At 31.9% G+C, this 58,482-nt stretch overlaps 2 protein-coding genes across 2 annotated transcripts; one reads left to right on the forward strand and one right to left on the reverse strand.

Annotated features, from left to right (window-relative positions):
• Positions 1-9,135: 9,135 nt before the first annotated feature.
• Positions 9,136-41,815, forward strand: LOC134726706 (uncharacterized). Its single transcript, XM_063591122.1, has 7 exons — positions 9,136-9,329; positions 23,787-23,869; positions 24,654-24,964; positions 26,814-26,914; positions 35,566-35,648; positions 36,900-37,210; positions 41,501-41,815. The coding sequence occupies exons 1-7, from the start codon at positions 9,136-9,138 to the stop codon at positions 41,813-41,815; spliced, it is 1,398 nt and encodes a 465-aa protein (XP_063447192.1).
• Positions 41,816-43,745: 1,930 nt separating this feature from the next.
• Positions 43,746-57,283, reverse strand: LOC134725971 (glycoprotein-N-acetylgalactosamine 3-beta-galactosyltransferase 1-like). Its single transcript, XM_063590307.1, has 4 exons — positions 57,170-57,283; positions 51,934-52,058; positions 48,251-49,053; positions 43,746-44,223 (listed from the first exon to the last, which is right to left on the reverse strand). The coding sequence occupies exons 2-4, from the start codon at positions 52,034-52,036 to the stop codon at positions 44,077-44,079; spliced, it is 1,053 nt and encodes a 350-aa protein (XP_063446377.1). The 5' UTR covers positions 52,037-52,058; positions 57,170-57,283; the 3' UTR covers positions 43,746-44,076.
• Between the last annotated feature and the right edge of the window lie 1,199 nt (positions 57,284-58,482).

Genomic DNA, 58,482 nt, shown 5'->3' on the forward strand with positions numbered 1-58,482 from the left:
TAACATTCGAACATCAATAATGGTTAACGTCAAACATCATAACATTCGAACATACAGTAATGGTTAACGTCAAACATCATAACATTCGAACATCAATAATAGTTAACGTCAAACATCATAACATTCGAACATACAGTAATGGTTAACGTCAAACATCATAACTTTCGAGCATACAGTAAAGGTTAACGTCAAACATCATAACATTCGAACATACAGTAATGGTTAACGTCAAACATCATAACATTCGAACATACAGTAATGGTTAACGTCAGACATCATAACATTCGAACATACAGTAATGGTTAACGTCAAACATCATAACATTCGAACATACAGGAATAGCTAACGTCAAGCATCATAACATTCGAACATACAGTAAAGGTTAACGTCAAACATCATAACATTCGAACATACAGTAATGGTTAACGTCAAACTTCATAACATTCGAACATACAGTAAAGATTAACGTCAAACATCATAACATTCGAACATACAGTAAAGGTTAACGTCAAACATCATAACATTCGAACATACAGTAATGGTTAACGTCAAACATCATAACATTCGAACATACAGTAAAGGTTAACGTCAAACATCATAACATTCGAACATACAGTAAAGGTTAACGTCAAACATCATAACATTCGAACATACAGTAAAGGTTAACGTCAAACATCATAACATTCGAGCATACAGTAATGGTTAACGTCAAACATCATAACATTCGAACATACAGTAAAGGTTAACGTCAAACATTATAACATTCGAACATACAGTAATGGTTAACGTCAAACATCATAACATTCGAACATACAGTAAAGGTTAACGTCAAACATCATAACATTCGAACATACCGTAAAGGTTAACGTCAAACATCATAACATTCGAACATACAGTAATGGTTAACGTCAAACATCATAACATTCGAACATACAGTAATGGTTAACGTCAAACATCATAACATTCGAACATACAGTAAAGGTTAACGTCAAACATCATAACATTCGAACATACAGGAATAGTTAACGTCAAACATCATAACATTCGAACATTCAGTAATAGTTAACGTCAAACATCATAACATTCGAACATACAGTAATGGTTAACGTCAATGATCATAACATTCGAACATACAGGAATAGTTAACGTCAAACATCATAACATTCGAACATACAGTAATGGTTAACGTCAAACATCATAACTTTCGAACATACAGTAATGGTTAACGTCAAACATCATAACATTCGAACATACAGTAATGGTTAACGTCAAACATCATAACATTCGAGCATACAGTAAAGGTTAACGTCAAACATCATAACATTCGAACATACAGTAATGGTTAACGTCAAACATCATAACATTCGAACATACAGTAATGGTTAACGTCAAACATCATAACATTCGAACATATAGTAATGGTTAACGTCAAACATCATAACATTCGAACATACAGTAATGGTTAACGTCAAACATCATAACATTCGAACATACAGGAATAGCTAACGTCAAGCATCATAACATTCGAACATACAGTAAAGGTTAACGTCAAACATCATAACATTCGAACATACAGTAATGGTTAACGTCAAACATCATAACATTCGAACATACAGTAAAGATTAACGTCAAACATCATAACATTCGAACATACAGTAAAGGTTAACGTCAAACATCATAACATTCGAAAATACAGTAATGGTTAACGTCAAACATCATAACATGCGAACATACAGTAAAGGTTAACGGCAAACATCATAACATTCGAACATACAGTAAAGGTTAACGTCAAACATCATAACATTCGAACATACAGTAAAGGTTAACGTCAAACATCATAACATTCGAGCATACAGTAATGGTTAACGTCAAACATCATAACATTCGAACATACAGTAAAGGTTAACGTCAAACATCATAACATTCGAACATACAGTAATGGTTAACGTCAAACATCATAACATTCGAACATACAGTAAAGGTTAACGTCAAACATCATAACATTCGAACATACCGTAAAGGTTAACGTCAAACATCATAACATTCGAACATACAGTAATGGTTAACGTCAAACATCATAACATTCGAACATACAGTAATGGTTAACGTCAAACATCATAACATTCGAACATACAGTAAAGGTTAACGTCAAACATCATAACATTCGAACATACAGGAATAGTTAACGTCAAACATCATAACATTCGAACATTCAGTAATAGTTAACGTCAAACATCATAACATTCGAACATACAGTAATGGTTAACGTCAATGATCATAACATTCGAACATACAGGAATAGTTAACGTCAAATATCATAACATTCGAACATACAGTAATGGTTAACGTCAAACATCATAACTTTTGAACATACAGTAATGGTTAACGTCAAACATCATAACATTCGAACATACAGTAATAGCTAACGTCAAAGGTCAAAACATTCGAACATACAGGAAAAGTTAACGTCAAACATCATAACTTTCGACTATGCAGGAATAGTTAACGTCAAAGGTCAAAACATTCGAACATACAGGAAAAGTTAAAGTCAAACATCATAACATTCGAACATACTGTATTGGTTAACGTTGAACATCATAACGTTCGAACATACAGTAATAAAAACGTCAAACGCCATAATATTAAAACATACATGTCAAAAATGATAACATTTGAACATACAGGAATAGTTAACGTTAAGCGTCATGACATTTGAACATACAGTAATGGTTAACGTTGAACATCATAACATTTGAAAATACAGTTATGGTAACGTTGAACATCATAACATTTGAACATACAGTAGTAATTCACGCCAAACGTCATAACATTCGAACATACAGGAATAGTTAACGTCAAACGTCATAATATTTGAACATACAGTAATGGTTAACGTCAAACATCATAACATTCGAACATACAGTAATGGTTAACGTCAAACATCATAACATTCGAACATACAGTAATGGTTAACGTCAAACATCATAACACTCGAACATACATGTCAAACATTATAACATTCGAACATACAGGAATAGTAACGTGATTCCTATAAAAGTAGCGTCGTTATGATAAGAAGTGTAATACTGTTTTGACGGTTGTAATCTTACCTTTTTTCAAGCTCGCCATTTCTTGAATAGTCGGAAACCAATCTACTGCATGTATCATGCTGCAAAAACAATAGAGATAACTGCTGTAGTGTGCAGACTGTCATTATACTATAGATAGGACCATAAACCATTAATTGAAAATCTCAAAATAAACACGATGTATTACAGACTTTTCCTAATAAAAATTAAAAGTTCGACTCCTCAAAAATTATTCTTCTGCAAAATATTACATTGATTTGAAAATATTTTAAAAATAATGTTGAGCAGTTTCTTTGGATATGAATATATGTGTATAACTTTATGATCGTGGGGTAATTTAACTATATGCAGAACATTATTACTATTCAATTATATTACCCTTTGTGTACACAACCTTTCTGCTTAAAAAACCTTGGGCTATACACAAATCCCACTGACTTTGACCCTCCTTCCCATAACTCTCCTTTGATTCCTCTCAAAGGCATGTTACTACCTCCAAATCTAGGATCCCCGCCATTCTGTTGAATAGATGTGGATAATGTTGTATTTTGATAAAATACAATTTTTCATGTTGGAGTGATTGAACTAAAACTATTTGATCGGAATCAATTAATCTATCAATCAAAAGTTAAATAATATATTGAAATTTGAACAAAGTAGATTTTATCTTTGTTTCATTACAGTAATTTAAATGTATTAAATTTTCAGTTAAATGTAAATTTGAAAACATACGTCACTCATAAATATAAAGACTGTGTTATCCATGTGGCCACTCTTCTCTAAAGAATCGGCGATAGTTCCTACACCTTCGTCAAGGGAAGACACCCAGCCTACAAGTTATATTATCATACAAAATATTTCTGGAGATACCACCAAAAAAAAAAACACAATCAAAGAGTCGTAGCATTTATATGATCTAAATATTCACAAACAAAAACCCAAACAATTGTAACATATGGGCGTTTTTCAAAAAACGTGATTTCCTGTCCCAGCCACTTTTCAAAAAAGGTGTATGACCTTAACAAGTATTTTCTTTTGTGCAGTCATTTCGTAGAATCAGATTTTAGTATGTTTTTACTACTTTTTGACGAATTAATAAGATATTGATTCCTGAATGGTTCAAAATAACTAAAATGGCATGTCCCTAGACCTGCTGGTCAACATTCATAAAATTGTAAAAAATCTTTAATCATTCAAAAGAATGTATAGAGCCAACCTATCGTAATAACCAGTTTTTAACAAAGGATTTCCTGACACAATTTCCACTACGAAACGAAGTCATTAGATTTTGCTAATAAACAGTTTTATAAAATTAATGTTTGCAAGAGATATTACTATTTTGGTCTTGCAAAAGAAGTGTTGCTTTTATAACTGTAGTTAATTTGTCCACTACGAAACGGGTCAAATTTCTTTCAGTATCTGGTTTTAAAATTATGAAATAAAGATAAGTGTACAGCTTAATACATGCTTTGATGAATACATTTATTCTTGTCACTATTATTAAGGGATTGTAGAGGAAAAAAACATCTAAATAAGTCCAATATGAAACGGTTACCTACGAAACAAGCAAAATGGTTCTCCAATTTAAAAATGAGATCTTTCTAGTATACAAAGTATAACTGGAATGTCAATAGAAGACATTAAAATTCAATAAGATGTGCGTTCAGAAGCAGTTTCGTAGTTGACAAGTGTCCCCTAAAAACAGTACATAAATTATGAAAATAATATCATTTTAAAGAGTATTTAAGATTGCACTTTTTATCTACAAACAGGTCTTGAAATAACTCTTGAAATATAATTTAAGTTCATTTTTCATTTTTTAGGTGTGAAATTCACACTTTTATTGAACAACGTCTATATACAATAATAACATTTCTTATAATAATTTGCTGCCATACGTTGAACCACTTGCTCCTCAACCTGAACAATTTTTTCGTGTAAATTGGAAAAACATAAAGATACCGAAGTATGGAGGAAAATTTAAAACGGACAGTCCCTTATCAAAAATCAATATGAAAATCGCACACACGTCAAACGAAAAGATAACAACTATATAATAGGCTTAGATACAATATCTAATTAACTGATGTTGTTCCGTGGTTTGAGCATCCTTTCAGTTTACATTTTTGCCATAAGCGCATCAGAATTTATGCCATGAGTAAATGCCCATATTACGTCGGTTCGTTGATTTTCCATTTCTTAAACCAATCAAAATCGAAATCATTTTTACATGTTAGTGTACCGGCTACACACTTCAGAGTAACGTTACCTTTACAAAGTTAAATTCTGTAAACCAGTCAAACATTTCTTTGCTGCAATTTATAGACATAGGAAGATGTGATGTGAGTGCCAATGAGACAACTCTCAATCCAAATAATAATTTATACAAGTAAACTATCATAGGTCAATGTACGGCCATCAACACGGAGCCTTGGCTCAAACCAAACAACAAACCATAAAGGGCCCCAAAATTACTAGTGTAAAACTATTCAGACGGGAAAACCAACGGTCTAATCTGTATATAAAAAAAACGAGAAACGAGAACCACGTATAAATTACATAAACAATCGACAACTACTGAACCTAGATAAGCTCGCTGTGTAGGGTCTTTTACGCTTGGATACATGTCAAGAAACCTTCGTTGAACCTAAATATTTTCAATGGAAACTCTCAATATTTCATTCCTCATAAATAAATAAAAACACATTTTCATTGATTCTATTTTAAGATTATTAGCTCACCTGGCCCAAGGTCCAAGTGAGCTTTTCTCATCAATTGGCGTCCGTCGTCGTCCGTCGTCGTCCGTCGTCGTTAACTTTTACACAAAAAAATTGACAAAAAATAATATTTTACTTGTAAAAGTAAATCCTGAGCCTGTAATAGCTGCTCTTTTTGTTCCATTTGAATAATTAGAAACAACGCTTTCGCCTTTCTTGTTCTCATAGAATCACGATAATATGATCTTCGTACTTTTATTCGATGGCAACACGACGGGATTACGAGGTCGTCACGAAGTCGTGTTGCTATCGTAAGACCTTCGGGAAGCTTCGTGATTCATTCGTGTAGAAAACTGCCTGATGGAAACACGAATGCAATACGATGTTCAAAGATGCATTTCCGGTGACATTACGATGGTGAGGATAGTGATACGAACTCAATACGAACCCTCAACGTCGGACACACCTTCGGGGATTTTTTATCATGTTAAAAAATTTAGAACCTTTCCCGAAGTTTTCCCCGAAAGCTAGAAAAAGTGGCCGATGGTTAAAGATGGTTAAAGATGGCACTACGAATAGCCCGATCTGGATACGATCAGTCCAGATTTTGAAAATTTCCATAATCGTGTTGTCATCGGCGTAAAATTCGGGACAGTGTGACGCGGGCATAAAGGAAAAACGAGTTTGCTTTAATTGTTTCGGTAATTACAAGGTTTCAGAATGCAAGTCAAAATACAGTTGCCGAAATTTCAGTTAGAAACATCACAGTAGCATCTGCCGTAATAATTTACTAAATAAAAACTCCACATCAAATGAAAATAAAGCCGTAACAAAACCTGTCAACGGAGAGCTACAAAGAACTATAGAAACAAAGAGCGCCGCTATGAATTCTGCTGTTACAACACATATAGGAATTCTATTCAAAACCGCCGTAGCGTCCGTATGGTACAATGATGAAAGTGTTATGACTAACATTCTACTCGATGAAGGCGCCCAGAATTCATTTATTTCTCAGGAACTAGTAGAAAAACTCCATATTAAACCAACTGGTATAGTAAGCATGCAAATTTCTGCATTTGACGGGAAAGAAGGTGAGATACGCAACCTGGAGAAAGCGACATTATCGATTGAGACCTAAAGAAAAGAAAGAATTCCAATGGAAGTAATTATTGTTCCAAAAATTGCCGCACCGATACATATAAAGAAACGGGTAAACATTAACAGCTTGTCCTATTTACGAGGATTATATCTTGCGCACTAAGTTACGCAGGATGAAAAGTTTAATGTTTCGCTTCTCGTTAGAGCAAATTACTACATTTGTACTGGTCTTTAGTACAAGATGAAATTATTCGAGGTGACGGACCAACAGCTGTTAAATCTAAAATAGGTTATTTGCTATCAAGACCACTGAACACAGATATCAACACTCAACAATGGGACTCTACGATGATGAATGTCTTAGTGGCGCACAAACCCGAGGAGTGCGATTTACAGAAATTTTGGGAAATTGAGTCGAGCGGATAAGAGGCGGATTCTGATGAAAACACATAAAAAATGTACAAAACCTAGTGCTTGAGTACCAAAACTCTAGCATTATTTTTAAGGAAAATAAATATGTCTCCAAACTACCATGGAAACCAGATCATCCCGAATTACCCAATAATGAATATATAGCAAGAAGGATGAACCAGAATGTTATAGAAAGGTTGGCTACAGATCCGGATATGTTAAATCTTTACGACAAGATTATCAAAGAACAGGAGATAAAAGACTTCATAAAAAAGGTACCCATTACAGAAATATATCTCAAGCATGGAAGAGTCCACTACATACCACACCATCCCGTTAAGGAAGATTCAAACACGACCCCTATAAGAATTGTATATGACTGAAGTTGCCATAGAAATCCAGATTTACCCAGTCTTCCTATCTTTAGCACCATCTATTTTAAATAAATTGACAAGCATTCTTTCAAGATTTAGATTAGGAAAATATGGTATCACAACGGACATAACAAAAGCATTTTTACAAGTAAGACTTGATAATAATGACCGAGACGCCACACGTTTCTTTTGGTTGTCCGATTGAACTGCCCCAACAAGTGAGTTGCTTGTTTCTGAATCCCTAATATTATTTCATTGTATAATATGTTTAATGTTGATTTATCTGAATAAATATTGTTTAAACCAAGTGAGTTGATTATGTACAGATTCAAAGTTGTTCTTTTTGGAGCAACGTGTTCACCGTTTATTTTAAACGCAACATTACTGAAACATTTATCTATCCATGAATCAGAGCAAAGTAGCAACAATTCTACTAGAGGATCTATATGTTGACAATGTACTATTTAGCATGAACTCAAAAGAAGCCGCAATTAAATACTTAAATGAATCCAGAGAACTGCTTAAACAGGGAGGCTTCAATGTTCGGTCATGGATATCCAACAGCGACAAACTCAGAGATTTTGCTATCGGAAAAAGTACTGGATTCAGACAAGAAGACAAAAATATTGGGAATGCGCTGGGATGCAGAATCAGATACACTCAGCTTTACCGAAACAAAACAATTAAAGATGGACACACATTTGACAAAACGTGAACCTTTGAGACAGTCTTCCTATATGTATGACCCGTTAGGACTACTCGGACCGATTACAATTAGAGCAAAAACACTTATTCAAGAACTTTGGGAAAAAGGATATGCATGGGACGAGACACTACCAAAAGAAATTGAAAACGAATGGACCGATGTGAAGAATGACATCTTACAGATAACTACGAAACTTAAAATACAGAGATACTTTCTTGCAAATTAGGACGAAGAAGAAACTAGCGAGTCTACTCTACACATTTTTGTTGACACTTGTTATCGCAAAGAACCGTGTTGCACCGTTAAAATTATAACTCTACCAAAATTAGAATTAATTGATCGGAGCACGACTTTCAAATGATGTAATAAAAAACTTTGGAATTAAAAGGGCAGTATTTTGGAGCGATAGCCAAATAGTTCTACATTGGCTCACTACATCGAAATCGTTTTTAACAAGTTTGTAAAATATCGTGTTAATGAAATTAAAGAACTAAGTGAAAATCATTAATGGAAATATGTACCCACAGAAATGAACCCAGCTGACTTACAAACACGTGGATTGAATGCATCGCAATTTAAAGATTCGACATCATGGATGAATGGACTCCAGTGGTTAACGGACAAGTGTAAATGGTCTACGTGGACAGGATATGCAGCTATCTAATATCACCGGACCAAAGACACACAGAAGTGACGACAAAATACCAAGTGATCCGCAGTGAATATCACAGATCATAGATATGTCAAGGTATTCTAATCTACATAAAGTTTTAACTGTTCCTGGATGTGTCTTAAGATTTGTTAAGAACTGTCAGGAAAAACGTCCATATCGACGAAGGAGTTCACAAGGCGACAGGAAGCTCAAGACAATTCTAACAAAAGAGGAAATGTCATTAGCTATGAATTTATGGATCAAAGATACACAGCAAGACAGGTTCGTGAAAGAGCGGGAGCATATTTCGTTAAATTCGCTTGTACAACAGTTACGTTTATATTTGGATGAAAATGGAATCATACGATGTAAAGGCAGAATACAAAATTTAACTATAGAAGAAAACGCGAAGTTTCCTATTTTACATACCAATGAACCACAAACTTACAGATTTTGTTATTATGGACGCAGATCTAGGAAATTGACATGCAGTATTCGGACAGACAATAACACATATTAGGCAATCATACTGGATACCGGCAATTTGACAATGTGTGAACAGTGTCTTACGAAAATGCATACAGTGCCAAACAATAATTGGTAAACCGTATAACAGCCCGGAACCACCACCACTACCAAATAATCGAGTAGAAGATACCATACCATTTTGCACAACTGGGATTGATTTTGCCGGACCTCTTCACATCAAGGATACATCAACACAACCGCGAAATGTATATATATGTTTATTCACATGTGCATGTATACGAGCTATACATTTGAAACTTGTACCTGATTTGTCATTGAACACTTTTATTTTAGCATTTAGACGTTTTATCAGTCGAAAAGGAACGCCACAAACTATTTATTCTGATAACGCACCTACATTTATAGCCGCATCAAATGCACTTCAAAGACAGCTGAATTTGCATATCAACTGGACATTCATTCCGAAAGGAGCGCCGTGGTATAGCGGATGGTGGGAACGTCTAATTGGCTTAACGAAAATGACATTAAAGAAGGTTTTTGGTAAAGCACTCGTCAGCAAACAATCTTTGACAACAGATTGGAAGTATTATAACCAATCGCCCACTCACATATATATCTTCAGATAGAAGAGATCCCGCACCCTTGACGCCATCTCATCTTTTACACGGAAGGATTATTACAACCTAAGAGATACAAAACGACAAACACAACGCGAATATCCAAGAACTTGATACGATCACAGCAAACAAAATATTTGAGAGAAAAGGACTTTTATTAGACCCTTTTGCAAAACGTTGGTCTAATGAATATCTCACCGGATTACGTGAATATCGTCGAACCTCCGGGAAACATAATGGACACATTAACGTAGGAGATGTAGTTCAATTAGGAAGTGAATCACCACTACTTTCATGGAGATTAGGAACAATAGAAGATGTCATCAAAAGAGGAGATGGACTTATTCAATCAGCAAAAGGACGGACTTCCAGAGGACTAGTTACCACACGACCAATTGTGAAGTTATATCCGTTAGAACTATAGTAGCTGTAAAAGGATTCTTGTGAAGGACAGGTAACGTAAAGTTAAATTACAAAAAAAACCACTTTTAATGTGATCTATTTATAGAACTTTAAAATTTGATTATTTATTATTTCAAATAATTTTATTTCTTATGCATTTTGAGGCCCCCAGAATGTCGTGAATAAAGGCCAAGAGACGTTAAATCGTTATCTTATGTTATTGTTTCCCGTTCTTTCCCGCACACTATTGTTAATGTAACTTTACGTTATTGTTACGTATATCTTTTATCTTACGATCATAAAGCATCTAAACTAGCAAGGGGTTATTTTCTTCCACAACAAAAGTGATTAACCCTCAAGATAGTGGTATAACACATATTTAGGGAAATTACACGTGCACTCGTGATCTTATTGTACTTTCGTTTTTAAATTATAACTAAACTAGTTCATACATTGTAAACATGGACTATTCGGAATGGATTGAGACACAGAAAGCACATCTGTGGGACAATTGCCTTGAAATAGGTGTTTACGTGTGTTTGCTTAGTCAAATGGGTGAACAGACGAAGCTGTATTCAGTTTATAGTGTTAGGTTTCCGTGGGACAGAAAAAAAGAACATTGTATGGTCACAAATTTGCACACATGTTGCACAATGAGAAACTTGACCTATCAGAGGAAGTTGATGTGTCTCATTTGTGTCACAGATGCATCAACCCTGAGCACTTGTTTTTCGAGCCGCCTCATATCAACCAAGACCGTCAAGTTTGTCGTGGTACACACCCAACAAGGTGTTGAAAACACAAACCCTACCACGACTGTTTGATTTAAAATGGAAAAACAATAATTGTCTAAAAGAGAAGTCTTATTTCTTCCTCATATAATTTATGAAATTCACTTTTGAAGCCACATTTATTACATTGAGACCATTCGTGCCATGCTAATCCCAATGTTACTTGAGCCTCTGTGGCAAATTTTTAATCACCCTTACAACATGTGATTTTTGATTTCAGTGTTAACCATGTATTGAAGAGCATTCTGTTGAAAGATCTTATATGTAAATTGGTCTGCAGATGACACTTTAACATTGAGGTATGTATCAACTAAAGTCATGTTTTTTTTTATTTGGTCGCAAAAGTTTACAATTGGCCATTGTGCCGTCTTAATTTTGCACTGACAAAACATCATGTAAACACTTATTTGCCCTCGATTTATACACATCATAATCCAGTATCACATACTTAAATTTTATAATTTTTACCAAATTTATTATTTAACTAGCATTCGAAGGGACATAACCATTTTCAAATCCATTTTGAGGTATTTTTTTATTACTCTTTCTCTCCATTTCTAATGTAAAATACAAAAAAGTGGACGTTTTTTTGTGTAAATCTATTATAAACATACTTTTACAAGTAAATAAAATGACTTTGTTATCAGTAACAATACATGATTGACTGGAGAAAAAAAGTAATTTTTCAAACATGCGGAATAGGCTAAAATTTCAAGTTACACATAAGGGCTTATAGAAAGTTCCGTGGAGACTGTTTACATTTATAGAGATAGTTCTGTCAGCTAAAACACTTTAACTATTGATTAAGCATTACATTTCTTCCATTTTTTGGGGGAAATAATCACATTTATTAAATATTTTAAACAAAAGGTATAAAGTTTTGATGAAAAAAGAAGGAAGAAGGAAATATGGACCAAAACAGACCTTCAAATGAACTCTAAAAGGTGCAATAAAATTGTTTCTCATCTAAAAGTTGTCTTTTGTATCCTATTTAATTGTTTGAATACATAAATCATGAGTATAAAGTCACATATTAGTCAACACTACATTTTATAATGATACACTGAAATTAGGATTTTTCGAAGAAATTAGACTGAAATCGCAGTAGGATATGGCCTTACATTGTAGTGATTTTCTCTGAAACTATAGCTCTGACTGAGACAAAACTTTGCAGTTATGCTTTAAATATCTTGCAAATGGAGGGAAAAATACATTAACTTTATTTGACATTTAGGTATTCTTTAGGTGTAATACCACCAAATCATGGTTCGTCACATCCGGTTGCATACGAAAGTAGGTCTAAAAATATTTTTTTTAAGTGCCAATTTAAGAAAGAATAACAGGGGAAAAATCAATGATCGTATTACACCTTAAACATATATTAACGACTATTTCCGTCTAAATTTGGCAAAAAGAGTATAGAAAGTGAAGGATTACATTTTAAACTAATTACGAATGCAAAATACGCTTTTATGGGCAAGAATCAATACAATTTAAACATTGTAAGGTTTTCAATTAAAAAGATTACTGATAATTACCGATACTCATATATTGATGAAACACACACTTCTTACCAAGAAAAGCCCCCAAATCTTACCTGCAGCATAATTCAGCTGATAGCAAAGCAAAACGGCTAAGATTTCTTTCAAATACGGCATCCTTCTTTATTGTTTACTTTTGTTTTTACAAATGCACGTTATTTATGAAAGAATTTTCAGGCCATCTGCCGTATTTTGCACCTATGTTCATGTAGTAAGGCCAATATATATATATAAAAGACCCTGCCACAGATTTTCATCGAGTTTTGCATATAAAAACAACATGTTAACCTTGGAATGAAGGCCAACACATACATTTTATGTGAATTTTGATAAGAATATTGTATTTACTCAAAATTGACATCTGCATGTTTCCGAAACAAATGCATAGGTATTCCGTTTTATTGAAAATTTATTTGTTTCTCATATAGATATAGGAAGATGTGGTGTGAGTGCCAATGAGACAATTCTCCATCCAAATTCAAATTTATAAAAATAAACCATTATAGGTCAAGGTACGCTTTCAATATTCAGTCTTGACTCAACAGAACAGCAAACTATAAAGGGCCCCAATAATTAGTATGTAAATCCATTCAAACGGGAAAACCAACGGTCTGATCTATGAAAAAACGAGAAAAGAGAAACACGTATGAGCTACAAAGACATACAAAAACTACTGTACATCAGATTCCTGACTTAAAACAGGTGCACACATTTGTAGCGGGATTAAACGTTTGAATGGTACCAAACCTTTTCCCTTTTCTGAAACAATAGTACAACATCACAACATAGAAAAACACACTATAATAGTTGTCAAAGGTACCAGGATTATAATTTAGTACGCCAGACGCGCGTTTCGTCTACATAAGACTCATCAGTGACGCTCATATCAAAATATTTATAAAGCCAAACGAGTAAAAAGTTGAAGAGCATTGAGGATCTAAAATTCCAAAAAATTGTGCCAAATACGGCTAAGGTAATCTATGCCTGGAATAAGAATAATTTATAAAATATCAATTAGAAGGCTCAACTCATTCAAAAATCTCGTACATGTATTTTAGTTTTCTAATTTTGAAAATAAATGATTGGACCATTCTCTTTTGGTTTGATGTATTATATAATCCGTGATCACGACGTAATTGAATAACCATAATTTAGCGGCTTTTTAACATGACCACGTCACGTCACGTAACATAATATAATAGAATTTTATTATTGCACGAGGTATTCGCTTGTAGACAACTTAATACCATTTTCGATATAAATTTTCTGCACAGGACCTACATTTCAACAATTGATGTGTCTGCATTGATGCTCGAATATATGAAAATCTGAATCATATTTAAAAAAAGAAGAGCTGATAAAATCATAAAGAGACAAAAAGAAATACATGATCCAGACCTGATAGTGCATCAACTCCTTTAGCACATATGATATAATCTCTTTTGCAATTAGAAGGAAAAATAGACAAGCAATTGACAGGAATTCATTTTTTTCACGGATAGACAAACGGTACAAAATTGCTCGAAACCACATGATGCCATGATGATTATGCACAAGACCAAATACCTTATTAAACAAACAATTCTAAGCACCGCCTCAAATCTTAACCTCAGCATGGTCACGATGAAAATCAAATCAAATTAAAACTGCTGAACTTTGTACTTTTTGTTCAGAAATCAAAGAAAAAATATTTTTTACATTTTTTGGGAATGTAATGTATCACAAAACTTCTGACTATTCGTTATAGATTGGATTAAAAATTATGGCATTCTCCTGCCTTTCAGTGCAAAAGAAGTCATTTTAGGTGTGTCTGAGGATTTTGTCAACAGTAAAACAGTTAACAATATTTTGTTGTTATCCAAATATTATATATACAAATGTAGATGTAAGAACATATCCCCGACAAAGTGTGTGCGGTAGAATATTTAAAATATTGGATTAATATAGAAAAATACTCTGTATGTTTCTTAACCCCTGTAAAGTAAAAATGGATCAGAAATGGCATTTGTTAGAAGCCGCTTTTATTTAATTTATTTTAATTAATTAACGAAATCTTTTTGTAATATTTATATCTATATCTTATTATATCCATATGACTTAATTGATTTATCAAGTATTACTTTATTTTTAAAATGTGTATCGATTGTAGTATGTAATTTCACATGTTTCATCATCAAAAATAAAATAATACCAAAAAAAACTGCTGAGATTTCTGTCCAATATAGCATCCTTATTTATTGTCGCTAACTATTTAACATTTCAAAATTATTTGAAAAATAATATACATTGCGTCCTCGTGAGTAAAGTAATAATTTAGCTGCATTTTAGAGTCAGAATACTTTTCACAGACAAAGGAGTAGGTCCGGTAAGGACCGATTTTGGCCTCAAATTTCAGGTTCATCTAACAAGAGATTTTGACCACTTTTTAAACACATACGTGTCTATATCATTTTTAATTAGTTTATGTGAAAGATTTTTAATTGATTTAGTCATTAAAAACGATCCGATTTATATTTGTTATTCTCGTGGTGTTTTGTCTGTTGCTTGGTCCGTTTCTGTGTGTGTTGCGTTTCGGTGTTGTGTCGTTGTTCTCCTCTTATATTTAATGCGTTTCCCTCGGTTTTAGTTTGTTACCCCGATTTTGTTTTTTGTCCATGGATTTATGAGTTTTGAACAGCGGTATACTACTGTTGCCTTTATTCAAGCTTAAATATGAAAAATCTACCAAATATGCCGAAAAGTTTCACTTTTCAGATGGCTTTTGTCAAAATGAAAGTGGCTGCATCCGTGTTCATCAACAACCTTTAAATATGTTATGTATTATCATCAAATACAACTTACATTTTAATAATAAGGATGAACACGAATCCGGCCACTTTAGATTTACACTTTTTTTCGTCTAAAATTTAACTAAAATGCTAGAATTGTGGAGATTTCAGTAATTTAGCATGACTTAATGGTGCTACTACCCGATATATGTCCATTGTATTGTCAAAAACAGCCCATATGTATGTAAAAGAAGCATACTTTTGTCCAATAAATAACTAAAAGTTTACATTTTAACAATTTTGAAAAACTGCTATATTTTGGGGCCAAAAAAGGGGTCCTACTGGACCTTCTCCTTTTGCTTACGTGAAATAGACATGAATTTCACGTGAAATGTATTTCCAAAGTTTCACCTTCCTTATTCATCTCAAATGAGCTAATACACAAAAATGTTTTTAACAAATGTGGTATTTATGATTTTGATTAAATTTGAAAATTTACATGATAATCCTTTTTTGTTCTCAATAATGTGGAAAAAGTAAAAACACAAAATTACTGAACTCCAAGGAAAATTCAAAAAGGAAAATCCAAAATCAAAAGACAAAATCAAAAGTCCAAACTCATCAAACGAATGGATAACAACTGTCATATTCCTGACTTGGTACAGACATTTTCTAAGGTAGAAAATGGTGGATTGAACCTGATTTTATAGCTAGCTAAACCTCTCACTTGTATGACAGTCGCATCAAATTCCATTACATTGTCAACGATGTATGAACAAAACAAACATACTCAAAGAGTAAAAAGGTCAAAATCAGGGGTACAGCAGTCAATATTGTGTTATCATCTTAATATCACTATAAAAACAACAAATGTAACGAAGAATCACAAAAAGGCATACATCAAATCTAACATACTCATTTTGCTTTTCTTGTACCACTGAATTTATGTATATAAAGTCTACCCGTAAAGGAAAGAAGGTTTTCATTGCTGGTGTAAAATTGCGCGTTTGAAATTCGCACAGGTAGACATAAAAATAATTTTGTCGTTCAAAGTATTAAGACATACATACATGCATAGTCACGTAAAGTTGATAAAACAAACAACAGACTCAACAGTAAATGTAATAATAATAAATAAATAATGTGTGGTTCAAAGTATGACGGGATACATACGTACAGTATCACGTCAAATGTATAACATAAAAACAGACTTAACAGAAAAAGTATTTTTATTGAATTAAATAATTTTGTCATTCATAGTATGTCAAGATCCATAAGTAAGAGAAATTTAAGTAAATGAAATAATTTTGTCGTTCAAAGTGTGATGTTTTTATATAACCACAGAGTAAATTAAAAAAATATCAAAAATTGACTTAACAGTACAAGTAATATTAATAAAGACTAATAAAATAATACTATAACACGTTATTAAGATGATAACCAACGTCAGTACGCAAAATCTATATTTCAAGACCATCTTGTATTATGTGTGAAGTTGATACGGAATATTTATGAACGAGTTCTGGGTATCTTCCGATGAACTTTTTTTTAGAAAAAGGATGAGACGTTCTTTGACATACCCCTGGTTCATCAACTTTCTGCTCAGACACTGGTGACGTTTTACAAAGTCTGAATAGGAGCTGCAAGCTCTTGAATACCTAATAAGTTGGGAAATGTATATTCCATATGCAGGTGAAGTTGGTATATTACTACTAAGGTGGGGGAAATTGATAATTTCAAAATTAAAGACGTCTCGTTTGTCATAGATTCTGGTACTGAGATGACTGTGTATATCAAATTCGAGGTATAAGTCTAAAAATGAGGCGGAGGAAGCCGTGTCTGTGGTCTCTTTAATTTCTAGTTCTGGTGGGTATATTAATGGAACCCAATCAGAAAAGTTCGGATTGTTAATGGAAAGAACATCATCAATATATCTGAAAGTGAAATTAAATAACCTGGCTTCTTTAATCTTGTTTTTAACAAGTGTCTGAAGGAACTCCGATTCATATTAAAATAAGAAGAGGTCGGCAAGGAGAGGCGCACAGTTCGTTCCCATAGGAATGCCGACAATTTGTTGAAAAAGTCTACCTCCAAATTCAAATATATTGTCAATAAGAAACTCTAGCATACTAATCACTTGTTCCTCTGTGTAGTATGTTTTACCCTTTTGTTCCTTATTAACAAAATATGCCTTATGGTATCCCAACGTGATAAATTTATAGCGTATGCTATCCTTTTTATGATGAAAAGCATTATGGATTCTTTCTTTTAGACGGTTTTTCAATTTCACATGGGGAATGGTTGTATACAAGGTTGAAAAATCAAAAGTTTTAATAGAACTAATTTCAGAAAAAGATCGAGATTTAAAATTATCCAGAAGTTCTTTAGAGTTTTTAAGAATCCACATATGATTAATACCACTACGTGAGTAAACAGTTTCACAGTATATCTGAAGACCCTCTTAAACTGCGAACAGAATTTGAGTCAATCTAATGGACAATTCTTTAGTAGAACAAGCAGATGAGCCAGCAATGTACCGTTGTTTGTACGGAATTTTGTGAGGTTTAGGTATCCAATACAAACAAGGTAAGTCCTCCGATTTGTTGTTCAATGTAATGTTCATAGAAGCCATGAAGGACTTATGATTCGCTAAAATCTCATCCTTGTCAAATGATATGTTTTTGTATGTTGGATTACCTGAGTGCTCATTTATTCCTAATTCTTTTATAAGACACTCCTAGTAATACGATTTACATATGAAAACAATATTATTTGAAGCTTTGTCCGCAGGAACAACAACATACTTATCTTAAAGAGATGATATACATTTTACACCCTCTTTGTCACTAAAAATGGACTTGGGTCGATCATTCACACAATTCTTCAACTTATGAATGCGACGTTTTATCAGAGACCTGATTGTTTTGACCCATTCTGACAATGTGTCCAGTTGAACTTCTTCTCGTTTAGCCCATGCTCTGGCATATTTCTCAATGGAATCCATAATTATTTTGAAGTTATGGTTCCAATTGATGTGTTGGGGTTCTCTAAACTTGGGACCACGAGAAATCACCTTTCGGAGATTTTCATGTTGAATTATGATTAGATCCCCAGTAATAACATGGCCAGAACTGCATGCGACTATCATACAAGTAAGAGAATAAACTACTTATAAAACCAGGTTCAGTTTACCGTTTTCTACTGAAGAAAATTCTTGTACAAAATCACGAGTCTGCCAGTTGTTATCCATTTGTTTAATGTATTTGAGCCTTTGATTTTTGGTTTTTAATTAAGGACTTTTCGTTTTGAATTTCCTTGGAGTTTAGTCATTAATTTTTTCGTTTATTTTTATTTTTACTTTTAAATAAGATGCATGTACAACTCAGATGAACGGAATTTACGTGAACATCGTGAGAGGTGAAATTAACCCGAGATTCAAATTAATTTAAACTCATGTAAAAAGGCATGTAAAAAGTGAAAGTCACATATTTCCATAAATATTTCCATGTATTTACATTATTTTAACCTTGGATTGAAAAAAAACAACATGGAATATACAAAGTATTATTGATTTTCTTAAATTAGTGTAAAAAGTATTACATTAAAACGTTAAATCACATGAAGTAGTTGTAAACGTGGTTAAAATAATGCATTTATTTTCCAAACATAAATATTTGAAAACAAATTTTCAACGTTGACGACGTTAGGCAAATTACAACGTTTCAAATAGTGTACAACGAAAAACCATAATGAAAAAATTGGTATATAAAAAGAAGGCAGTAGTCTACGTTTTACAATGAAATGAGAAAAGAAATATATTGTGTTTGAAATACAGAAAGTGTTAAATTAAATTGTAGTCCTGTATTATTATGTTGTCATTTCAATGTTATTTTTAACATTGCCATTAAAGGGGGAGGTTTGGCATGCCACAAAACCAGGTTAACCCATCATTTTTATTTTTCAAAATGTCCTGTACCAAGTCAGGAAAAATGCCATTGTTATATCATAGTTCGTTTCTGTTTGTGTTACATTCTAACGTTGTGTTTCCGTTGTGTCGTTTGTTTTCTCTTATATTTGAGTGTATATTCACATTACTATAAGACGAGTCACGGTACTTTTCTATCCCAAATTCATGTATTTGGTTATGATGTTATATTTTATTCTCATCGGATTCGTCTAATGCTTAGTCCGTTCATAATTTTACGAGTTTTGAACAGCGGTATACTACTGTTGCCTTTATTAAACAAGTACACAGTTTCAACGATGTTAGTTAATAATGAAGTGGGCACCGGCATGAAAAACTTAGCTTCGTGTCGTGTGTATTTTAGTTTAGACTTCATCTTATTAATTATCGTTAGACCTCTTAAGTCATCCGATAACCATATAAGCGATGTAAACATAAATATAGATATAAAAAGATTAAGTAAACTCGTGCTGTTGGATTATTCTAGGTCTTTTTAATTTCATATTTTAGATGAAAAATAAATGTTTATCATCGTTTTTACCTGTATTAGAATGATGCTTTGTGGATGGAATCAGTCAATCAAATTATTTACCCTTGTTTCACTTTCAATGTTGACATCCATTTCCTTTAAATTACTTTACACATACAAATCACGTGTTATTCATCTCAAGCTAAGGGGTTAAATTAAAATTCACATGAATACGGATTCATTGAGGCGGAATTGTTCACTTACAAGTGAATAATTCAAAATGAATGATTTTTTGGCTTGTTTTGACAAAATTGAACTGACTGGCTGATAAAAGCGAGTTATTAATTCAATATTTGCATTTCATTAATGATTGAGCCAATAAATACTATTGTCAGATCATTTAATATGGCATATTTTGATATCAATATAGGTTCACTCATAGTGTATTTGCATCGGCAATAAACTCATTTGTTCTTAAACCTGTTGTTGGCATGATACTTGTTATGTTCTTTCTATACATTTGATGATGGTATGATACTTTTAAAATCCCTAAAGGTCATTTTGCTTAGTTATTTATTACCTGTTTTGACATCAGACTTCTTTTAAATCGAGTGTTACTGTGCGTATTACAGTGTGTTCTTTATTACACATTATCTAGAGATCTCACAAAATATGTTTAACCCAGCCTCATGTGTTTGTCTGTTCACTCAGGAGCAGATAAGTTTTGTAAGTCTTTTATTTTTTTTAGTTTATATATATATTTTGAATTTTGTGTGGAGTCAAAGACCCATTGGTGGCCTTGGATTGTTTTCTAGTTCGATTTGTTGTCTCTCTGACATTCCATTCTAATCATAGCTTTACTCAGTTACATTCTTTATTTGTTTATATTATCTCTGCTTTCTGATTGATAAATCTCAAATCTGCTCACAAACAATTAATGCCGTACCACTATAGACGTTAATTAGAAATAAGTTGATTTGGAAATTCATGATAAGATAAATTATGTTCATGTAAGGAATGCATTTTTCATACTGATGTGTTTAAACGACAAGAATAGCCCTGTCAGAAAAAAAAAATGACAACGCCGTTTTAAAAGGGGAGATAGATTATGTAAGGCTGTATAACTGTTATTGTTATGAAATTTCATTGATGTCAAAATAACAAAATAAAATAGCATATCAAAAGACGACCTATTATTAATACCTATATAACAAAATAACATAGCATATCAAAAGACGACCTATTATTAATAATTATCACAAAAGATGTTAGCCTTCAAGAGTTACATTTTTAAATTTGAATGATTTGTTATAAAAGATTCAACTTTCTATAAACATTTTTAAATTTTCCTCTTCACTTGTGTTTTTAAATTGTTGTTAACTTTTCTTTTATGTTTATTTAGTTATGATTAATTCATTATACATTGTTTATAATAGTATTTTTTACCTTTGAGTTGAAAAGTACAAATACTTTATGAGTGGAAAAAAGGCAAGCACTGATAATAATCTTTTGAATGGTATATGATGCAGCCGTATAGTAGGTTGGTGCTTCAACGTTGTCAATCAAGCATTTTTTCATTATACGTCAATAACGTGATATTTGTTATTACCTTACCCAAATATCATTACGTATACCTGGTTAATAACCTATCAATAATAATTTGCAGACACGTCATAAACTTAAATGTAAGAAAACGTTGAACTAAAATCTAATATCTAAATACGGAATGCCTATCAATGAATGTGACAGAGACAATTAATTAGGTAAAACATAATCAAAATCTTTATTACATAGTAGTGAAAGATAAGATATACAACAGAAACAAAGGCTAAGCACACACAACAAATACAAATAGCTAGAAATTAATGACAAAGAGTAAATAATATAACTTATGTAATGAAACGATTTAAAATACTTGAAAAAACAATAGAATATTTTAAAACAAATTTAATTAGAAAATGGATACTAGGTTGGCTCTTCAATCCAATTCACCTCAGTAGATCCTTTATCAAAACGGTTTTGTTTTCAAAGTAAGAAGAATATGTTGTGTTTACTGGATTACATCTGTTTAAATATGCAACAAGAGAATAACGAATTTGATTCAATAATAACAAAAATTGTAATTGTGTTCATGACTACATTGTAGGTTATGTTTTGAACAGCTGTCTTGCATATATTCTTGCATCATTATTCTAACTAGAATTGGTTTTAAATCCAAGCTTCAGTAAGTAATCAAATGATGTTGATATTTTAATTAATTCAAAACTTAATGTATACTTTAATGAGAGCTTCAATGAATGATAGTCATAAAGATATTTTGCTGCATATATATTTTAAATATCTAATTTACTTTTTGGAAATATGAATCTTTCATATGTATAGTATTTAACATATATATAAATATTCAGAGAATAACTAAATTATTGTAACGTTTTTCCTTTTTCGTTTTACCTATTCAAACTTTAGTAATCAATTTTCCTATAGATAGCGTTTCTGTAAATATAGAATATGCCATTACCTATGGGAACTCGTTTTGCTAGTAAAACTGTTCAATTTTTACAATTAATTTTCTAAAAAAATATATTCTACGACGGAAATTGAATGTGAACTATTATTGTATTCAAAAGTCAAAGCGTAGGGCTGTGCGGGCAAAATTTCAACATCAATACGCCCCGAACCTTTTAGAGATTAAACTTAAACTTAAATTCTTTACTACCGATACCTTCACTTAAGACCTACTTCAAAATTCCATTTCATTCCATTCATAAGTTTTTTTACTGGTATAATTCCAATGGTATGTCTCTATGCGAAGAAACATATATATCATATCAGGGAACCAGAACGTAAACAAATTAAAACATTAATGAATGCTATATCTCAATCCCATGAAGGCGTGGTTTGTGTAACAGCTGTATTTACAAAGTGCAAAATTCATGATTTGAATTTCGTCGTTCTTGATATAACATACATATATATGTGTTTTTCTATGTTGTGATGTTATGCTATTGTTTCAGAAAAAGGGAGAAGGTTTGGATCCATTAAAACGATTAATCCCGCTGCAAATGTTTGCACCTGTCCTAAGTCAGGAATCTGATGTACAGGAGTTGTCGTTTGTTTATGTAATATATACGTGTTTATCGTTTCTCGTTTTGTTTATATAGATTAGACCGTTGGTTTTCCCGTTTGAATGGTTTTACACTTGTAATTTTGGGGCCCTTTATAGCTTGTTGTTCGGTGTGAGCCAAGACTCCGTGTTGAAGGCCGTACTTTAACCTATAATGGTTTACTTTTTAAATTGTTACTTGGATGGAGAGTTGTCTCATTGGCACTCACACCACATCTTCCTATATCTATATAAGAACAAACTTCCAACTGTAGATTTTTAGTACCAAAACATTTTGTATCTAATATATTGCAGAACAATAAGATAATTCAATGCATAGTGTCAATTATATTGGTGTAAAGGTTTGAATAAAAAGATGCTATTAACATTACTTTCAATTTATAATTGTATTGCGATGTTTTTCATATAACAAACAGCGATTCGAAAGCGAGACACTGATCGTTATTTGCCGATAAGATAATAATAGGTAATAAATAATTTGGGATTCAGCTGCCAAAACAAAACTAACTTTCACGCACAGAGTATAAACAGAAATGGACAAACATGGTGGCTTAATATTTGTTTTAAATTTCAGAACATACCAGGAAAAAATGGCAAGTTCTGTAGGTACTACAACGCAAACACCAGATACTATAAATGTCGTCGTAACATATATACGTAAGCTTTTCTGTTCACTTAGATGCTTTAATTATAAAAAAGAGAGGTGCAATGGGATTAACAATCATACAACTCTTCACAAGAGACCAGATTACATAGAAATAAATAACGTAATGTTACCTTACGACCTTCAATCAACGGGCAAGGCCAATAACGCATAAACAGTTTGAAACAATTCAAACAACAAAACTAACGGCCCAATGTATGTACAAAATATGCACAAGGGAAGCAAATGATCTCCCAAACCATAAGATACTAGAAAATGTTTCTGATCATAATTATTTTTTTGTCTATTGTGATTTTGTTTTTGCTCAGCCTGATGTTGTATAGCAGGAGACGATTACTTTTTCAAAGTATTCAGTTCAGGTATTGTGGGATTTATAGACTCTTTTTTTTTTATTTAACACTTCACCCTATAATAAGTAAACCTAATCGTTTTTGTTGTCTTAATTCTTTCATTGGTAAGGTAATATCATCTTGAAAATGTACACACATGTTTTAGTAAAGCAACAGAAACATATAAATATTACCAAACAAACAAACCCACTAGTAGTAATATAGCGATGACGAGTTAATTTGACTTGATTTAAATGATGTAGCATATTCACCTGAAAAAAACATATATACAGAATTTGCTATTATGACAAATGAATGCTAGACTTAAACATTAAATGAAGCATATTTCATTTTATAGAAATTTCATGGACAGAAATAACATGTATATTTCTTATATTTGTTTAATGACATTGATTGTTTATTCTAAAATGTCTCTTAATTTTTATAGGAGTTTCTGATAAATATGGAAATCGTCTTGATCGAAAAGAACTTAATTTGGGAAAACACTGGTCTGAGATAGAATTCAGAGAAGCGCTAGCCGACAATTTTAAAGGAATTAGGCGAGCATTTAGGCAAAAGGATGCAGATCCGATAGGAGATGACATTGGTCTGTATTATAAAGATGTTACTAAGAGAAAGAAATGTAAACTTTTACCTTTTCCAAATTATGTAAAGACAACGCAAGACTTGATTGGTCTGTTTAATGGTTCAACATCCAACATTGAATTTTTCATACAGAGGAATCATGATGGGCAAGCGGTAAGAATTAATAATCAGTGGTTTTTAAGATATTCGTTTACAGAAGCCATGACAAGTTAGTTTTGCCGCAAGGGAATATCCGTTTGACTGATGAAAGCGGATGCGTTTCTAACGTCGTAACTAAATACCCGTCCCCCTAAAGGAATGTGTTCCACCGAATCAGCCTGGTTACCAAATTTAAACTAACATGAGTCTTACGACGGGTGCCACAAGTCGAGCAGGATCTGCATAACTTTCCGAAGCACCCAAGACCATCCTACATTTTTGGAGGGGTTCGTGTTGCTTAGTCTGTATGTTTTTAATGTTGTGTTTTGTATACTATTGCTTGTCTGTTTGCCTTTTTCTTTTCTAGCCGTGCCGTAAGCAATTAAGTTTGAATCTCTGAGATTAGATGTCCATATGTCATTTTGCGCTCCTCTCTAAGCTTGACGTTAGTGTAATTCATATTTAATTCGTTAAGAAATTGTTATATGTATCTTACTATGTAAGAAAATACATCCTTGCATTTACTCTGGAGTCATGAAACTTATCCCGAAAAGTTGAACAGTTGTCGATATACAACATAAAGGAACTGTTCATTTGAAGGCAAGTAGATTTCAATCCCCGGAGCTATTGCAGTCTTTTCAATAATGACTCTTAATAATCATATCTTCAAGTATTCATAATTTCCTCATGAAAAGATGAGATTTAACTTGTACACCGGCTACGTTACTTATACTTTCAACATAGTCTTCTTAATAACGCATACTTCTAATGCTCAGGTGAAAGTACAAAAAAAAACACACAAAAAAAAACAACACATTAATGATCAGGATTAACTTCTACAACATCACTTGCCAAACTCAAGCGTAATTTGATAAATGTTTACATTTGTTTCAATAAAAAGAGATAAAGATATATAGGATAGCATACCGAAACAAAACCTAAACATTTAATAACATGCCAGAACGGTTCAAATAAAGAAGTTAACAACAAATTCCACAGAATACTGAATCGAGTTTACAGAGGATTGACCTATTGATGACCGATAAGCTTGAAGATCATTACCTAATGTCATATTCAAATATCGCTCAGTAAGAAAACGATAGCTCAGGCAATATAAAATTAAATATAATATTAAATATAATGACGCCACCATCACTCAAGTAAAATGGCCTTTACATTCAAATTGTTATCTTTTTACAACTTTAAAAAATTTGCCTAATTATTAATGTTGGAAATTTTTATATATCACTGCGACCGAATAAAATCAATTTCGAATTGATTCTTTTTTTCTTTTTTGTGTTGAGGCCGCTTCAGTTTCATTTAATGCGATTGTTTAGATCAGAGTTTATTATTTTTCTACTCATAAAAGTTGCATAAATGTATCTGGCATAAAGTAATAATGGTTTAAAAATTAGATATAAATATTTTTTTCGATTCGTTTACCCAAATCACTTGTAATGCTTTACATGATACTAGATGGAGCCTTCATCATACACAGTTGCAATGTTTGATATCATCAAATATCTGTCTTTTCGGATTCGAAGTAGTTAGTCTTATATATGTTTTTCTAATTAGATAGTGTAAACCGTTCATTCAACTAGTTATCATTTTATATTAATTAACAAAGAATAACGGAAAGTGTGATATACAAGTAACATAACTGATCGAAAATACTCTAACAGCGATAAAAGAGGGACGAAAGATACCAGAGGGACATTCAAACTTATAGATAGAAAATAAACTGTCAAAGCCATGGCTAAAAATAAAAAGAACACCACCACACAATCGGTACATGATTATACATGCATAGTATAAATTTCAATACACATTGTGATATTATGTTAAACTATTTTATGTATTTTAGGACAGTAAACATGGTAGACGAAAACTCATAGCCGAAGGTCTGTTTGATGCAACCCTACTTGCAGCCAATATAAACCAATTGAGAAACGTGATAGATGCTGGGTCCACATTAAAATATCACAAAACACTTCTAGGATTAATTGGCACTTCGCTCGTCATTCAATTCCTTATTGCATTGCTTTTATGTGTGGTGTTTGCTAGGAAGAATGCATCATACAAATTTCATCATAATATCAATGTCGGGATAATTTTCCTCACTTCTATAACATTGATGTTAAATATTTCTATAGTAGCTTTTGACGCAAGACAAAAATAAATTTTGATATACAGAAGAACAATAACGAATATCATGTTTTGAAATAGATAGTTTAATTATGAATTACTTAAAAATTCACGTCAAGTAATAACATGGTTATAGAGACAAACATTGCTAGAAATGATGAAACAATATTTATTCAAGACATTGATATCTCATAACTACGATTTCAATCTGATATTGAAAGAATGCGCTATATATTTTCCCTTTAGATTCTTCAACTTTAATTGTCAGGTTTTATGGATTTCCCGTTGTTGAATTTCAACTATATTTTTTTAGTGTTGTAGTACTTTGTTTTACAAGATTGACCATTGTATAATATAAGATACAGTAATGAAACGTTTTCAATAGCATCAGTTATTTCTCTTTTACTATTTCGAATCCCAATATTTTTGATAGAAAAAGAGTTGTTAAGAATTTCCATATGATGATTGTAGATGATCTCTAAAATGCCTAGTACTCACTATTATTCATTGCTAAAGATAAATGATTAAATTGTGGATGTAACGCGTCTTCTGATAGCTAACGGCGTTCTTTTTTTTATCATTTCATTGACAACAATTTTCATGTGACCATGAAGTCATAAACGTTTTTTCATGATTAACGCCGGTTTAGAAAGGAATTTAGAATTAAATTATAAGAAATAACTGTAATATTTTGTCAGTCTATTTGAAATAACATAACAAAAAATGGGGTGCAGTCAGTGTGCACCATATTTTATATATTATTTCTTCAAAGACAGAAAAAGTATCACAGTTATTCCATAAGTAACATAATTGATGTCATTCATTTAGCATTACGTGTTGTGTATCATTTTGTATTGGTAATACTCATTGCTAAAGGCTGTTCTGTGATCTATATTGAACAGAAAGTAATGCAATAAAAAGTTATCAAAAGTACCAGGATTACAATTTTATACGCCAGACGCGCGTTTCGTCTACATAAGACTCATCAGTGACGCTCATATCATCAAAATAGTTAAAAAGCCAAATAAATACAAAGTTGAAGAGCATTGAGGACCCAAAATTTCAAAAAGTTGTGCCAAATACGGCTAAGGTAATCTACTCCTGGGGTAAGAAAATCCTTAGTTTTTCGAAAAAAAGTTTTGTAAACAGAAAATTTATAAATGACCATATAATTGATATTCATGCCAACACCGAAGTGCTGACTATAAGTCTTTTTTGGCATTTATTGGGTAAAACTATTTTGGCTTATCATCATCAAGAACGTTTTGTTTAGATGTACTGCGCATGCTTCATTGTAGACAGAAACCATCATAATCAAACAAACATTGAAAACAGGACGCGAACTAGGGTGTCCAAGAAGCCCGTGTCACAAACCTTAGATTGTCGTTTACAATTGATGCATTACATAATGCAACCATTACATTTTTGCTTTAGTTTTACATATATAAGCCAAAAACTGTATTTTATCCCTATGTTCTTTTTAGTCATGTCAGTCATGTTCGTTGGCAGGCCGGGCCAGCGCACACATTTTCAAATTAAAAAACCTAATGATAATCGTTGATAAGTTTGGTTAATTTGTCTCAGTTGTTTCAGACAAAACGATTTCTGTTTGAGATTACAAAATTTTGCGAAAAATTATTTAAATTGACTTTAAGGATGTACTTAGGTGAGGTTAAGTAAAAAATAAGAAATAAAGAAATTAAAATTGTTACTATCAGCTGGTAGTGCATCAATTGAGGATAAAGGAATCTCCTTTTCGAGATATTTGAGATTTGAAATATAGCGGGAAAAGGCTAACTTGGACTCTTACCTTATATTTGCATCGGTATTATTTGGGTATAAAAACAAAAGACAGAAAATCAAGAATCTTCTTTAAATTTGGTAAATGACCTTTCATGAGCTATTAAGTCTTGCATGAAAACTAAATGGGTGTTATGGGGCAAAATATTTTACATTGTATTGTAGTAAAAAACACCAAGGAGTCCGCACATTTGACACAAATTCCAAAACTCACCTAAGTACACAAAATACCAGTCATCCTTAAATGGCAATAACTCTTTAAGGGGTCAATTGACATTTCAGGTAAGGCCAAATGGTATGTAGATTTTTTATGAACTTTATTGTTGTTTACAATTTATCTCTTTATATAATGATATTCAAAAGGAACAGTCAAATTCATAGATTAAATAAACTGACAACGCCATTGCTAACACAGAAAAAGACAAATGAACAAATAATAGTACACAAGGCACAACAAAAAAAATAAAAAAGTAAGTAATACGTACTCACCTAAAAACTTTTAGAATTTAGGTGTTCTGGAAGAGTAAGTAGATCCTTCTCCACATAACATTAACCACAGAACTCCTATAAAATTACCAAATTGCCTCTCAGGGGCAACGACCCAACGACAAGTTTTCTGATTGGTTTGAAAATTTTCGGCCAGAGAGTCCGAAGTATCGTGAGGCTGAATCAATCAATTGAAAATACAACTTCAAAATACTAATGGATTTAGTCGAGGATTATGTCAGGCAATGGGCTAAGCGCGAACAGGAATACGTAGATATTCATGTGTTATATTTTTAATATTGGAAACTATCTTATTAGGTTTATTTGGTTATGATAAGTTCAAGCAAAACAAAAAACAAAAAAACAAGAACGATTGCAAGCGCATCATAATAAAATCAAATAATAAATGTTCATATTTGACTTTTTAGTTGGTTTAACGGAATTTGCATTGCACCATCCCCCCCCCCTTTCCCCCATTTTATATGAACGGTCAAAAAGAGAGTAATGTTTATAATATTTCAAATGCTATATGGTACAGCCGTATGATAGGTACGTGCTTTAAAGTCGTCAATCAAGTCGTTTTGCAAAATGTTACACGTCAATAATTTAATAATTGTGATTACCATACCCAAATTTCCTTTTATATACCTGGTTTATTTCCTATTAAAAATAATTTGCAAACACGTCATAAACTTAAATGTAAAACAACGTTGAATAAAAGGCCAATATCTAAATACGGAACGCCTATCACTGATTGTGACTGAGACAATTAATTAGGTAAAGCATAATTAAAATCTTTATTACAGGGTAGTGAAAGATTATTAATACAACAGACACAAAGGAAAAAATACACATAACAAACAAATACAAATAGCTAGAAATTAATGACAAAGAGTAGATACTATAGCTTATGTAATAAAACGATTTAAAATACTTGAAAAAACAATAGAATATTTTAAAACAAATTTAATTAGAAAATGGATACTAGGTTGCTTCTTCAATCCAATTCACCTCAGTAGATCCTTTATCAAAACGGTTTTGTTTTCAAAGTAAGAAGAATATGTTGTGTCTACTGGATTACATCTGTTTAAATATGCAACAAGACAATAACGAATTTGATTCGATGATAACAAAAATTGTAATTGTGTTCAAGACTACATTGTAGGTTATGTTTTGAACAGCTGTCTTGCATATATTTTGCATCATTATTCTAACTAGAATTGGTTTTAAATCCAAGCTTCAGTAAGTAATCAAATAATGTTGATATTTTAATTAATTCAAAATTTAATGTATACTTTAGTGAGAGCTTCAATGAATGACAGTCATAAAGATATTTTGCTGCATATATATTCTAAATATCTAATTTACTTTTTTGGAAATATGAATCTTCCATATGTATAGTATTTAATATATATATAAATATTCAGAGAATAACTAAATTATTGTAACGTTTTTCCTTTTTCGTTTTACCTATTCAAACTTTAGTAATCAATTTTCCTATAAATAGCGCTTCTGTAAATATAGAATATGCCACTATCTATGGGAACTCGTTTTGCTAGTAAAACTGTTCAATTTTTACAATTAATTTTCTAAAAAAATATATTCTACGACGGAAATTGAATGTGAACGACTATTCTATTCAAAAGTCAAATCGTAGGGCTGTGCGGGCAAATTTTCAACATCAATACGCCCCGAACCTTTTAGAGATTAAACTTAAACTTAAATTCTTTACTACCGATACCTTCACTTAAGACCTACTTCAAAATTCCATTTCATTCCATTCATAAGTTTTTTACTGGTATAATTCCAATGGTATGTCTCTATGCGAAGAAACATATATATCATATCAGGGAACCAGAACGTAAACAAATTGAAACATTAATGAATGCTATATCTCAATCCCATGAAGGCGTGGTTTGTGTAACAGCTGTATTTACAAAGTGCAAAATTCATGATTTGTATTTCGTCGTTCTTGATATAACATACATATATATGTGTTTTTCTATGTAGTGATGTTATGCTATTGTTTCAGAAAAAGGGAGAAGGTTTGGATCCATTAAAACGTTTAATCCCGCTGCAAATGTTTGCACCTGTCCTAAGTCAGGAATCTGATGTACAGTAGTTGTCGTTTGTTTATGTAATATATACGTGTTTCTCGTTTCTCGTTTTGTTTATATAGATTAGACCGTTGGTTTTCCCGTTTGAATGGTTTTACACTAGTAATTTTGGGGCCCTTTATAGCTTGTTGTTCGGTGTGAGCCAAGACTCCGTGTTGAAGGCCGTACTTTAACCTATAATGGTTTACTTTTTAAATTGTTACTTGGATGGAGAGTTGTCTCATTGGCACTCACACCACATCTTCCTATAGCTTTATAAAAACAAACTTCCAACTGTAGATTGTTAGTACCAAAACATTTTGCATCTAATAAATTGCAGAACAATAAGATAATTCAATGCATAGTGTCAATTATATTGGTGTAAAGGTTTGAATAAAAAGATGCTATTAACATTACTTTCAATTTATAATTGTATTGCGATGTTTTTCATATAACAAACAGCGATTTGAAAGCGAGACACTGATCGTTATTTGGCGAAAAGATAATAATAGGTAATAAATAATTTGGGATTCAGCTGACAAAACAAAACTAACTTTCACGGACAGAGTATACACAGAAATGGACAAACAGGGTGGCTTAATATTTGTTTTAAATTTCAGAACATACCAGAAAATAATGGCAAGTTCTGTAGGTACTACAACGCAAACACCAGATACTATAAATGTCGTCGTAACATATATACGTAAGCTTTTCTGTTCAATTAGATGCTTTAATTATAAAAAGAGAGCTGCAATGGGATTAACAATCATACAACTCTTCACAAGAGACCAGATTACATAGAAATAAATAACGTAATGTTACCTTACGGCCTTCAATCAACGGGCAAGGCCAATAACGCATAAACAGTTTGAAACAATTCAAACAACAAAACTAACGGCCCAATTTATGTACAAAATATGCACAAGGGAAGCAGATGATCTCCCAAACCATAAGATACTAGAAAATGTTTCAAATCATAATTATATTTTTGTCTATTGTGATTTTGTTTTTGCTCAGCCTGATGTTGTATAGCAGGAGACGATTACTTTTTCAAAGTATTCAGTTCAGTTTATTGTGGGATTTATAGACTCTTTTTTTTATTAAACACTTCACTCTATAATAAGTAAACCTAATCGTTTTTGTTGTCTTAATTCTTTCATTGGTAAGGTAATATCATCTTGAAAATGTACACACATGTTTTAGTAAAGCAACAGAAACATATATACATGACCAAAAAAACAAGCCCACTAGTAGTAATACAGCGATGACGAGTTAATTTGACTTGACTTAAATGATGTAGAATATTCACCTGAAAAAAAAAAACCATATATACAGAATTTGCTATTATGACAAATGAATGTTAGACTTAAACATTAAATGAAGCATATTTCATTTTATAGAAATTTCATGGACAGAAATAACATGTATATTTCTTATATTTGTTTAATGACATTGATTGTTTATTCTACTATGTCTCTTAATTTTTATAGGAGTTTCTGATAAATATGGAAATCGTCTTGATCGAAAAGAACTTAATTTGGGAAAACACTGGTCTGAGATAATTTAATAATTGTAATTACCGTACCCAGATCTAATTATATATACCTGGTTTATTTCCTATTAAGAATAATTTGCAAACACGTCATAAACTTCAATGTAAGAAAACGTTGAACAAAAGGCTAATATCTAAATACGGAAAGCCTATCAATGAATGTGACAGAGACAATTAATTAGGTAACACATAATCAAAATCTTTATTACAGAGTAGTGAAAGATAAGATATACAACAGAAACAAAGACAAAACACACACAACAAACAAATACAAATAGCTAGAAATTAATGACAAAGAGTAGATAATATAGCTTATGTAATCAAACGATTTAAAATACTTGAAAAAAACAATAGAATATTTTAAAACGAATTTAATTAGAAAATGGATACTAGTTTGCTTCTTCAATCCAATTCACCTCAGTAAATCCTTTATCAAAACGGTTTTGTTTTCAAAGTAAGAAGAATATGTTGTGTTTACTGGATTACATCTGTTAAAATATGTAACAAGACAATAACACATTTGATTCAATGATAACAAAAATTGTAAGTGTGTTCATGACAAGATTGTTGATTAAGTTTTGAACAGTCGTCTTGTATATATTCCAATATTGTACTAAAACTAGAATTGGTTTTAAATCTAAGCTGAAGTAAGTAATCTTATAATGTGATCATTTTATTTAATTCAAAATCTGATGTATACTTTAGTAGGGAGCTTAAGTGAACGACAAGCAAAAGGATTGTTTGTTGCCTATATATTTTAAATATCTAACTTACTTTATGGGATGATGAATATTAGCATCTATAAAGTGTACAGCATATATAAATTCAGAGAATAACTAAGTTGCTGTAACGGTTAACCTGTTTTGTTTCACCTATTCAAACTTGTGTGTATAGTAATCAATTATTCTATAGATAGAATATGAAGCTTCCTTAAGGAACTCCTATTGCTGGAAAACTGTGCAACTTTTACTATGAAATATTGTAAAAAAGTATATTCTACGGTGGAAAGTTGATATAGACTTCTATTTTATTCACAGGTCCCAACATAGGTCTTTGAGTCGTATTTTCAACATTTATACGCCCCGAACTTGTCAGAGTGTAAATTTCTGCGTCAATTCTCTACTACTCATACCACTTTATAAGACCTACTGGAATTCAATTTCATCGCAATTATATGTTTTTAAACTGGTAATATTCCAAAGTTATTTCTTTATCAGAAGAAACATAGATATTATACCAGGAAACCAGTACGTTAACAAAGTATCTATGAATATTATATATATCCTCCAAAAACTTTGAGCCTGTCCCTTCCTTTATATCCGTAGCAGTAAATTTTGCTAGGTCAATGATTCTTTTAAGTCGTTCTTGATGAAAAATACATATAATAGTTATCAAAATTACCAGGATTATAATTTTATACGCCAGACGCGCGTTTCGTCTACATAAGACTCATCAGTGACGCTCAGATCAAAATAGTTAAAAAGCCAAATAAATACAAAGTTGAAGAGCATTGAGGATCCAAAATTCCAAAAAGTTGTGCCAAATACGGCTAAGGTAATCTACTCCTGGGGTAAGAAAATCCTTAGTTTTCGAAAAATTCAAAGTTTAGTAAACAGAAAATTTACAAAAAATGACCATATAATTGATATTCATGTCAACACCGAAGTGCTGACTACTGGGCTGGTGATACCCTCGGGGACGAAACGTCCACCAGCAGTGGCATCGACCCAGTGGTGTAAATAGTTATCAAAATTACCAGGATTATAATTTTATACGCCAGACGCGCGTTTCGTCTACATAAGACTCATAATAACACACTTCGAACTGTAGTGTTTAGTACCAAAACATTGTGTCCCTAATATATCGCAGAAAAGAGGGACGAAAGATAACAGACGGACTGTCAAACTCATAAATCGAAAATAAACTGAATACATCATGGATAAAAATTAAAAGGACAAACAGACAAATAATAGTACACGTTACACAAAATAAAAAAAAAACTAAAGAATAAGCAACACGAACGCCACCAAATACTAGGGGTGATCTCAGATGCGGAAAGGCAAGCAAATCCTGCTCCACATGTGGCAACCGTCGTGTTGCTTATGAGATCAAACAAAATCCGGTAAATAGTCTAATTCGGTAGGTCACAACAGTCACATGATTCAATATATAGTGTTAATTATATTGGTGTATATGTGTAAATAGATGACATTAACATTACTTTTATGATTTTATTGGAATTGTTTTCAAATAAATATAACATAGATATTTTAATCTGTATTTTAGACCTTATTATCTTTTGTGTACTAATATAACAGCGAGTTAAAAGCGAGACAATGATCATTATATACCGATAAGATTGGGAATTGGTGATAAAAGATGTCCGGGCCACAATATTGACCAACATTTTATATGTCAATAATAGTTTGCAAATAATTTCCGATTCAGCTAAAAAAAAAATAAAACAACTTCCATACACAACTTTGATATGGCAATGGTTGAATAGGTTTGCTTAACATTTTCTTTTTAAATTTTAGAATCAACCAGAACATGATGGCTAGTTCAGTAGGTACTACCACGCAAACATCAGATACTATACAGGCTACGGTAACATATATAAGTAAGCTTTTTATGATAACTTAGGAACTTGAATTATAAAAAAGAAGTCGCTGTGTGATTGACAATGAGACAACTTTTCAATAGAAGCACAATAATAAACAACGTGAGGTCACTGTACGATAATCAACAATGAACAACCCCAATACCACATAGCCAGCTAAAGTCGTCCAGAAAAAAAATCTAAATTAGTTAAAACGAGAAAAATAAAGTAAATGTAACACAGCCACAAACGAAAACCACTGAATATTGTGCATGCCAAAAACAAAAAAGACCCTTAGTATAGTTAGTGATAGCTAGTTCAGGGTCACTAACAACAAATAAAAATAAATTCATGCATCAAAGACTTAACTTAAGGAAACCACAATACATCCCAAACTATAACATACAGTTACTTTAAAATATTTCTGATCTTAAAATAAAGTGGTTTTGTTCTATTCCGACTTTGTTTTGCTTAGATGCATTAATTCTGCACAGCAGAGCCGTTTACCCTGCCAAAGTTCAGTTCTCCTTTGGGATAAATACAAATTTATTTTTTAACGTCTTGACCAAACTTATTATATGTGAATATCTTCATTTACTTAAACGACTTCAAAACATCGGAAAACCCTTTTTACCTCTTTTTCTATTATACACTTCAACTTATAAATATTACACTCACTCCTTTTTTTTTCTCTGAATTCTGATCTTTATTCATTTTATTGGTTATGTTATCTTGAACATGTACACAAATGTATTGGCAAACGAACAGAAACGTTCACATATTAACATAACCAAACAAACAAACTGACTCTGTTCTTTAGGTTTATACTGATATGATAGTAATTATGTACTAGTACTTCTTATCTGCGCTGACGAGTTAATTTTACTTTGACTTTCAATCTTGGTTAATTCATATAAGATATTTCAAAAATGCGAGTTCAAATTATTGCGTTTACAACTCTGTCACATTTTCCCAATAATGAAAGCCTTGCATTAATTTCTGAATTTACAGTAACTTTTTTCACAGTTTTACTTGAAAAGATGTCTTAATATTTTAAAAAACAAGGAAAAGAAAGATGTAGTATACGTCATCTGAAATAAATATATAACTTAGAAAAATAGAATTTGATATCATTACAAATAAATGTTTGACTTCAAATTTCAATAACCAGAACTCTCGTGGACGAAAAATAACAATCATAATTCTTAGTTTCACATATAGTTTTTTTACGATATTGATTGTTAATTCTACCAAAGTTTCTCAATTCTTAAGGAATTTCTGATAAATACGGAAATCATCTTGATCGGAAAGAACTTCGTTTGGGTATAACATGGCCAGAGAGAGAATTCAGAGCAGAACTAGCTGATAAGTTCAAGGACATCAAGCGAGAATCTAGGCAAAAAGATGCTGATCCGATAGGAGATGATGTTGGTCTATACTATAAAGATGTTAAAAGGAGAAAGAAGCTTCAACTTTTCCCTTTTCCAAATTATGTTAAAACAACGCAAAACTTGATTGATCTGTTTGATGGTTCCACATCCAACATTGAATTTTACATACAGAGGAATCATGATGGGCAAGCGGTAAGAATTAGAATTTTACCTCTTATACATTTCTAGGAATATGATTTGTTGACAGCAACCGAGTGGAGATCTAGACCTTGTATATTCTTTATTAGGTTAGTAGGCGGGGCTCATACACGGTTAGTAGTTGTGTAACGTCCTATTTAAAAGAAAATCAAGGATTTGATGATACACAATTATGGTTTCAACAGACGAAGCAATCAATGAATAACGACACCACGGTGTCTTCAACACAACGAGAAACCCCAGTTCCCAAAAATATATGCAATGTTTAGTTTTTAATTTAATGTTCATCTATAATTTTGTTTTCTATCAAACTCAATGATATGTTAATTCAGTGAGCAGTTTTAAAGCTTGACCGTGCCATAGGTATTCACAGACAGGACAATTGTGTTGTCCCTCAGCTCTTATCAAAATTCTTTTAGGTTTTTCGGCAGGGCGATGGTTTCTTTTTTTTTTCTTTTTTTTTCTGTATTACAGAGGTATTTGTTATTTACTATCAATTCTAACTTTAATACCCACAGCGGTCACTAAAATATTATTGAACAGATATATTATATCATGGTGGTTAAGGAACAGTGAAAGGAGTACCCAGTAAAACGCCTTTTTGGTCCTAAAATATAGCAGTTTTACAAAATTGTGAAAATGTAATCTTTTAGCTATTTACTGCAAAGAGAATGTTTCTGCTACATACATATAGGCTGTTTTTGATAATACAATGCACATTTATCAAGTCATGCTGAAATACTTAAATCTTCAAAAGAGCATTTAAGTTTAAATTTAGACGGTTTCCGTCTTAAATGAAAGTGGCCGCATTCGTGTTCATTCATAATATTGAAATGTAAGTTGTATTTGATGATAATACATAATATATATAAAGGTTGATGATGAACACGGATGCGGCCACTTTCATTTTTGACAAAAACCATCTGAAAAGTTACGTGTTTTGGCATTTTTTATATATTTTTCATATTTTAGCTTGATTCGGAGCGTTTTTGATTACTAAATCAGTTCAAATCTTTCACATAAACTAATTGAATCAATTGAAATAGACACTTAAGGTGTCTCGGGACTTTTCGACTGCGCATAATTTCACGCGTGAATTACAAAATTATTTGTCGGAAATTCGATATAATTTTTTTTAAATATTTTGATTGATTCATTGTAGTTATGTGAATAATAGAATATTTTCGTTATAATCCGTATTTTTTAAAGGGTAAAAATGACATTTCACCCATTTTCACCATTTTCACGCCGAAATTTGGGTTTAAAGGCAAAATATATTTTTTCCTTTATCGGTGACTTGTTGTTTTTATTTGCTCATTCTTTGAAGCTTTATTTCAGCTTTTTATATTACAGATTTGGACCAAGATCATAAAACGTTTTTTTGATAATCTGATTAAAATATGTCAACACCTTTATTATCCCTATCATTTCATTGAAAAATGGTCCCTTTTACATACATGTTTAAAAGTAAAATTTTGAGCTTAAATGGTCCGTGACCCCCTCTTTTTTTTGACCAATTTCATATAATTTCTGTAAAGAATAAAATAACAAAAAAATACGGCAATTCTGATAGAAACTGTTATTAGGCCCCGAATCACCTTAAGTGTTTAGCAAGTTTCCAAAAACTTTCGTTAGATGACCCTGAAATTTGAGGCCAAAATCGGCCCTCACCGGACTCCTTTACAGAGCTGTACGTGTATCTGTTAAATCGTCATTTTCAATAGACGACCCGTTCCACTGAATGTACACAACACCAAATTTAGAAAGGAAATGGGGTGTTTGTAAAAGAGACAACAACCCGACCATAGAGCAGAAAAAAAAAACGAGCGAAGGACACCAATTTGTCCCCAGATAGCGGGAATATCAAGCACCCAAACACGTGCTACAGCTGGCTTCTAACAAATTTCTACTTCTTCAGTGATAATGGAGGCAAAACTATAATCACAAACATATAAGTGAACTAAAATTCAAAACATTTATGAGACTTGCAAAAGCAAGAGGTCCCTGACTTGGGACAGGTTCAAAAACATCCATCTTAAATTACACGACAAATTTAACGCAATCATACTCCTTATTTATAGTTTGTTAGAATATTATTGTTAGTCTTTGAGGTGAATGCGGACCTTTTTGTTGTGTTTTTTGAATAACTCATTCTTCAATATACGTGATTTTTGTTGTGCAGTCGTATTGAATGAAATAATGTATATAGTAATAATTTTGTCGAGGGCTCGCGAAAATAAGATAAAAAGAATTCGTTTGGAATTAGAAATAAATGTTAGAATATGCGAAAAGAAACGCTAATTACTACATGTACTATATATAAAAATAACTGAAAAAATAATCAGCGATTAATCTTACAGGGCGATGGATCATGTAATATGATACAGTACACTACAAAATATAATATATAACAAGCCAAAAAGGGTACAACATCACCATGAAATAACAATAAAATTAATGAATATAAGATGTTTCGGATAACAAATATCATTCTTCAGTGAAAACACGATGTGAAATGAATCATGTCATTCTTTTCAAATTAAAACACTATCAAAATCTAGAAATTTATACTAATAAAACAAATTTAAGCGAACATCAGAGACGCTGGTACAATTTTAAAGTTTCCAAACACGGCGCAAAGACTGCAAATACATGCCAAGATAAAAATAGTTATTTCCGATGAAATCTGGCACAACTTTTAATTTCCAAAGGCGGTGACAGTTAAGATGTTACAACAACTGCATGAATAGCAGTCCCCAAATAAAAAACCAAAAAAATGCCCTTACCGATCCAAAAGAGGGACGAAAAATACAAGAGAGACAGTTAAACTCATGTATCAAAAATAAACTGACAACTACTGGCTAAAAATGAAAAAGACAAACAGACAAACAGTAGAACACAGGACAAAACATAGAAAACTAAAGAAAAAGGAACACGAACCTCATCAAAAACTTGGGAGGGGGCCTAGGTGCTCCGGAAGGGTAGGCAGATCCTGCTCTACATGTGGCATCTGTCGTTGTGATTTTGTTATAACACATCTGGCAATTGTCTAACAATAGGTCACATTCATGAAAGGAAATGGGATTGTAGTTACGACGTAAGGAACATATTCGATATCAATTGTGAAACGGTTATTTCTTAATGGTCAACTAAGTCGTGATAACGTCCGTAAAATTTAAGAAGGAATGATTTCAACTTCACCATTTGGAACTCTTGGTTTAATAACTTCTTTGTGAGCAGCGACCCTCTGTCACATTAAACGAATGTATAAGTAGTGGTTTTTTCCATTTTTGTCTTATCCCATTTCGATCTGAGCAATAAATGGACGTTTTATTTGATGAAGTGTCATTGCATTTGATAAATATAACGACACATATAGATGCCGACGAAATATAAGAAATTTAATGGAATACATTTTGAATTAATTTTATTTCTATTGAATTTATTGGTGTGTTAAATCAAACTTTTCTTCACAAAAGAAGCATTGTCAAATCCTTCTCTACCTTTAACCAGTGTTTGAGCAAGTCGGTTAAATTAAAACTTTAATAGATAAAATTGTACAAAATTCATACAGTTAAAATACACCGCGTATACAATACTAATGAATCGCCCTACAGTGAAAAGGAAAGTAAGTATCGTTATTCGACAGTAAACATGACTCGCATAAAGAACGCATCTCAGTGGAATATAGGTCAATATTAACAAACTCAATGACAAAATCTATTTTACGTTATACAACATTGTTAGTTGTGTTAAAATGAATATTTTCTGCTACTATATCTAATCTGCTAGTTTGAAATCACATGAACGATCAGTTCGTAAAACGCCCTAAATATTCACCTAAATCGGCATATATTTCACACCTGCATTTCTGTAGGTGCGATAAAAACCCAGCCGCATCTCTTACATTTTCTTACTCATATTATTTATTTCTTAACATATACATTTGAACTATTTTTCTCCTTTTTTTCATATATCATAAATATTTCGTCTTTATTTATCATTCTACATTTTATGGCATATAAAGCAAAAATTATATTTTATGATCCGCACTTTACATACACTGATTGCGTAAGTTTACAAGTGTACTTTAAAACGATTAATAATGTTAATAAATGACATTACTAAATTGCAAAGATTATCAGGAAGTGTGGCATAAATCTAACTTAACTAATCGACAGCGATTAATGACCACCATCACACAATCTGTACTTGACTAGAAATGCAAAGAATAAATTTCAATGCACGTTGTCATAAAATGTAAAAGTGATTTATGTATTTTAGGACAGTAAACACGGTAGACGAAAGCTCATAGCTGAGGGCCTGTTTGATATGACCCTATTTGCGGTCAATATAAACCAATTGATAAAAGTGATGGATGCTGGGTCAACTTTAAAATATTACAAAGCGCGTCTAGGATTACTTGGAACTTCTCTCCTCATTCAATTCCTCATTGCACTGCTTGTATGTGTGGTATTTGCTAGTAAGAATTCTTCGGGCAAACTTCATCATTTCATTAATGTCGGAATAATGTTCCTCACATCTGTTACATTGGTGTTAAATATTTCTATAGTAGCTTTTGACGCAAAACAAAAATGAATTTTGAAATACGAAAGAGTAGCAATGAACATCACGTTTTGAAATAGATAGTTTAATAATGAATCACGTACAAATAAACGTGAAGTACTAACAGCCTTAAAGAGACTAACATTGTCAAAAATGATGAACCATTATTTCTTCTTATCATTGATATTTTTAATACTTTTTAACTAGATTGATAATATATATAATGTTTGATTCATTATTGAAACATTTTCTATAGAATCACTTTTTCTTCTTTAGACTTTAGAATCCTAATATTTTGTACTGCGACCTACAGTGAACATCCTTATATAAAGGTATAGAGATATGGTACGATTGACAATTATGCCAGATGTTCGTATTTCTATATCAAATGTCCCTGAATTTTTCGGGGATTTGTTTTTTGCATTTTGTTGGGTCAATTTTTGTTTTGTTTTCATTCATTAAAACGTTTTGATTATATTTACTGATGAGTTGCAGAAGAAAACACTGGATAGTCAACATAACAACATTCAATAAAAATAAGAGATGCAAAATCACTTTATTCTGAATAAACTATAAACTATATACTAAAACACAATTGTATTATCATTTTATAACTTGCTAGTGAACGCAAGAGCAAATAAAAGAGGACGGAATAAATAGAAAAAAAACTTCATTTCCTTCGCCACCAGACGACCCTTTGAAAACAAAATCATCCGTGACAATGTAAACAAAAAAAAGGAAAAGATACCAAGGGAACACGCCTTTCATAATAGTTATTTATAAACTGGTCATTATGGTGATTTATGGACTTTAGTGGTATTGTCTAAGACAGTGATAATAACAGTCGCTTCAAATCTCAATGCGAGTTAATTATTTTTTTTTTTTTACAGTTTTTTGCTTTTTCGTATATTTCACTTATCTTGTCATAACTGAGGAACTCTTCTAAATTCAAGACAAAAAGCTAACGACATTTATTTGTTTTATGTACAATTTTGATTTTGAATTACAACCTAATAGTAATTGTTTATACAATATATTTTCATTCAATAACCAGGCATGGGATAATCAATACAAACATGTTTAATGTAATTCGCTTAATGCGTTTCAACTACACTGAAGAGTTAGTTTGTTTTCCCAGCTTTAATATGCTATAAACATTGTAAATAACAGACGTAGTGACGAAAAGCACGAATAACTTCATCATATATAGATATCGGAAGATGTGGTATGAGTGCCAAAGAGACAATTCTCCCTCAATATAACAATCTTTCATTTTTTTACATAAATGAGGCCGTTAGTGTTCTTTTGAATTGTTTTACATTGTCTTATCGAGGCCTTTAATAGCTGACTATGCGGTATGGGCTTTGCTCATTGTTGAAGGCCGTATGGTGACCTATATTTGTTAATGTTTGTGTCATTTTTGTCTTTTATGGATAGTTGTCTCATTGGCAATCATACCACATCTTCTTTTTTATATTATACAAGTAAACCATTATAGGTCAAGGTACTGTCTTTAACACTGAACCTTGGATTACACCAAACGACAATCTATAAAGGGTCCCAAAATAACTAGTGAAAAAGCATTAAACGGGATAACCTACGGTCTAATCTATTAATGGTACCAAAAACCTTCTCCCTTTGTCTGAGACAATAGTATAACATCACAATATAGAAAAACGTACGATAAAATATCCATTAGAAGGCTTTACTCAATCAAAAAAATGTAATTAACACACTATAAATATCATATACCTTCTTTTGTATTATTTCTAAGAATGCTTTCTTACTCAATAACCAACTGTATCTTTTTTTTTATATGTATATCTGTATATTTTTTCATCTTCTCGCGATGTTGACGACACACAAGTGTATGAAAACTTTGGTAAATGTACACCTCAATATAAAAATCGGATAAACTAAATTTGTCATAAATCAAAACGTGTTGCAATGGCATAACCACACATATTTTTAGAAACCTTTTTATCCAATATATATATTCTACATAAGAAAAGAAACCGTACCAATTGAGGCATATGAGTAGTCATTATTCTTTCGGTTGATGTTTTTGAGCTTATAGTTTTTTGCTTTTTGCTTTGGATCTTTCCGTTTGAGTTTCCTCATGGTTCCTTTTGCTTTTTCACTCGATGTCACGAATCCGTACAATTACTCCGCCTGTTTCGTCATTTGATAACATTGAGAATGGAAATGGAAAATGTGTCAAAGGAACAACAATTCGACCAGAGAAAAAACACCAGCAGAAAATCTACAGTTCAATTCATTTGTACCATTTAATGTTATTGGTCTAAAGCAAAAGCATTTTGACTGCTGCTGTAATTGCGTCCAAAAACTGTCAAATGGTAGAGAAATATATCCAAAATGTACATCATCTTCGGTGTGACATAATGGAAGGTTATTGTACTGGTACTACAGCAGTCCTTACCCTGTAAAACAAAGATTTTTAATTTATTATGAATCAATTATTGAACATTGAGACTATAAAAGATGGAAGAATACATATAATAATATGATAATGAATATTGAACAACATCATGGCATCTTTTTAACGTGGTGTCGTTTGTTTTCTCTTATACTTGAGTTTGATTTTACATTACTTTAAGACGTGTTTTATGTTTTAAGAGTTTTCTATCCCAAATTCATTTATTTGGTTCTGATGTTATATTGGTTATTCTCATCGGTTTTTGTCTATTGCTAAGTCCGTTTCTGTGTGTGTTCATTTGAGTGATGTGTCGTTATTCTCCTCTTATTTTTAATGCGTTTTAGTTTGTTACTCCGATTTTGTTTTTTTTCCATCGAGTTACGAGTTTTGAACAGACAAACAATAGTTCACATGACACAACATAGAAAGCAGCTAAAGAATAAGCAACACATGTGGCATCCGTCGTGTAGCTCATGTTATAGCATATCTGGTAAATAGTCGATTTTTTTTTTAATTTTTATTATTTTTAAGATTTACAACAAGTACATAACACATCAAACATACATACAGTAATATTAGCCAAAGATTTGAATAAATACTCATTAATGATAATAAACATTGTTGTAAAACATTTTTTTTTTTTACTTATATGAATAAAAAAAAAAAGTAAAAAAAAAATTACAACAATGTTTATTGTCATAAATATATAGTCGATTTTGGTAGGTCACATTAATGAAGGGTAAGGAGATTGTTGTTACGACGTAAGGAACATATCCGATATCATCTGTGAAACAGTTTTTCCATAACAGTCAACCATCTCGTGATGGCGTCCGTAAAATTTACGAAGGGATGATTTCAACTTCACCATTTGCAACTCTTCGTTTAATAGCTTCCTTGTAAGAAGCAACTTTCTATCAAGAATCATGATAGGAAATACAAGCACGGGAATATCGCATCAATTGGAAGATATATATATCCCGTATACAGGTGCTCATGGAATGTTTCTATTTAGAAATGAGAAGTTCTCGTCAGTAAACCACTAGATAATATTTGGTATATAATTTTTCTTAGAGAGGATTTAAGAGATAAATGTAGTTGATTTGAAGCTTTAAGGACGTCCATCGGTAGTTTAACTGTCGAAAATTTAGTTTACCTGGCGACGCGTAGCGGAAACTAAACGGGTATTTGAGACAGTAAAACTACCGATGGACGTCCGCAAAGCTTCAAAAACAATACATCTATCTCTATTCTAATGCAAAATAAGTTCATAATTAAATTTCAATAATTATTTCAGTGTAAAATCTTCTATTACGAAAATTCCGCGAAAAGATGTTATCTTCTTTGGTCCCTACACTAAGTGACGTCATAGGTATACTTCCGGAGTCAACCATAAACACCGGGGGTATTCTTGCTTCTGCGCCGCTTCGAAATGGTATAAAATTTGATAAAAAGAAGATTTGTAGGTGCAATATGAGAGTTTTTGGGCTTATTATTGTAGAAATGACATGTCAACACATTCAGCATTTCAAAATGTCGGCTTCCTTAGTTACAGACAAGGAGATAGAGAATTTTACGCTAACTGTCTTCCAATCATTACCATTGATACAAATTAATTGCATAAGAGTCTATTTTACCGATGAATAAAACCTTTGTAACTCCTAGGTGCTGTGTCGGAGATCACAAGCACCATTGGTTAATACTGATGTTCACGATTCTACACTGGTTACTCACGAGATATATTTAGTGCTCAACGACGAAATAGTTTAAGTTTTAAAGTAATAAACGATAGTAAACCAAGTATGTGAATATGCGAATGACATTAAACTTTAATAAGGAAATCACAAATGTAAAATAATACAAATGGACATGTAAAACTTTGGAGAAGGAAAACAATTTGAAAAGTTATGCATTTCTATCTAGATTTTTTTTAATACGAAAGACGAGATAATGCCTGATATTGCTTTTGACAGATGACACAATAATATAATAAGACTTATTACTACCAAAACACAAAAACAAAGTATACAAAGTCCATCAATACAATTTATAACTTCCAAATGACAAGACAGATACAAATACTAGGGATACTAGTCTGTTCACTGTCCTGACTCGCTTGAGGTGCCATTCATATTGTTTATATTAAGCACACATCATGTGATAAATCTCATTGAGTCATGTCAAGAGTACGGGTCTGTTGGTTTCGCTTATAGTATTTTTTTAACACTAGCGTGTCAAATTGTATCACTTGATATTGTTTTCATCTTAAAGGTTAATTCATGGTTTACCGCAATCTTAGATTGTACAATCAAAGAACAAAATCAATCTATTTATTTGCCCAAATCTGCAAATTTGGAGACAGATTTGCCATTAAATGATTAGACTGTCTATTAATATAATAAAAACTTGGTTATTTATTGACTTATTCAAAATATATAAACAAATATAATTTTTGTTTGTTTTTAGAAGTATTTTTTTAAATAACCCATTTAAGGGGAGTTCACACTTTTTTCCATTTACTTGTAGCAAGAAAAAGAATTCGGTGACACCATTTTCTTTTTATTTTCTTAAAACAAAAATGTGTATTTTCTGGAACAATCTAACCAAATTAAGGCAATTTTAAACGACTCATAGCTTGAATAATAGCCCGGTTAACCAATACTTTTTATGATATTTTTATGAAAAAACATAATAAAACCTTCATTTTGGCAAATTATACGAAAAATCGGTCTCGAAAAGTCTATACTTGTGATCTACCTTAAACTTTTAAAACAATTTCATTAAAAATTATATGTGTTACAGGACTTTTTTCAGTCTGTTTTTTTGTGCTTTAGTTTTTATTTTGATCTATTGGGTTCAGTAGATCAGGCAATTTGTTTCCCTTTGGTTTGTTTATTATTTGGTTATACATATTTGTTTTAAAACGTTCTATGCAGAACGGGTTTGGACATTGTTGAATGTCGTACGATGAGTTATTGTTTCCCAACATCTGTTTCATTCAATCTAATTGAAATATAGATCTCCAATTTCGTTATACTACGTTACTACATATGTATAACGAAATCGGAGATCTATATTTCAATTAGATTGCTGTTTCATTTGGTCTATGGTTGATATAAATATTGGGATATTATTGTAATTGATACACAACTATCTTGCAAAGTTCAAACGCCGTGATGGATAGCTAGCTCGATAGTTGTCTGATAAGTTATGATACGACATTGCATTATCTATATATTCATTTTCATTTTATTTCAATCCTTCAATTCATTCGTTTAACGGCCTTTAGTCAAATTTTGCATATATCTTTTGCTCTACGATATTCCTGTTAAATTTAGTTCTCTTACTACTAGATTCCATCAAACTTGAGATAAATGATAGAACAGAATTGTACCTCCTTTTTATAATGTGATTTACCGAAATAGATTTTTAATCGGGCTTGTACTAACTTGAGTAAAACGGCAGTTTCCACATGTGGAGAAGGATCTCCATGCCCTTCAAGAGGACCTGCAATCACTACAAGTTTTTAGTTAGATTCGTGTTGCTCTGTCTTTCGTTTTTGTGTAGTTTTTTTTTGTAATACTATTTGACTGGTGTTCTTTTTCTTTTTTAGCCGATATTCCAATCTTCTTAATCGACTGAGAGGTAACAAATCTAAGGGACAAACATAAAGTAAGAGAAATTTCTCCTGCTATCTCTGCATTATCCCATTGTTAATCTCCATTAAATCATTATATCACAAAACCGTTAATTGGACACTACGGTTAAATAAGTTATTAGCAACTATGCTTTTATGTTTTAGTAAGTCTTATTTATTTTACATTTGTTTTGCTTGTATGTTATGTAGAATATGTAAAAGAATAATGAATATACAATAAAGATTTTGTTACGTTGGGGGAAAAAATGAATATGCATGACTTTTTTGTTCAAAGCTTATCACCTTTTGTAAAGTTTCTTTTGTTTCACTTAATGAACGCAATATGTAAGTTCTATGAACATAACAAACGTATACTAAGTATTATATTATTTATTACCGTTTTGGACGGTGTACTAGGATAATTCTTTAGTAAATCGGATAATGGTCCAACCATATGGTCCTCCATAGTTCCACCATGGAATGTTTCTCGTTTAAATTTATCTGTTGTATCATATACAGGAACACCTTGGCTGTCCAAACACTTTCCAATATCCACATCTTCATCTTTGCCATCTTTAGGACAGTCTTTATATTTAATCCCAAACATGAGTTTATTTAAAGCTTCCTTACTCAGGACATATCCTGCACCACCACTATGATACCCTTGTTTAGTGTACAGTTTATAGTTTTGACCCAAATACACTGGTTCGTTACTTTTAAAGTATGATAAGAGATGTCTTAAGTTTTCCAAAATAACATATGTGTCATCATCAGCTTTTAAAAACCAATCATATTCTGTAAAATGTGTATGTACATAATCAAATATCCGAACAACTTTATCTGTTAGATGTTTTCTACCATCTTTAGCTAAATCTAGGTAAACAACATTCGGTAGTGTACTTGGTCTATTAGTGAAGAAAATAGTCTTGTTACAACGTTTTCCCCATGTATCATTCACAGCTTTAGCTTTGGAGAGTAAAGTATTATGTGTTGTGAGGACTAGACACATGATTGAAGTTGGCGATGGTGATTGAGGAGATTTGTTTCGTGCTATTGGTCTTCTAAACTTGACCTCGTGCTTTTCTGTTTCAACAACCGGTGATGAAGTTGATAATGTGATTGTTTGCGGAAGAGGTTTTGGAATTGAATGTCCTGTCGCTTTTCTACTGACGTTTAACACATTACCATCAAATGGATGAACTGGAAAAGAATTTAAACATTAGAATGTATTTAACATATTGATATATACATGCAATGAATTTTGTGTTTTGATATATTTATCATTTTATCATTGTTTCATTATATCATTGTATAAAGCCTCGGTCACACTTTACCGGATAAGACGAACGGACGCCTAACGGATGAAAATAAAAGTTGTCCGTTGACAAAATTTTTATCCGTTGGAAGTCCTTTGATGTACTGACCAACTAAAACGGACGCTTAACGAACGATAACGGACATGCAACGGATATGCAACGGATGAGAAACGGAGACGTACCGGACAGAACGGATGTCAAACGTACATCCAACGGACGAGTACCGCATAAAACGGACACCTAACGGAAACGTACTGGATAAAACGGATGGTCGTAACAAGATATAAGAAAAAATTAAAGGCGACAATGATAAAACATGTACATCGCATTAATATTGAAATTGTTCTGTGTAACTGGTTTTGGTTTGTTCTTCAAAATGCCGCTAAAGGGCAGTGTCTGACCTGAATAACAGCTGATTGATTGTAAAAATGTACCCTTATTCTAAGATCGATTATGAATAATAAGAATACATGAACCATAAGAAATCTACTTGGCATTTCTGACGAGAAATTTTCATTTGGCATTTATTCGTTTCAGATTCAGTCATCGTCCGTTTTATCAGTTACAATTCCGGTAAAAGTTCGTTTCACATTCGTTCAACATCCATTTTATACGTTAGACGTCCGTTAGAAGTCCGTTGGTGAATTTATCTACCAGACCTCCAACGGATGTATAACGGATACGTAACGGATACAAAACGGAAATGAAACGGACGAGTACCGTACAAACGGACGCCTAACGGACTTCCAACGGACATTTCATCCGTTGGACGTCCGTTCAAAGTTTTGAACATGCTCAAAATTATTTACCGGACAGAACGGACGTCGACGGATAAAACGTACGCTTAACGGACATGCAACGGATATGGACGGACGCCTAACGTATACAATGGATGTTGAACGAATGTGAACGGATTGAAAAAAGTTATCCGTTAGGCTTCCGTTCGAGCTATCCGGAAAGGTAAGACCGAGGCTTATGATTCAAAGGTATCTGGAATTTTTTTTGTTTTACTAGACTTTTTGATATAGGGATCAAGGAAAATCTAGTTGTGCGTTAAAACACTTAGAAAAAGACAATATTATAAAATTATAACAAGCTTTATATGGTATGTTTCTCATTTTTTATATAGATTATACCGTTTGTTTTATCCCTTTGAATGTTTTTCACTAGTAATTTGGGGGCCCTTTATGGCTTGTTGTTCAGTGTGAGCCAAGGCTCCGTGTTGAAGGCTATACATTGACCTATAATGGTTTACTTTTTATAAATTGTTATTTGGATGGAGAGTTGTCTCATTGGCTCTCACACCCCATCTTCCTATATCAATTAGCATAGAATGGATATAGGTATGAACATTGTGGATTGTATGATTACAAATGTTTATTATAAATAATAAACAACATAAATATCATTTCTTGCCACTATTTTAAAACCAGATAAAAAATAATTCAAATGAAGTGATTAAACCAGCAATAGGTCACCGTACGACCCTCAACAAGAGCCAAAATACATACAGTATAGTTAGTTATAAAAGATACTTACACAACACCAAAAAAAAAACCGGCCTACTTAACAAATACACAATAAACAAGAAAATGAAATATGACTGATAGCAACCATGAAGAACACTGATTAGTACAGGGCATATATAGAATGTGGCAGGAATGAATATTTTGAAAAATCATGTTTTATTTTTATATGGGAAGTGGTGTAATCACTTATATTAATACAGTACATGTATACAATTTAAATTAAATTACAAGAGTTCCACGTGCTTAAACATGCAACCCAAGTGTAACAGTTCAAAACTCGTGTGAATTGCACGAGCAATTCAAATTTTTTTGAAATTCACATAAACTTGAAAAAGATTGTTGTTTTGAATGACATTTAAATTTTGTAATAATAATGAAAATAAAATTTGTTAAGTTCACTTGAATTACACATGATACATTTCACTGGAGTTTCTTGTGGAACCCATAAAACTATTTCCGCAAGAGTAACGTGTATAAGCACATTTAAGCTGAAAAAAAATCATTTGAGATTCATGTGAAATTCACTTGACTCAAACTTGCGTGCACGTTTGAATTAAAAAGTGTTTAAACATAATATTACAACGAAAAAACAAAACATCCACTAAAACTATTTCTAGAACAAGCAAAACTAGTTAGTAGAAAACGTTTTAAAGGGAAAAAAAATATAAACCTATGTGCTCGATTTTATCATTATTTCCGTAAATATATCATATAATCGTCAATTTTTTTTTCTCTCTGTTTGTTATGATTTAACAAATATGGCTGCTCATTAAATGCCGTGTTTTGAAGCCGAGTGTGACTGATTGTCACCTTATAGTAAACAAATCACAAAAAGCATGGGTATTGAGCACGTGTTTAACATGTATAATCAGATATTTGTTTATTTCAATGACAGATTCATGCGTATTGTGGTCACCGGATTTTTACGAGAAGGGTTACGCTCGGGTCACTATGCATACGGAAAATATGTCGGCGAATTGCTTCCTGGAAGCAAGCAATTAAAATAAAGTAAACTTCTTCTTAATGTGGACAAATTAAAAAAAAATCCTCAGAAAAAAGTATATGTATATAAGTTGTTTAATGAAAACTATCCATTTAGTTATAAAAAGCATATGCATAGGTTTGTTATGACTTTTAAGAAAAAAAAATGATAGTTGAATACTAAACTTCACAAAAGCTGAATATACATTTATCATAGACCTGATAAAATAGGATTACTACTCAATATAATATACCATTGAACTGTTGTTGTGTTTGCAAAAGGAAAGACACAAACATAAAGAATGTAATGAGACATATCACAACACAATTTCCTCGTCTTCTGAACAACGTCCACATGACTAGCTGTTATCTGCATCCTCTGGAAAGTAGTACAAGAAGATATATAAATATATGTTTATACAAAAATCTACAACATATTGTTTTTCAGGAATAAAATATCATAAACAAGGCAATTGACGTATTTTTCAACTTTTGAATTGATTAGATGGCTAATATCATTCAAAGGATGACAAAAAGATCATTAATATATTGATATTGAAACAAAAAACTGTATCTTCTAAACACTGACGTTTCCTGTAAATCGAATGAAATTGACAACATTGGGTATAGAAGAATAAAAGAAGCAAGGGTTTTCGTTTACTTTCACATGAATTTAGAGTTGTGTCATTGGCACTCTTGCCACTTATTTGTATATCTATAAATAATAGAACGCTTTTTTTAATTGTCCATAGTAGATGCATTAATAAAAATAAAAAAACATTGTATTGTGACAGTCAATCCCGAAAAAAATAATAATCAAAGAGTGAAGAAATATTTGAAAATATGCTCAAGTTGCACTTATCTGGCGTATGTACAATATTTAGTCCTGGTATCTATGATGAGTTTATTTACAACCGCTAGGTCGATGCCACTGCTGATGGAGATTTATTTCCCCGAGGGTATCACCAGCCCAGTAGTCAGCACTTTTGTGACATTATTTATCATTGATATGGTTATATTTATAAATTAACTGTTTACAAAATTTTGAATTTTTTAAATACTAAGGTTTTCAACCTGAGGAACATATTACCTTAGCTGGATTTGGCAAAACGTTTAGGAATTTTGGTTATCAATGCTCTTTAACTTTTACTTTTTTGGCCTTTTTAACTTTTTTGGATTCGAGCGTCACTGATGAGACTTTTGTAGACGAAACGCGCGTCTGGCATATGTACAAAATATAGTTATCTATGATGATATTTGTTATAACACAAATGAACAAGATATAATGGACAAGTACATCAAGTATAATACAGACATGAAAAAGTTCAAGTTAATCTTGTAAGTGAATTCGATCTTTGCTTAACTTGGAATCCCTTTAACGCACTTTATAACACTGCCGTGTTAATAATCAAATGAGAGTTTTCGCATCATTTTTAGTTACCATTTTGCTATGTATCTATGTGTTATATATTAAATTGACGATTACTTAAGGCTTATTTTCTGTTCAAAGTGATGTAGACTTTTGTCTATTGAATCCTACGCGTTTTTATCACTTTTAATAAGCTTATGATGATTTGTAAAATTATACTGTCATTCTGAGGTATGAAAATGTAAAATCACAAAAATACTGAACTCCGAGAAAAATTCAATCGGAACGTCCCTAATCAAATGACAAACCACATCAAACGATTGGACAGCAACTGTGATATTCCTGACTTGGTACAGGCATTTTCAAATGTATAAACTGGTGCATTGAACCTGGTTTTATCGCGCGTACCCTCTCACTTGTACGACAGTCTTATCAAATACCGTTAAACCTAAAACGTTGCGTGAACAAAATAAACTCATCATAGATACCAGGACTAAATTTAGTATATACAGATAAAACAAATATATCAAATAAAATAGTCAAAATATGGCAACAGCAGTTATCACTGTATTACAATCTTAAAACAAACAATCATTAACAAAAATGCACAAAATCACCTATGAAATTATAGAACACATTCATTGCTTCTTCTGTCTGACGTAAAAAAATGTTAACGTCACATTGGAAAATTTTTGTCGTTCAATGTTTATTCAAAACAATTTTATAATTTCACATGGGGAATGTTGGTATACAGGGTTAAAAGTTAGTAAGAATGGATTTCAGATATAGACCGAAATTAAATAGGTATCAAAGGTACCAGGATTATAATTTAGTACGCCAGACGCGAGTTTCGTCTACATAAGACTCATCAGTGACGCTTAAATCAAAATATTTATAATCAAATACAAAGTTGAAGAGCATTGAGTATCCGAAATATCAAAACATTGTGCAAAATACGGCTAAGGTGATCTATACTTATTGTAAGGAAATCCTTAGTTTTTTTGAAAAATTCAAAGTTTGTAAACAGGAAATTCATAAAAATGACCACGATATTGATATTCATGTAAACACCAAAATGTTGAATACTGGTCTGGTGATACCCTCGGGGAAGAATCTTCAAACAGCAGTGGCATAGACCCAGTGTTGTAAATCGTGTAAATAAGAGGTACTATGATTATAATTTAGTACGACAGACGCGCGTTTCGTCTACATAAGACTCATCAGTAACGTTCAAATCAAAATTTTATAAAGCCAAACAAGTACAAAGTTATCAGCAATCAAAGACGGGCTTCGAAGTTTTGTGAAATTGCCTATTCTTGAGGTGGCGTGAATCAGATGTGGATACTTAAAAATTACAAAGATCTTTTAGAGTACATACAATATAACTCTCTTTCATCTTGTAACAGTATTAAAACATTTGACTTTTCTACTTTTTACACAAGTATTCCACGTTCCAAACTAAAAGACAAATTGAAAGAGTTGGTATTGCTTTGCTTCATTAAAAAGAATCGCCAACGTAGATACAAGTATCCTGTCCAAGGGAGGAATAAATCCTACGTTTTAAAGGATCACTCTGTTTCAAACAAAAAAATCTCTGAAACTGATATTATCAAGATCCTCGATTTCTTGATTGACTACATATTTGTTACGTTCGAAGGACGTGTTTTTCAACAGACTATCGGCATTCTAATGGTAACAAACTGTGCCCAACTACTTGCCGACTTGTTTCTTTATTATTATGAGGCGGACTTCATGCGGGAACTTCTTATGAAGAAAGATAAGAAGTTAGCAATATCCTTTAACTCTACCTTTCACTATATAGATGATGGTCTTTCACTAAATAATTCAAAATTTGGTGACTATGTGGAACGTATCTATCCCATCGAACTAGAGATACAAGATACTACAATTACAGTTAAGTCGGCTTCATATCTTGACTTACATCTAGAAATGAGGGTCGGTTGAAAACAAAACTTTACGACAAAAGAGATGATTTCAGCTTTCCAAATGTGAACTTTCCATTTCTAAGTAGCAACATTCCAGCAGCACCTGCATAAAGGGTATGTATCTCCTAATGTATACGATATTCCCGTGCTTGTATTTCTTATCATGATTTTCTTTATAGAGGGTTGCTGCTCAAAAGGAAGCTATTAAACCAAGAGTTTCAAATGGTGAAGTTAAAATCATCCCTTTGTAAATTTTACGCCATCCGAGTTGGTTGACCTTTATGGAATAACCGTTTCACAAATGATATCGGATATGTTCCTTACGTCGTAACTACAATCCCCTTCCCTTTCATGAATGTGACCTACCGGATTTGTAATCACATAAGCAACACGACGGGTGCCACATGTGGAACAGGATCTGCTTACCCTTCCGGAGCACCTGAGATCACCACTCGTTTTTGGTGGGGTTCGTGTTGTTTATTCTTTAATTTCTATGTTGTGTCATGTGAACTATTGTTTGTCAGTTTGTCTTTTTCTTTTAGCCATGGCGTTGCCAGTTTTTTTTTTTTTAACCTTTATGAGTTTGACTGTCACTTTGGTATCTTTCGTCCCTCTTTTGAGCACTGAGGATCCAAAATTGTCTAGATGTTCTTTAGAATTTTTTAAATTCCACATATGGTTAATACCATTCAAGACAGACATTTAGCTTATTACTGCATTCAAATAAATAAATAAAAATCAATGGTATTCTGCTAACTTAATTCACATCTGATAAATATTTGTATATGGAACGGTCGGGTTTTTTTTGAAACAATTAAGGTTTTATTTATGAACGAATGTTATTTGTCCTTTGTGTATAGAATTTTTTAACCAATATATAGTAACCAATAATTGTTAAATGAAGTTATTAGTAGTATATCACTGCTCAATCAATTCATGATAAGTGAAAACATATCTGGAGTTCAAACTGAAACAAAGGACACAGATCAACTATAAAAGTAAAACAACGAGACAACTGAACTGAACTGCAACAAAAGCATACGCCAAAATACATTGAAAGGAACTATTTGCTAAAAAAATTGTCGCAGGTTATCTTTAAACAAAATGTATCTGATGGCTAGGAGATACATGAAAAATTATAATGTTAATAATTCCTTTCTTGTAGATTTACTATTTTACTTATTATTTGTTCAAATTATTTTGTCCTTCTTCACCAAAACATTCATGACCCACACATTAATTCAAGTGCCGCATCGAAGAGGAGTATTTGTACTAGTTGATCTCATACTTTTAAAATAAAGATTGATTTTTTATATAGATATAACAAAATTATACCTGAAAAGTGTAGTTTTTTTTAAAGATCCTTATATGAATAATTTAGCCTGTTATATATATCTAAATCCTGAACATGAAAATAAGTCATAAGATGAACACAGGTTAAATTGCATTTCTTTACACACTCGTGAAAAATAATTCAAGTGATTGTTAAACTGTTACTGGACGAGGTCATCTAATTTTTAAATCAAACAAAATGTATGAACGGTTGGATTTTTAAAAATATCAAAATATTAAAAATAACGGATTCTTAAGAAATTTGACACGCTACAGACATATTGACTCTATGAAAATATTTTATTTGTATAAAAGCTGTCATAATTTCAATGTAACCTCAGCAAAAGTGGTGAATTAACACCTCAAAATATATCAGCCTAGTAGTGTACATTTTAAACTAATTTGAAAATTGTAAGTCCACAAAATATTTTAAGGTACTATTAATGTTTATTTTAATTTATGTTGTAGTTAAACAGTGAATTTAAAGTTATAATCCACTGCTATACCAGTTAACGAGTTTATCGCTTCAATGATTTTATGTGAAGTATAAATTTTTCAATTAATAAACACTTGTTTTATTTATGATATTGCTCGATGGCATGGGTATAATCAATATTTCATTGGTTTCTGTACTTCCGGGTACTTTTTACAATCATTCGTTCTTGTTATTAGAGTTAATCATGTGTACGTTTCCTTGGTTGATGTGTTCTAATTATGTTCCTTCCTCCACATTGCATTTAAACAAATTATGTACATTGTTTTAGAAATCAAATCTTCATATACACACATCATAAGCATACATTCGGCATTGACAATTTTCTATTTCAAATAAAATATACTCACATTATATAGATATAGTTCATTATACAAAGGCAGTTGCTAACATTGACAAAACCTTCTGGAATATTCTACCTTTAAAAAATATTATTCTTCATTGTGCACTGGTGTGCATCAACCGATAGTATGGCGGATTTAAATAAGGAATATAAATAGATGGGGTGGATCAATGAACACCAGGTTTTTTTAAATTTTGCTGAACGCATACGATGGGTATATTGATTGTAAGGAAAAGAACTAAATGAAATTGATATTTTTATGTTTTTACCTGTACATTTTTCCAATACATTATTTCCAGATTTGTGAATATCATTTATACACTCGTATTTTAATTGCGAATACACATGCTATTATTTTAGTTGATTTAAAAGGTACAAAGTTATTTGTGTGTTTGAATAAATAAATGTACACATTTACTTTTTTTTTGTTGTACATTAGAGTAAAACAACCAAAAATGCTTTACAATCTCAAAGTTTGATTAAATTAAATCGGAGTGATTACAATGCTCATAAATAAATTATCGTTTCTTTACGTTGATTAAGGACCAAAGATACAATGGTTTACAACAAACCTAATCAATAATTACTTGTCAATGTATTTTATATGAGTCTCACGACAGATTTCTCATGTTGACCAAGATATGTACCCTTATGCATCACTTCGGATAACTTTTGGTTTTTGATAGGACTATTTTGTTATATTCTGTATTAGTTTATTGTGTAGTGTTCGTTTCTTGCCGTTTCATTTGTGTTTCTTTGTCTGCGACTTGTTAGCTTTCTGTGTTTCTCCCTCCTATTATTTTTTTTGTAAATGCTAAGACGCGAACTTATCATAAGTTTCACCATATCAATTATAGTTTATAACCCATAATATTTCAGACAAATCTTTGATTTTGTTTTGATGATGTGGTTATTTTTCAATTAGAAAATGTCTTTCATTTCAGATGCGGTTTGGATGTTTGGTTTGTTTTCATGTTTTTATTTTGCATGTGTTAAATATTAATCTTCGATAAATCATAGAAGTATATTTGATAGAATTCTAAGCAGTTTTGATTTTCTATCAGCTTAAATATGCTGCAATTAAGATAGTATAACTAAATGTACAAAATAACAGAAGTTGTTATTAAACGTAACAAAACAGTCTAATTAAGAAAACAAACAATTGATAAAAGTCGTCGTAGCAGAGTCCAATATACCATGGATTCTTATTTAGATATAGGAAGATGTGGTGTGAGTGCCAATGAGACAACTCTCCATCCAAATATCAATTTAAAAATTAAACCATTATAGGTTAAAGTACGGCCTTCAACACGGTGCCTT

The sequence above is a fragment of the Mytilus trossulus genome, chromosome 7, assembly GCF_036588685.1.
Source record: "Mytilus trossulus isolate FHL-02 chromosome 7, PNRI_Mtr1.1.1.hap1, whole genome shotgun sequence".
In the NCBI taxonomy this organism is placed as follows: Eukaryota; Metazoa; Mollusca; class Bivalvia; order Mytilida; family Mytilidae; genus Mytilus; species Mytilus trossulus.

Bases quoted from the DNA above. Each gene is read 5' to 3' on its own strand.
- LOC134725971 (XM_063590307.1), bottom strand. From the start codon at position 52,036: ATGTGGACGTTGTTCAGAAGACGAGGAAATTGTGTTGTGATATGTCTC. The intron at 49,054-51,933 runs GTATATTATATT...ATTCTTTTCCAG, and splicing joins AACACAACAACAGTTCAATG to TTCATCCATTTGATGGTAAT. The intron at 44,224-48,250 runs GTAATAAATAAT...TTTGTTTTACAG, and splicing joins CTAGTACACCGTCCAAAACG to GGTAAGGACTGCTGTAGTAC.
- LOC134726706 (XM_063591122.1), top strand. From the start codon at position 9,136: ATGTCAAGGTATTCTAATCTACATAAAGTTTTAACTGTTCCTGGATGT. The intron at 23,870-24,653 runs GTAAGCTTTTCT...TAATTTTTATAG, and splicing joins TGTCGTCGTAACATATATAC to GAGTTTCTGATAAATATGGA. The intron at 35,649-36,899 runs GTAAGCTTTTTA...TCAATTCTTAAG, and splicing joins GGCTACGGTAACATATATAA to GAATTTCTGATAAATACGGA.